This window comes from Trachypithecus francoisi, unplaced genomic scaffold, assembly GCF_009764315.1.
Source record: "Trachypithecus francoisi isolate TF-2019V2 unplaced genomic scaffold, Tfra_2.0 Lachesis_group17, whole genome shotgun sequence".
In the NCBI taxonomy this organism is placed as follows: Eukaryota; Metazoa; Chordata; class Mammalia; order Primates; family Cercopithecidae; genus Trachypithecus; species Trachypithecus francoisi.
The window spans coordinates 70278111-70350199 of NW_022681462.1; the positions used below are offsets into that span (position 1 = coordinate 70278111).

Consider the following 72089-nt stretch of genomic DNA (forward strand, 5'->3'; position numbering starts at 1 on the left):
AACCTCTGCCTCCCAGGTTCAAGCAATTCACCTGCCTCAGCTTCTTGAGTAGCTGGGACTATAAGTGCATGCCACCACGCCCAGGTCATTTTTTGTATTTTTAGTAGAGATGGGGTTTCACCATGTTGGCCAGGATGGTCTCGAACTCCAGATCTCGTGATCCACCCACTTGGCCTCCCAAAGTGCTGGGATTACAGGCATGACCACCGCGCCTGGCTGTAGTATGGCTTTTTTTCTGTAATATTTTTTATTTACACTTTTCTCCTATAATTTCTTTGAGATTATAGAGAACTCTGTCTGAACTCTTCATTTTCTTAGATGATTTCTTTTGTAGTTCTTTATCTTCATCCTACATTCCTTTCTTCTTTATTTTCTCTCTCATTTCAAAGCATGTCTGTGGGATGGTTCTTTCAGATTGTCATTCATCTTGTATACTTGCTGAAAAATCATCCACAAAGGAAGGGGAGTAGTGGGGGATGTTAGTAAGCTTGAACACAGTATATTGCCTCCTACAGCCTCTCACCAAATCTGTTATTTTCCTTATTCTGGAACTATATATCACCACTCAATTTTTGTCATTGAAAAGCTTGGTAATTTGGAAAATGCGATTTTCCTCCACTTTCTCTGCCTTGGTCATTCCCACAGCAAGAAAATGAATATTGGATAAAAATCAGGTACCACTCTGGTTCCTCTGCTTTTCTGCCTGCCATGTTCTGTGGTATCAAGTTGAGTCTAAAGGGAGAGTCCTTTTCTGCCATGGCCCTGGTGCCCCTGGATCTTACCTCCCTTGAAGAATCACTGGATGGCATTTCAGGGTAATCTCACTTTCTTTTGGGGAAATGTCCCTCTTGCCCAAGGTCTGAGGATATATTGTTAGTTTTTAGTGTTCTTCCTCATTTTGGTCCAGATTTCACAGCATTTGGCAGGTTTGCTACATAGTTTGTGGTTTAAGATTGCAGTCATATCCTTATTTCATTGGCAACTAAAATATTTTTCTGTTTTTAGTTCTTTTTGAGATTTTTGAAGAAGGGGAGGGTGAGAATTAATGCCTGTACACCATGATCCTTAACCAGAAGTCATTTTGTGCTCTTTCAACTGCTTTCTGCAAATTCGTATTCCACAGCGTAGGAGAGATTGTAAGTGCCATTCACCCACCAGGTTTAGGACTTAGGTCTGAAGTTTTATAAAGCTTATTTACATTTTTGTTGCATAGCTTTGCATCTATCACTTTTCTTCTCCGTTCTCTTTGACCTACCTCCAATCTCTAGAGTTTTCTGTTTGTTTTGTTTCATTCTGCCTTTCAGTGTACCCGCAATATTCTGCTTCCCTCTTTGTGGCAAGAACTTTCTTAGTTCTTCATCTCTTTAGCTCCTCTAAGTTAAACTCCAAAGTTGTCTGGCCTCAAACAAGTAGTGGGTTGATAACAACCACTGCCACAATGGTCACCACACTTAGCCTCATCTCTGTTAATCAAATATTTACTGTATGCCTGTAATGCCACTAAAGCTAGTCCATGTATCATCTTGTGTCATCCTTCCAATGACCTCAAAAAGCCAATATAATTGCCTGCAATTTAAATGCAGAGATGTGAAAAATTACTTTTTACTAAAACTGGCTCCAGAATCATGTTGAGAGATGCCATTGTATTTGTTCAAGAAAATACTTTGAAAGATATTTGGGGTTAGTTGAGATTTTGTGATGTCAAAAGAGATGGGGGCAGGAGAAGAGAGAAAAAAGTTGTTGTTTTGTTATTGGAAGGAAAAGGTGAGAGAAATAAAAGAAGAGGAGAGGGAGCCAGAAAGTTAGAGGCTAGCCCTGAGAAAGAGCCAGAGAATTCCTAGCACTGCTGTATGGGAGCTGTCAGCCCTATAGCTCCTATACAGGTTGGCTGTTTTCCCCTCAGGGCTCTCTTCAGCCCCAAATCTTCAGCTCATCTGCTATGCACACAGTTCCTAGGAGAGGGTTTCTGTGGTTCTTATGAAAGGGTCTGGGTTTCCCAGTGCAGTCAAAGCCTCAAGAGACAAAACTATATATATGGGATCGGGAACTGGGAAATCTTTGAGAGGCAGGGGCTTTGGAGTTTTTTTATTTTTTATTTTTTTATTTTTATTTTTTATTTTTCTTGAGACTGAGTCTCACCCTGTCGTCCAGGCTAGAGTACAGTGGTGTGATCTCGGCTCACTGCAACCTCCACCTGCCTCCTGGGTTCAAAAAATTATCCTGCCTCAGCCACCCAAGCAGCTGGGATTACAGGTACGCATCACCACGCTCGGCTAATTTTTGTATTTTTAGTAGAGACAGGGCTTCACCATGTTGTCCAGGCTGGTCTCAAACTCCTGACGTCAGGTGATCTGCCCACTTGGGCCTCTCAAAGTGCTGGGATTACAGGCATGAGTCACCTCGCCCAACCAAACTTTTATTGGCTACAGGATTGTAGTGAGGGTGATGGCTGGGGAGATGCATTAGTGCAATACTTCCTCTAATTTGAGAGCAAAAGAGGCCACAGTTGACATCTGAGTTTTATATAGGTAAGGAAAATGAGAGTCAGAGAAATTACACTACTTTCTTAAGGACACTTAACATGTAGAATGACTTCTTGCAATTTAACGAACATGCCCAGTTCCTTTCTGCTCAGGAGACTTCCTCTTTCTACGTCTGCAATCCAGAATATTTTCCCCCCAGATCTCCTCATTGTCAGCTCCTTCTTACCTTTAAAATCACCTCCCCAGAGATACTTCCATTTCGTATCAAAAACAGTCACCATGATGCATACTCCTGACACACACTCAATCTCTATCTCCTTACCACATTTTATTTTTCTGGAGAATAGTATTTACTACTCCCAAATATAATATTATGCATTTGTTTTTAGTCTAGCTCTTCTAGTAGGATGTAGCTTCACAAGGACAGGGATTTTGTCCGTCTTATTCACTACTGTATCCATCGTGCCCAGTGCAGAGTTTATAACATTTAGATGGTACTCAATAAAAATTTGATAACTACCCTCAATAAAAATTTACTGCCCTTCTATGATACAGGGTACAGTCTCTTGACTTTGTAATTTCAACATTCAAATACAACCAGTCCACTTGTTTCTAAGCTAGTCATGCAAACCACCTGTTTTCTTCAGAACTGAGATAATTATGCATTATACCTGTTCTCACCAATAGCTGTGTCTGCTTACTGGCTTACTTTGAAGACCACTTCAAGGAGCTCTTGTTAAGAACCACTGCTACTTCAGTATACTTGTTATCTCAGAAATGGTCTTTTCTCCTGTAGAGACCTCAGAGCCACTGAGCAGGCCTTCTAAAGGTTCTTTCATCAGGGCTAAGGAGGCAGTGATTCTGAGCACACAACAGTGTAAGGAAGTGCTTGGAGGGTCTCTGCATCCAGCTGTGTCATATCCCAGCCCCGTGACCTAGACAGTCACAGGATCTTCCTCGAAGGTCAGTTGTGAAGAAAAACTTGTCAAGACCATGTGCAAAGCAGCACAGCAAGGGCAGAGGACCCAAGTAGAACACCTGGTGAGCTGACCAGCTGAGGCTGACCGGAGTTTAAATGAAAAACTGAAGCATGCATTGAGGGAACAGATGGCAGTCTTGATGGACAAGGAAAGGAATTCAGATTGGGCACTGAAAGCCATGTTGGATTACAGAAAGCATTCATTCCATAGGCGGAGTAACCTAGGCTGAGCCAGGTCCCTGTCCACACTTGTTAGGTGGGTAAACTCAAGCCAGCTTCATCCTATCTGAACCCATGTTCTCATTTGTTCATGGTGATGCTGGTAATCAAAACCTATAGATCCACGGAAAGACTAAACAATGACAAGTAATGTTTGTGAAATGATTCTAAATCATAAAGAACTTTCCTAATGCATATTGCTGATGTCTGGGCCGGTAACCTGGTGGTGCAATAAAGAGCTTCAGGCAGGATTAGAAAGACCCAAGCTTGAATGCCCCGCCACCTATTAACTTTATGGCCTTGGGCTGATTATTTATTCTCTCTGAGACTTGCTCTTTCATCTGTAAAAGGGAAATGGATACTTGTGAGGATTCGCTTACATCTAAAGAGACTAGTCAAGCACCTAGCACATCATCTCCACCACCACCACCATTGTCATCATGGCCAAGGTTAGTTTAAGCACTCACTGTCTGCTGAGCATTGTTCTAAGAGATTCAGGTGCATGTAGGTAGATATTGTTATTCTGAGGCCTAGGGAGGTTAAGTGGTAGAGCTTGGATTAGGACCCAAACAGTTAAGCACAGCACATGGGGGTAGTTTTTGACAACAGTACAAATCTTCTACCAGTGTAGGCCAATTTTTAGAAAGTCCCTTTGTGAAATAACAGACTGTCAGAAGAATTCATGGTTTCTAAAGAATTTGATCATGGAAAAGAGAAATCCCTTAGAATGGTCCCTAGATCCTTATCACCTGCTATTTAAAAACAAGAATTGATTCTGCTAGAGAATATGTCATTGATTCCACTTCCAGGAAGAAAGGATGTTGAATTAACAATGGAAACTGAAATCCCTACCTCTGAGCTCTTCTCTATTTGTAAAATCCCTGAAAACAATCCTGGTCAGCTTTGGGGTTGTCTGTATCAGTGAAGGAATTCCTCTAAGCCCACAAAGGAGGCAATGGGATGGAGTGAAAACATGATTTCACAGGGGAGTAACCTGATTTGCTTCCTTGAGAGGGTAAGAAATTGCAGCCCACAGCAGAGGTTGCCGGTTCACCCAGTGGTGATCTGCTGTTGCATTTCTCCCATCCACATATGAGGTCATAAATCCACAGGGCAGGAAAAAGTTTAGCCCCATGACTTAAGCTTTAAGCAACATTCTCTGAGAAATCATATGCCTATTTATACATTTTTTATCCTTGCTCTCTGGGTCACAGGTCAGTGCCATCAGTGGGTAGAAGCTACCAGTCTGCCCTTACAAAAGACTTCTCCATTCTTTGGCCAAAGTAGAAAGGCATCTAAAGGGAAAGAGGCACTCCATTTCATGCCAGGATTTTCCCCTTAGATATTTCTAACTGTGTAAAATACCAGCAGTAATGTTAGATACACAGATCTAGCTACAGAGCCTTTATCTATGAGCTCCAGCCACATCACCTCTGAGGAGCTGCAATAGCAATGCTTGAGTCTTTGCCAACTTTGAGACCATGTGGTATTACTTAAACTCTCCTTTTATTATCTTATCAAGATCATCTCTCAGTCTGTGAAATGGGTCTTTAAATTAGCAAGATTTTGAAACACCATGTGCTCAGAGAATTCCTAGGAAGAATATGGTCATAAAAATAAAATCACGCTATTTACCAAAAAAAGGCAACAACAACAGACACAAAATCATAAATTAAGGCAATAAACTACATCTATTGGGAATGACTGGGGCAAGACAGAGGGTCCTTTCTACATGCCCAACTGAAATGTTCTATTAAGTTTTAAGCAATCCTGTTTACAGCAGATGTAAATTAAAGTAACAGTGAGGCCATAAAATAGAGCAGCTGTTCTCTATCTTCACTGATGACAGAACAAGAGCAAAAGGCTAGTCAGAGGTAAGGAAGACTTCTTGGCAGAGAGACCTGTAATGCTAATGGGGACAGTGAGAAAAGATGGAAGTGTTAAGAAGTCATCTCCTTTGATACACATTTAAAGGGCACAGATTAAGTGAATTTTACATGCACCTTGAAGTCCTTCACACTTGACCAAGGTTCTATAACAACCCTCCATTTCTCTGTACATTTAGCTATTCTACTCTAAATAAATGGAACTCCTTACCAAAAATGCCACAAGAATACAATTACACATCTAAGACAGTTGTGGAAACTAAGAAGCAACTGGTAATCCAAAGTGAAAATGAGCAATGATTTCTGTGCTGAAGCAGCTGGGTTTAAGGCCAAAAATTGAGTGATTTAAGGGATTTCTGACCCCACGGCCTACAAGCCCGCATGATTAACAGCTGAGTTAACAAGACACACATAAGGCCTGGCTCGTGTTTGCCTCTACTTGCTGGACTTACCTTCCCTAAAATGCTGCATGTTTAGGGTAATCCAGAGTATATGCCATGCTCACCAACTCTGCACTATCCCTAATAGCCCCTACCCCCCAGGGATTTGGAGGCAGCAAATGGAAGTGCAGGTAATGTGGAAAAGAATGTAATATTTGAAATTATGGCAGAAATTCAAAGATGTTCTATAAGCCATATTGAATCCTGCTTGTCTAATAGTTTGATTCATCAGAATGACCTAGTCATTTTTGTTCAATTCAGATGTACTGTATCTGACAACATTCCAAACATAATAATTTCTTAAAATTACAAAAACATCTTTAATTTACAAAGTTATCTCAGGGACTTTATTTTTGTTTCTTTTTCATTTGGTTGGTTGTTTTATTGCTAAATGCTTTTAATACAGTGGTTTTTAGGGGGTGTGTGTGTGTGTTTCTAGCAAATATAAAAAGAATTATATACCATGACCAAGTGGAATTTATCCCAGGAACTCAAGAGTGGCTCAACATATAAAAATCAACCTCTTTTATACACTAAGTCAGTAAAATGAGGACAAAAACCACATGACTATTTCAATAGATGTGGAAAGGGCATTTGACAAAATCCAACACCCTTTCATTATAAAAACACTAAAAACATTAGGAATAGGATGGAAATTCCTCAAACTGATGAAGAGAATCTACAAAAAGAAACACAACTAAATTATATGTAATGGAAAAAGATTAAAAGCTTTTTCTCTAAGATAAGGAACAAGACAGGGATGTCTACTCTTGCCACTTATATTTGACATTGTATGGGAAGTTCTGGTCAGGGCAATTAGGCAAGAAAAGAAAGAAAAGGCAAGCAAAGTAGGCAAAAGTTGATATTGCAGTTTTGAGTGTAAAAATTGTAGGGTAGGCCAGCAGGCAAAATACAGACAGAACTTCTGCGTAACTGTCTTGAGGCAAAATTCCTTCTTCTCAGGGAGACCTCCATTTTTGCTCTGAAGGCCTTCACTGATTGGATGAGGATGACTCACATTATGCAGGGTAATCTCTTTTTCTTAAAGTCAATCAACTGTAGATGTTAATCACATCTACAAAATACCTTCACAAATGACTGGGTACCATAGCCTAGCCAAGTGACACAAACAATTTAATCATCATAATAAGGGTACCAAGACAAGTCAGTGTGGAAACAATAGTCTTCTCAACAAATGGGCTGGGACAACTGGTAATCCATGTGCAAAAATGTAAAGCTGGGCTCCCATCTCACCGCATATACAAAACTTAAATCAAAGTGAATCAGACTTAAAAGTGGGAGCTAAAACTATAAAATTCTTAGGAGAAAATATAGGAGTAAGTTGTGACCTTGGATTAAGGAATAGTTGGTCAGAAACACCTGTACTTTTTAAAAATAAAAACACGCATGAGCCACCGTGCCCAGCCTCTTTTGTTTTTATGAGTTTGCCTATTGTTGTTGATATTTTATATAGATGGAATCATACAATATGTGGCCTACTGTATCTGGCTTCTTTCACAGGGCATAATGTTTTCATGTATGTTGTATAGCATGTATCAGTATTTCATTCTCTTATGGCTAAATAATTTTCCATTGTAGGGATATGTCAATTTTGTTTATTTATCAATTGATGGATATTTGAGTTGTTTCCATCTTTTGGCATTTGCAATATAGATATTAGGAATATTCATGTATAAGGTTTTGTGTGAACATGTTTTCTTTTTTTTTTTTTTTTTTTTTGAGACGAGTCTGGCTCTGTCGCCCGGGCTGGAGTGCAGTGGCCGGATCTCAGCTCACTGCAAGCTCCGCCTCCCGGGTTTACGCCATTCTCCTGCCTCAGCCTCCCGAGTAGCTGGGACTACAGGCGCCTGCCACCTCGCCCGGCTAGATTTTTTTTGTATTTTTTAGTAGAGACGGGGTTTCACCGTGTTAGTCAGGATGGTCTCGATCTCCTGACCTCGTGATCCGCCCGTCTCGGCCTCCCAAAGTGCTGGGATTACAGGCTTGAGCCACCGCACCCAGCCAATCTCAACATGTTTTCAATTCTCTTGAGTGTATATCTACAAGTGGAATTGCTGGATCATATGGCAAGTCTGTGTTTAACTTACTAAGGAATGTCCAATTTGTTTTCCACAGTGGCTACACCATTTTATATCTTCCCAGCGATGTATGAGAGTTCCAGTTTCTCCACATTCTCACCAACACTTGTTTTATTTTCTTTTACTATAGCCATCCTAATGGGTATGAAGTAGTATCTCACTGTGGCTTTGATTTGCATTTCCCTGATGGCTAGTGATGTTGAGCACATTTTCATGTGCTGAAATACTCAATGTTAGATTGTTTAAATACATACATACAAATACCTCTCCCATACACACACACATCACTAATAAGCATGTTACTGACATTTAACACAGAACCAGCAAATTTAGAATACTTGCTTTTTGTGTGTGCAAAAGAAAAATGTATACAACTCATCTTTAAATCTGATAACTTGAGAACATGTTAGAAATGCAAGATCTCTAGCCCCTCCCCAGATCTACTAAATAAGACTTTGCATTGTTCAACAAGATTCCCAGGGGACTTATATGTACAATGAAGTGTGAGAAACCCAAGCGTACAGGAATTTAAAAGCCAACTTAAAATTTGTGTATCTAATTCAACAGCCATATGAGGGCTAATGACAGTACCTACTTCATAGAGTTGTTTTGAAGATCAAATGAACCCATGCATATGAAATTCTTAGAATGGCACCTAGCAGAGTAAGGACCATCTAAGTGTTCACTATCAGTATTGATTTGTATTGACTGTTGCATTGATTTTGGTTGATTATAGTTTTCTAAGTGCTTTATTATATCTCTTCCTCCTCATAAGAATTCAGGGAGATAGAGAAATATATATTGTTTTCCCAATTTTATGGTATAGGAAACTGAGACTCAGAGAGGGTAAATGACATGCTTACCATCACATATTACTTCTAATTACCTGCTTTTGCCCCAATTTCCATTACTTTTAATGCCAAAAACCACAATTACTTTTGTACCAACCAAATAGCTAATAAATGGCAAGATTCAAGCCCAGGAATTTCAATACACTGTCTATGCTTAACTTTCAAGTATATATTACAAAGAGTTATTCTGTTGCTGGAGAGAAGTTTTAGCTTAGATTAGCATCTCTCAATGGTGGAGAGTAAAACCTCAGAGTTTGGTGTTGGGGTTTCAGTGTGCCTGTACCATTAAAGGTAGGTCTGAAGATCTGTTTCCACTTTTACTTTCTAAAAATTGGCAATATAACTTTTCAAGTACTTTCTCTCTTATTGGAATGGGTCAGAGTGTCTACACAGAGGTTGAGAAGCCCTGGAGGGTGCAGGCTGGTGAGCATTGGGGAAGGATGGCTACGGCTTCACCTTCACTCACACTCAGCTCAGCTCACCGTTCACTTCCAGGGTGGTTCTGACCATCATACCCAGTTTACAATTGTGTTTATTCTTAGTCTCACACAACTTAAGTAGACCTTAGTAAATTATTTGCTAAAACCAGGAAGTATAAGGAACACTCACTTTAAAAACAAGCCAATAACAAGCATAAAAGAGACAAGCACCCTGCAAGTTTCCCTCAAAATGCTAGTTACCAGATGTGATGATGTTCATCTCTTCAAATTCTCGTTAAAAAGTCTGCAGGACTTCAAAAACCAGTGTTAAAGAAAGAAACTCTACACATGATCTTGGGGAATGATATTAACAATGTTAAGGGCTGAATTGTGTCCCCTAAAAGTAATATGCTGAAGTCCTAACCCCTAGTACCTCAAGATGTGATTGTATTTGAAGATAGGGTTTTTAAAGAGGTAATTAAACTGAAATGAAGTTATTAGGTGGGTCCTGATCCAATAGGACTGGTGTCCTTAAAAGAAGAAATGCAAGCTGGGCACAGTGACTCACACCTACAGTCCCAGCACTTTGGGAGGCCGAGGCAGGAGGATCACTTAAGCCCAGGAGTTCAAGATCAGCCAGGGCAACATGACAAAACTCGTCTCTAAAAAACAAAACAAAACAAACAAACAAAAACAAAAACATAAACATAAACAAAATTACCCAGGCATGGGGATGGATGCCTGCAGTCACGACTACTTAAGAGGCTGAGGTGGGAGGATCACTTGAGCCTGGGAGGTAAAGGCTGCAGTGAGCCGTGATTGCGTCACTACACTCCAGCCTGGGCAACAAAGTGAGACCATGTCTCAAAAAGAAAAAAAAAAAAAAAGAAATTTAGGCACAACAAGTACAGAGGGAAGGAAGGGAGAACCATGTGAAGACACAGGGAGCAGGCAGCCATCTACAAGCCAAGGAAAGAGGCCTCAGGAGAAACCAAGCCTGTCAGCACCTAGGTCGAGTCCTCTGGTCTCCAAACTGTGAGAAAATTAAATTCTGTTGTTCGAGCCTCCAATCTGTGGTACTTTATTAAGGCAGCTCTAGGAAACTCATACAATATCTAAAATTAGGCGGTGTTCGCTATATTCTAAGTACTTTGACACATGTTTACAAGGCATTTTCTCAAAACAAGGCATTTTCTCATTGAAACATTACAGCAACGCTGTGATGGATGTTTCTGCTATGCCCTGATAGTGCTGTTGAGAAAATTAAGGCACAAATAAGGCACACAGTTTGCTCTATGTAACACAGATAGTAAATGACTGTCAAAAACTGGATATGAATCCAGGGTTTTTTTTTGTTTTTTTTTTTTTTTTGAGACGGAGTCTCCCTCTGTCACCCAGGCTGGAGTGCAGTGGCGCGATCTCGGCTTACTGCAAGTTCTGCCTCCCAGGTTCTTGCCATTCTCCTGCCTCAGTCTCCTGAGTAGCTGGGACCACAGGCGCCCACCACCATGCCTGGCTCATTTTTTTTTTTTTTAAATTTTTAGTAGAGATGGGGCTTCACCGTGTTAGCCAGGATGGTCTTGATCTCCTGACCTTGTGATCCGCCTGCCTCAGCCTCCCAAAGTGCTGGGATTACAGGCACGAGCCACTGCGCCCAGCCTGAATCCAGGTTTTCTAATTCCACAGACCATGCTGTTACCCAGGAATAAGTTTATTCACAACACCCATGTGTCATTCCAAAGAAATTTGGAATTTGCATTCCAATCTGAAAAAGTCTTTCTGATCTTTCCATTTAGAAACAGAAATATTAAGGGAATCTAGTTTTTGTAAGAACTATATAAACAATAATATTTCATGGTCAGAAAGTATTTTATAAGAATATTATGAAAAAAGAATATTTCAGGATCAGGAAAGTATTTTGATGCCATAAAATAAAGTTCAATCTATGTTTTAATATGCATTCATGACTCAAATTATGTTTTCTGACATAAGCATCAATTGAAAAGTGAGAAAGTAAAATAAATGAGCTTGAAAGTATATGTTATATATGATTTATAAACAGTAGCTTAAAATAAACATTGTAATAGAAATTTCCATATACTTCTATCAAGTGAAAAATTGCATACACTGCATCATATCATATCCAAATAAAATCAATCCACCATTCATTTCACAAATATTTGCTGAGCTCTAACTATGTCCCAGGCAGTAGACTAGGCACTAGGAATAAAAAATCACAAAAAGGATTTGGGCCCTGTCTAAGTGGAGTCAGTTGTCCGAAACCAAATAACTACAGGTAAGCAAGCCAATTCAATCATTGCAAGTTGTAAAAGTGTTAAGAAGGGAGTGGGTCAGGATTAAGAGCAACAGCAGGGTAATTTCCTGTAGACACAGTGGTCAGGAAGATTTTCATGACACTTAAGCTAAGACCTGAAGGATGAAATAGAGCTGAACTGAAGGCAAGAACATTCTGGGTGAGAATAAGTGGTTTTGAGCCACTGGAAGAGAGGCAAGAGTGGTGAGAGAAGTTGGAGAGGTGTCCAGGAGCCAGGTCACGCAGGGCCTCAGGGCTCTCATGAGGAACTCAATGCAGTGGAAAGCCAGAAGGGTGTTAAGTGGGGAGTGAGGAGTGATGCCATCAGGCCTGTTTTGGGAAAGCACTCCTGTTGCTATGTAGAGGTGAATTGCAGGAAGCCAAGCCCTTGTGGAGAGACTCAGTAAGAGACTCTTGCAACATTCCAGGTGTGAAAGAGTTCACTACAGAAGCAGCAGCAGACATGAAAAAGAGATGAATCTCAGATCTATTTTGCTGGTAGAATTGATAGAATTTGGTAATAGATGGAATATACAAGAGTAGAGGGGATGGTAAGAGAAAGGGGAAAATCAAGGATGACTCCTAAAGCTTTGGGGAAGATGGCGGTTACATTTCCTGAGGTGGAAAAGTATGTGTATATGTGGGGTGGGGGGGTGAGGGGACCGGTGGATGCAGAAGGAGGTAGTCTAGGTCTCCTGCTGGAGACACATCAAGTCTCAGGCTCCTACCATTTTTCTGTTCCCCCATCTCAGTGCATGACTGTCATCCTCATTGTCACAAAATGGCTGCTGAATTCTAGTCTCACACTCATGTTTAAAACAGGAAGACAAAAAAGGGAGCAAGATGGTTTCAACTCTCAACTGAAAAAAGAAAACTTTACTGGAAATCCCCACAGACTTCTGTTTATACCTCTTTAGCTAAAACTGTACTCCAAAGCTAGTCCTTGTTGCATGGAATGCTGAAAAGTATAGCATGGAAACTGATACAATTAAGTCAATTATACCCACCCCTAACAAAATCAGGGTTATCTTATCAGGATGATACAAGAAGGGATATTGGGTAGACAGCCCACAGTGTCTGATAGACCGCCCTGTGATTGAGTTAGCCTGTGAATATGATTAGGCTGAAGGACAAGATGGTTTTAAGTTTCTTCATGAGTGAGCAATAAGCATAATGAGCTCTGGCAAATCTGGAGCTGTCCTCTTTCTGCTTAAAAACAACCTTTAATTTGTCAAAAGAAAAGACCAGTCTTCCATCATTGACCTCCCCACTGTCTCCCAACTGTATCCCTAGAACTTTTCTCTTCTTGTAGGGATTGTGTCATGTGGAAGCATTGCCACTGGGCTTGGTGTTCTGCCACTAGTATGTTCACACCAAATGTCCTGAGAGTATGGCGTGGCCAAACTGAATGTCCACTCTTTTTTCCTGCATATTGCCTTTTGATCCTGGGAAGGTGAGTGCTACTTCAGCTCAGGGCAGCCTCCTCACCTTAGTCTCCAGATCATTCTGGATGACTCTGGTATATCAGTCAGTTCTCAGCATTTCTCTTTGGAATGCTGCAGCCTTTAGTCTCTGTGCATTATACCTGAACCTTCTCTTCTGTACCAGAAAGCAGGGGTCTGTCTAAACACTGTAGTCCATTATCCCGGTATAAAGATAGACTGTACTCTGCTGGAATTTAGTCTGGAAACGTTTAATACATTTGCAGCACAAGTGCCAGCTACTTTAAGAGGAGAGATGATCACTTTTCTTCTCTTAAAGAGAAACTTCAAAATGAATATAAATCAACTTCCTCAATATGCTCATCGTACCTGATAATGAAAACAGTCCTCATTGAGAGAAATCTGTGGTCTCCTGGGAAGAACTTTGGCCAACAACAAAGAAAAGGGGAAAGAAAGAGAGAAAAAAAAAGAGGGAGGGAGAGGCTCTAACTGTGTTGAATCAGAAACCAGTCTTTATCTGGAAGAAATTCAGCAAATGAGTGCCTTGACAAGCTACTCTAGTGGAAACAAGGACAATTAAGACAGCACAAACCATCCCCAAATGCTTGCATTTGGGACTTGCTGAACATCTCGAGCTATTTTCCAAATGCTTGGGGTTTGGCACAGTCCAGGCTCATGGTGGGAAACTTTCCTGAAGGTCTGTCTAAATGCTCCTATTTTTATTCCATCTCCTGGCAGTTAATATCCGGTTAATTTGCTCCAAATTCTGCATTTGATATATGTTAGATATCTTCAGACCCTGGCTGTGCCCATTCTCCTTCATGTGGTTGCCAGAAATTTCAGAGTATTATCTTCATGCCTGGTTTTCAGAGCAGACAGTCGTTCCTTCCTCTTTGTCCACCATTCTTGGGGATTAGAAGGACTGTGATGAGAATACAGAAGGGACCATGATGTGTGTAGTACTGCAGAAAGATTTGGGAATGCTGGCTTTGAGAAACAAAGCCTCAGGGAGAAGCAATAGCTGTCTTCACAGTTTTGAAAGAATAGCAAATGGAGAGGGATTAAACCCATTCTGTATGGCTCCAGAGGGGTGGAGCTAGGACCAGAGGCCTACATGGGCTCTATACAAGAAAGACTTTCTCATTTCAGAGCAACCAGAAAGAGAGATCTGCCTCTTCTTCACCAAAGTGATAGGTCTTTGTTGGAGGTTTTTAATGATGCACCATTAATTTTTGGACACTGAAAAATGATTTAATAAAGCTATTCAAGTACAGACTGAATAGTTGAATATAAAGACTTTGAAGTGCCTTTCTTTAAGTGCTGGGCACTGCATACCAACACTTAGCACAGTTGCCTGGCATATAAGAGGTGCTGAATAGTTATTTGTTGAATGTGCAAGTAGTTGATGGGATGAAAAGCTGACAGTGTTATTGGGAGTATCAAGCATTGATACATCCTTGAAAAATTGGGTCAGTAGGAAGGAAGCCCTGGATGTATTAAATATAGCCATCTTTTCTCTGAGCAGGGCCATTGTTTCCTGCCTCTTTAAAGCTTAAAGAAGACAACCTTCCTGACTCTAATTCCTTCTTCAGCGTTTCACCAAGGCCCAGGTTGAAACTGCTCTTCTGCTGCCACCCAATATGGTCTCTAAACTTGCAGCTGAGGATGAGTAGGAAATAGTGACCTCTAAGTTGGATTAGGCTTAAATGACACTCATATTCTTTGTTAGACTTCAATGAAATATAAATAAAATCATCATATTACAGAGCCTACTTGAGGGGGTCCTGGGTTATGAATTAACACTCAGGCCAACTCTGTTCTTTTATTCAATAACTATTTTTGAAGGTTGGCTAATCTCCAGCTTTGTACATCCCAGGAAAAGGTGCCCCTGCACTGATAGGCTGGTGAGGCCGCCTATCAGGGGAAGGAAACACTGCACATGTCCTCAGACAAGGTGGGCAGAACACAGGGACCTCATCATTTCAGCAGTGAGTAACTGTGTATTTGGCTTTTGAAGGCAGTGAGAGATATTCAAGAGCCAAGTCTGTGAAGTACAGGAAGGAGAAACTGCATCAATTAAGCAACTCTGCTTATCAGTATTATTTCCCATGAAATCTCATTTAATAGTCATAAGAATACAATAGATTAGGAAGGTACAGCCCTATTTTACAGGTGAGGAAACAGGATTGTCACAGCAAAGTGAGTTGCCTGAGTTTGTTCTGCAAATACCAGCAGAGCCGGGGGCAAGCCAGGGTGTCGGCCCCTAAGGCTTGTGTTCTTGCCCTGACATCATGAACAAGAGATATCAACATACTTTTCTTTTTCCAGGTTATTTGTCATTATTGTTTGTCTGGCAAACAACCTATCCCAGCCTTTGGCCTGAAGCTGCCTTTTTTTTTTTTTTTTTTTTTTTTGAGATGGAGTCTCTGTCATCCAGGTTGGAGTGCAGTGGTATGATCTTGGCTCACTGCAACCTCTGCCTCCCAAGTTCAAACGATTCTCCTGACTCAACCTCCTAAGTAGCTGGGATTACAGGCATGTGCCACCACACCTGGCTAATTTTTGTATTTTTAGTAGAGATAGGGTTTCACTATTTTGGCCAGGCTGGTCTTGAACTCCTGACCTCAAGTGATCTGCCCACCTTGGCCTCCCAACGTGCTGGGATTACAGGAATGAGCCACCACATCACCTGAAATATTTTTTGCTCCCTAAGATTGTCATATACAGATTTTAAAAACTAAAGGAGGAAGGCTGAGCCAGTCATTTCCCACTATAGCCCAGTAGAAGCAGGAAAGGAAACCTCTTCAGGGGAGGAAGCATTATGGGTCTGAGTTTGTAAACAGCCACCTATTCGTGGAGGTCTGAGCCCATTTCCACCCCCTTCCAAAGGTGAGTTCCCACTGCATCCTCAAATTTCTGAGACTTTATTAACTTTGTATGTTCATAAAGTACCAGATCACTGCAAATTCTACTCCATTAAGGGTAATTCTTCTTGGTTGAAAAATGAGCTCTATCCCAGACCCACCACTTAACAGCCACATGATCTCGGGCAGCATACTTTGCTTTGGATGGTCAGTTTCCTCAGGCGTCAAATAGAAATGGGAGTCCAGGTCCCAGTGACCTTAAAAGAACTGTCATGGGACCAAGTTAAAAAAAGAAAAAGCATATGAAGACATTTTGCAACTACAAAAGGCTAATTATAAGAATAAAGTTAGGCCGGGCGCGGTGGCTCAAGCCTGTAATCCCAGCACTTTGGGAGGCCGAGACGGGCGGATCACGAGGTCAGGAGATCGAGACCATCCTGGCTAACACGGTGAAACCCCGTCTCTACTAAAAATACAAAAAATTAGCCGGGCGAGGTGGCGGGCGCCTGTAGTCCCAGCTACTCGGGAGGCTGAGGCAGGAGAATGGCGTAAACCCGGGAGGCGGAGCTTGCAGTGAGCTGAGATCAGGCCACTGCACTCCAGTCCGGGCGACAGAGCGAGACTCCGCCTCAAAAAAAAAAAATAAAAATAAAAAAAAAAATAAATAAAAAAAGAATAAAGTTAGTCATCATTGTTTGTTAATACTTTTCTATGGGAATTAAAACACCTTTGTTTTGAAGTTAGAAAAAAAGAAAGCCATAAGCTGAACAGATTGACTATCCTTACATAAGTTCATTTTTAAAAACAGACAATTTTTTATAGTATGCTATGTGAAAATGGAAATTTCATACTAGGTCTCAAGATTTCTAATTGAGCTTGAAGGCAGTTTCCTAAAATAAGAACTGACTCCTTCATCAATTGGCTCCAACTAAATTATGCATCTCAAAAGAATCAGCCCCTAGTTCCAGAAACTAGAAAAAGAAAAAAGAAGTCTATAGCAGCTTCCAGTTTTCCTTGGGTCATTAGTAGCTGCGCTACAGAATTTCAATATTTTTTTCTATGAGCATAGCTTTGGAATTATACAAAGCTTAACCCAATTACAGCTGCCACAACCCAGAAGGTAGGGAGGAGAGGGAAGAGGAAAAGGAAAGCCAATGGTGAGGCCAGTCTCATATTTTCCTTTTGTTCCAGTAAATAATAAAGTATATGAGTGTTTCAATGAGAACCTGCAAAGCTTGGGGGAAATCCTGAAGGCTGGCAGGGTGGGGTATCTGAAAGGTGGGAGAGGTGGCCTGTGAACGTTATGGGGGGGCCTTGGGGGCACTCCAAAACACTGATGGGAAGGTGGTTTTCTATTTCATGATCATGCAACAGATGTGAGCTGAGAAGTTAATTTCATAGTCTTTATTCTCTCTTTTTTTTTAAATTTAATTTTGTTTTTCTTTCCTCATCCCTGTGATCACTGGGAGATAAGCCTTTTTTTTTTTCTTTCTTAATTGACACATAATAATTGTATGTATTTATAGGGCATATGTAATATTTCAGTACATGCATACAATGTGTAATGATCAAATCAGGGTAACTGGCATGTCTATCAGCTCAAACACTTATCATTTCTTTGTATTGGGAACATTCCAAATCTTCTCTTCCAGCTATTTTGAAATACACAATAAATTATTAATTAGTCACCCTGCTGTGCTATGGAATACTAGAAGTTAGTCCTCCTGTCTAACTATATTTTTGTATTTGTTAATCAACCTCTCCCTGTCCCTTTTCCCCACTACCCTTCCCAGCCTCCTATATTTTACTTTCTACTTCTATGAGATGAATTTCTTTAGCTCCCACATATTAATGAAAGATATGATATTTGTCTTTCTGTGCCTGGCTTATGTTACTTAGAAAAAATACTCACCATGGCTGGGCGTGGTGGCTCACACCTGTATTCCCAGCACTTTGGGAGGCCAAGGCGGGTAGATCACGAGGTCAGGAGTTCAAGACCAGCCTGACCAACATGGTGAAACCCTGTCTCTACTAAAAATACAAAAACAGTGGCCAGTCATGGTGGTGTGCAGCTGTAATCCCAGCTACTCAGGAGGCTGAGGCAGGAGAATCACTTAAACCCGGGAGACAGAGGTTGCAGTGAGCCAAGATTGTGCCACTGCACTCCAGCCTGGGTGAGAGAGAGACTCCATCTCAAAAAAAAAAAAAAAAAAAAGAAAAAAGAAAAGAAAAGAAAAATGAAAGAAAGAAAGAAAGAAAGAAAAAAGAAACAATACTCACCATTACTAATCAAGAAAATGCAAATTGTCAACTCTTGTTTGACAACAATTACCTGAAGGTGTTTTGAGAGTAATGTAGGCGAACTCAAGACCTTCTACCAGTTGATAAAGCAAACAGTAAATACAGTAAATATAAACTGCCTAATATGTTTATACTAAATAATTTGGTTTAAAAATATGCAAGCCAGCATGCAAACATTAAATTAATAATAATAATAAATGTTGGTCATTCATTCCTTCTTAAAACACAGCTATTTGCTCTACTGTCATAAAACTATCATTTATATTTAATTCATATTTCTTTAACATAAAGAATACATTTCAAGCACTCAGAAATGCTTAGATAGCATCTTTTACTTCAAAACTCTAGAGCATTTTTGGCCACAGTATTTTGTTTTCATAATTATAAATGAATATAGTTACATGCTTTAGGATCATTTAAGTTTGCACTTTTGGGGACTCTCATGATGTTCACCACTTCAAACTTTCTTAATGAAATATCGTTAAATATTGTTGACTGAATGAGTAACCAGGTTAGTGACCTGTCATGAATATCTTTTTGTCCACTGAGCTATGACATCACTGGGGACCCAAGGAGAAGTTCTCATTTGGGGATTCCTTTCCTGCTTCTGAGAGCTGACAGCAGAAGAGATCCCTAGAGGTAAGGTGGGGAGTGGAAGCAGAAGGGACTGAGATCAAGAATGGAAATCTCATCTCCACCTCCCACAGCAGTGTCCAGAGAGATGAATAGAAGATTAACAGCTTCACAGCCCTCTGAAGACGCAGCCAAGACCAGACCCCAGAGCCTGGACTTCCACCCTATCCCATACAGCCAGGAAGTTTGGGGGAGCCATAGCAGGAGGATTTATCTTCTGGGAGCTCAGAGAGAAGTTCTTCAGCTGCTCACCTTATGATCGGAAGACCCTTCCCTCTGGCTCCCTCACCTCACAGTCCCTCTCACTGCCCCCTGGAGTCTCCCAGCCGGATGGTCCTCCTCAGACTTCTCTTGTACCTTGAGCTTGACGCTGCTCTGCCCTGCTGATCTTGCACAAAGAACTGTAAAGAACTGTGCTTGCTAGAGTTCCTGATAATGTGACTGTCACCACAGAAGAAAGAAGGGTCCGAAAGATTCGATTGGCTCAACCATAGCCTCGTCTGAGTCCCTCATTGTACATTAAATGGCACAAGCCACATTGGAGATAAAAGGGCACTGAAGAAGAGTAAGAGACAATGTCTACTTTTCTTGTTCATTACCAATGATGATGAGAAGCACAAATTGAAACTCTTTCTGGGATATTTTTTAACTTCCTTCAGATACCCAGCCATCATCACCACCATTGCCACCACTACCGTCATCACTGTCTTCATTATTATCATCATTGTGATCATCACAGTTCACATGTACTGCCTACTTATTATACAGTGGGCAATATTTTAAGCCCTTGTATATTTAAATCTTCATAGTAACCCTCTGAGGGAGGTACTATCAACCCCATTTTACAGATGAGGATAGGAAAACACAGTGAGTTCAGGTCATTTGCCCAGCTAGCCAACAGGAAAGCCAGGATCTTAAATTCCAGCTAGTCTGATTCTAGACCTGGAATCAGGGTTCATAGATTCCACTGCTATATTTTATTGTCACAAAATACAAATAGATTTTGAACATTTGATATTATTTTTGCATTTAAAAAAACTTTTCCTTATTTACTATAATTTCCAAAAGAGCTGAGACTTTGTTTTTCATTATTATTATTGTTGCCATTGTTTTAGAAATTTTAGATATAATGTAATTCACCTTTAAAGCAGATGCTCTATATTTGGGTGGAAAGGACCAGAAAGGGCACTTTAATTTCACGAAGCTAAAACACACGCTTTTGTTTTTCTTGGAGAAAATTGAAGCTATTATAAACCCAGATATAGATGCTGCAGACCTTTTAAATTCTGTTTTGTAATATAAATGGAATGTATTTTTAAGATGACTATATCCTTGCAGAATTAGAGCCATTTTTTTGCCCCTTAATATGGATGGGAGCCGTGTGTTTGGGATAGCACATGAAGTGTGATTTAAGACTGGATAAGCCAGCATTTGGAGGGCAGAGCTCACCATCTGGGTAGCAGCAGGAGTTTCCTGGGAGGAGATGGACGTTTCTACTGTGGGTCATTCTGTGATAGGAAGAAAGCTGGAGATCAGGCCTGTGAGGTGGGGAGAGGCCTGGAGAGGTTCAGTGGGGGCTGGGCTGGGCTTCTGGGGACAAGACAGAGAGCTGGGGTAGTGGAGTAGGAGTTCAGAGGTCAGGAATTGGTCTGCAAGCCCTAAATGAAACCTCTGGTGGTATTAACTATGTTACTGTATTAGTCTGTTCTCACACTGCTGTAAAGATATACCTGAGACTGGGTAATTTCGAAAGAAAAGAGGTTTAATCTACTCACAGTTCTGCAGGCTATACCGGCTTCTGCTTCTGGGGAGGCTTCAGGAAACTTAGAATCATGGCAGAAGGCAAAGGGGAAGCAGGCACATCTACATGATGGAGGGGGAGACAGGGGAGGAAGGTGCCACACACTTAAACAACCAGATCTCATGAGAACTCTATCACAGGACAGCACTAGGGGGATGGTGCCAAACCATTAGAAACCACCCCCATGATCCAATCACCTCCCACTAGGCTCCTCTTCCAACACTGGGAATCACAGTACGACATGAGATTTGGGTAGGGATGCAGAGCCAAAACATATCAGTTACTCTTCGTTGTTCTTGGACTATCCTTGTTTTTTCAGTTAAACTCCAGGGCCTTGTCTTAACTGTGCTTTGGACATTTGAAAAACAGGCCAGTCCTCATAATGGGATCCACCAGGGCTCTGGGAACACCTGTGGCTGGGGGCAATAACTAACAAGGACATGCCAGCTCCAGGCATCCCAGAACTTACAACACACAGGTGCCCAGTAAAATAAGGCGTGCCTCATTTGAGAAAGAGGCTTGGATTTGGTAGTCTGAATATTAAAGATTTAATTGACCAGCCTGGTCAACATAACAAAAACCCATCTCTACTAAAAATACAAAAACATTGGCCAGGCATGGTGGTGCACACCTGTAATCCCAGCTACTCGGGAGGCTGAGGCGGGAGAATCACTTGAACCCAGGAGGCAGTTGCAGTGAGCTGAAATCATGCTGCTGCACTCCAGCCTGGGCGACAGAGCAATACTCTGTCACAAAATAAAAAAATAGAAGATTGAATTACAGGTTAAAGAAGTCTGGGGATAAATTTCAATTGTGTTGAAGTAATTTATGCTGTTGAACAATAGCAGAAATCTAGGTCAGTATGCAGTGGAATATGTGCTGCTTCATTTTGCTAATCAAGGATTTCTTAAAATTAAGAAGCAAATAGACCTTTTATAAAAAGGAAAAATTCTTAAAGATTCTCAATGTTATATTTTATTATAATATTACTGAAATGTATACAACTATAAATCTAGGTATAAAGTCCTTAATTTCATATACAACCATAGAACCAAAACAATGCAAAGTTAATACAGACTTACAAAAGCACACTATTTAATTCATAATAGCAAGTTAATGGGACTGATGATGTTATTTTGATAAGCAAAATGACCAAAATGAGGTTTAGGAGCAGAAGTAGGAGGCTTGGCTCCAGTTCTACATGTAATTCTGTTCTTGAATTTTGACCTCAGAAAGCTACCGTGGTGAGTATTTATTAGGACAATTATACTATTAAAAAACTGCAAAATTCAAAAGTTTTGTTTTCTAGTTCAGGATAAGCAGACTTCAAATTCAATTTTAAAAAGTTATGTCAGTAAGCAAGCCTCAAATGCCAATTTTCTTGATTTGCCATTTGTTGACCTTACAAGGCTGCCTTACATATTCAAAGATGAAGCTACATTAGAGGAATTGTGGTGTGAATCAGAAACAGAACATTTTCCATTGTGTATTTCCTCCTCACTGCAAGCTGGTCTGAACAACAAGGCGGTCTGGGTAATGTATCTGTTCACCACATACATGAATACACTACTCACAGCTCAGTGCTGGTTCAGCATGCCTCTATCATCACGGGCATTGACTAGCTCAATTCTCCCACTCCTTTTTCTACTGCAAAATCTACATTCAAGCAATATGCTATATCTTCATCCTTTATTTGATGCAAGCATAAACAGAAAACAGAACTACAAATGCAAGCACTGAATTATGTAGTGGTATTTCATGATGATGTGGTCATCCAGATGGTGAGTAGAGATCCAAACTTTTTAAAGATTTTCATCAAAATGATAACCCCCAAATAAATTCCTGAGTGGAAAATAGCAAATCTCAAGGATATATCCTGGGGCTCTAGATGGAGAACCAAGGAGGTGCTCAGGCTTCCCAGACATGGATGTGAGAACAGGGTAATGATACCAGCTGTGGGACAGGGCTGCCCTGGCTTTGCCACCATCTACTCTGGGTGAAGTCTACCTGCCCTCAGATTCTTTGAAAAGAATTCTGGGTGTCCCAGATGTCTCACCTGAACTCTGAGAACAAGTTCTCACAGTAGTGTCCTTTTTTAAATTTTTTTCCTCCCTGCACGCTCTCTCTCCTGCCGCCATGTAAGAGGTGATCTGCTTCCCCTTTGCGTTCTGCCATGATTGTAAGTTTCCTGAGGCCTTCCAAGCCATGCAGAACTGAGTCAATTAAACCTCTTTTGATTATAAATTATTCAGTCTCAGGTATTCTTTATAGCAGGGTGAAAATGGACTAATACACCTGGAAACTCTTTCAAGGCAATTGCTAGAATAATTGTAAGGCTCACCTTGTTTCTCATCCCTCAGGGATCTCTGTCCTTCATTATCTGATGTTCCCTGTCTTGAAAAATATAGTTTCATCTAATTTATCAGATTTTTCTTAGGTTGCTTCAGGCAGGTAATTTCAGTCCCTATTACTCCATCTTGGCCAGAATTGGAAGTATCACAGTAGTGTCCTTTTTTTTCTCCTTTTGCTGTGGCAATGCCTCTGGTCATTGCTGAGGAAGAAAAGCATCAGTTCTCTCCCTTGGTGCCCATTAATGCCATCACCTCAGCTGCTTCTGCTTAGCAAGGGCATCATTGCTGTTGTCTGCTATCATTGCAATGTCAGTGCAAAGCCCAGATGACGTGCTGGTGGCTGAGCTGAGGCGGTGGGACCTGCAAATTCCTCTGCAGTGGCTGCCATCGGTGATGCTGATGCTTCAGCTTCTTTGTATCTTATGGGAGTTCATGGAGAAACAGCTTTCCCAGTTGCTGTAGGGCCAGGCTGGAGACTAGGCCAGATTTAACTTTATTTCCAGCTTTTCCAATAGCTCTAGGGCCCAGGCTGGAGACTAGGCTGGATTCAATCTTTGTTTCAAATTACTGCTCCCTTCTAACAGGCCCATACTTTTCTTAAACAAGGTGGTAGACCACAGCTGTCTGTACTTTTCGACCTTTTTAATCTCAGGTGGTCCTTTCACTCTTCCATGTAAGCAGAGCTCTGAGACATTGCATCTTGTAATTCACCAAATGCACCAAACAGGCCTGAATCCACAGGTGACTTCACTGAGGCTCGTATTAGCGAAGTAACTATTTTTAACTATATTTTCTTGTTTTCCATATTTGTGATGCTCTGACATTGGGGGTTCAACTGACCAGGGAGAGACTGACCCTCCCAGGATTAACTAATTCCTAGAAATGGTAACCGTTTGCCTTGGAGCATGTCTTTGATATGCAAACTGACCAATCCTGAGTCTATACTCATACCTGCCCCTTTACCTGGCTCTCACATTCCAAGAGGGCAATATTTCCTCTGCCTTAAGCATCCCAGGGCCAGGGACGACACAACAACAACGAGCCACTCTGATAGGCCAGAGCTTGCAGAGGTTATTCAAACCCCCTAAGCCTGCTCAGCTGCGTACCTTGCTTCATTCATTCTTTCCATTCTTTAAAGTCTTGCTTTAAAGATTTGTTAGGCAGGGCCAGAAAAAAATGTAGTCTAGAGATAATTATACTCCCCACTGTGGAGTTAAGATTTCTGAATAATCTACCCAGGACCCTGCGAATTGTGAAGATTTCCAGTCTGGCTGGTTTTCTTTCCATGAAAACCACAAGCAAGGCTTTGCCTACGTTTTCTCCTGGCTCCTTCTGCCTCCTGACCAACGCTGGTGCTTCCCCGTGTGGACCACTGTGACATGGCATGCCCTTCTTGGGAGCTGTAAGTTACAAACTATCTTTTTAATGGCCATTGTCTCCTGATATTTTGGTCTCACTATATCTGAATAATATCAAAATCCCAGGTAAAGTTTAAAACAACTGGGAACCTGCGATGGTTGCAGAGAAGGATGCTGAGCTCCTAAGAATGGGGGCCTGGTTTCTGTTGTCTTTAAACCCAAAGACCTAAAATAGCATTTGGAATGGTTGTAAGCCTAAATCGTGCTACCAGGGTCAACAAGATGGGCCCTAACATACTTGTACAATTACAACTGCTGAACAAGACAATCCAAAATAAAAACCATGCTGGGTCCACAAATCTAACATGGAAATGAAGATTCCCCATTATTAGGGTAGAAGGACAGGGCTGCAAGATGTGTGGCCATCTCTGCAATCAGCCACAAGAATACAAATCACTTTGCTCCCTGAATGAAAGGAATAACAAAGTTTAGAATCCATAGGAAAGAAATAATTGGGTTTTGGTATATAATCTGATGAATCATGTGTCATATTAAGTTCTGCCTTACTAGCAATGTTGTCACTGATGGGTGTGCAGTGGTTTTAAACATGTTCTCAAATTCTTCGACACTCTTCACATCAAAAGGTGTCTGTTTCTCCTCCTCTTGTATTTTCCTGCTTCTTTGCATGACTAGTATACTTTGATTGGATGCCAGACATTGTGAGTTTATCTTGTTTGGTGCTGGATATTTTTGTATTCCCCATAAATATTCCTAGGCTTTGTTCTGGGACACAGTCGAGTTGTTTAAAAACAGTTTGATCCTTTCAAGTCTTGCTTTAAAGATTTGCTAGGCAGGGCCAGAAAAATGTAGTCTAGAGATAATTGCTCTCCACTGTGGAGGGAAGATCTTTCTGAATAATCTACTCAGTATCCTGTGAATTGTGAAGATTTCCAGTCTGACTGGTAGAAACAGGCATTACTACCAGCCTGGTGTGAGTATGAGTACGTTCCTTCTACTCGTTTCAGATAGTTTTTTCCCCAGCTGGCTTTGAGTAGCCTCTCCACACACAGGTGCTGGTCAGTACTCTGCTGAGTTGAAAGGGCCCCTCTAGAGATCTCCATGGTTCTCGCCCTGTGCAGCTCTCTCCTCTCCAAGACCCTGCCCTATCAGCTCAAGTCTCCCCAGACTACCAACTCTATCTCCTCAATTCAGGTAGTCTATTGGGCTCTTCCTGGGCTACCCCTCCCTGGGATGTTGCCTGGTGATAGGGTTTGCCTGTGTCGCCGCCCGAATCTCATCTCGAATTGTAATTTGAATTGTAATCCCCACATTTCAAGGGAGGGAACTGGTGGGAGGTGATTGGATCATGGGGGTGGTTTCCCCCATGCTCTTCTCGTGATAGTGAGTGGGTTCTCAGGAGATCTGGTTGTTTGATAAGTGTCTGGGACTTCTCCCTGCATGCTGTCTCTCCTGCCACCATGTAAGCCGTGCCCTGCTTCCCCTTTGCCTTTTGCCATGATTATAAGTTTCCTGAGGCCTTCCCAACCATGCAGAACTGAGTCAATTATACCTCTTTTGATTATAAATTATACCATTTTAGGTATTCTTTATAGTAGTGTGAAAATGGACTAATATACCTGGAAACTCTTTCAAGGCAATTGCTAGAATAATTGTAAGGCTTACCTTGTTTGTTTCTCAGCCCTCAGGGATCTCTGTCTTTCATTATGTGATGTTCCTTGTCTTGAAAAATATAATTTCATCTAATTTATCAGATTTTCCTTAGGTTGTTTCAGGCAGGTAATTTCAGTCCCTATTACTCCATCTAGGCCAGAATTGGAATTTCTCAAATTGTTTGTTTTTTTGAAAAAAGTTCTACCTCTGTCACCTAGGTCGAAGTACAGTGGCATAGCCAGAGCTCACTGCAACCTTAAACTCCTGGGCTCCAGTGATCCTTCTACCTCAGCCTCCCCAGTAGCAGGGACTACAGGTGCTCTCTATCACAGCACGCTAATTTTTCTTTTTGTTTCCTTTTTTTTTTTTTTTTTTTGTAGAGATGGGGTCTCGCTATATTTCCCAGATTGTTCTCAAACTCCTGGGCTCAAGTGATCCTCCCACCTAGGCCTCCCAAAGTACTGGGATTACAAGTGAGAGTCACTGCGCTTGGCCCCAAACTGTTTAAAAAATAGTTGTTGTTGTATAGGAGTTGCTACTGCTCTACATCCTTGGCAATTCTTGTTTTTTTTCCAGACTTTCTAATTTTTTTAAAAGGATTAACTAGTTCACACAAGAGATTTAATATGCCTTTCCTCCCAGATTAAAATTAAAATTAATCCAGATTTAGATTAAAATTAGGACAATATTTAAGCTAAAGGAATAAATCTTCAATCATGATATTTCAAGCAGTAGGGTACCAGATGGGAGGAATACACAAGGACCAGGGGAATTTAGTTCGATATTCTTTGCCATTGGAGTATTTCTATTTGTTTACTTTAAGTAAAGCAAAGTCCTTAACTCATTAAAACTAATGGGACTGTGAATAGAAGTAAAGTTTAATGCCTCATATAAATCATAGAATCCTACAAGCATTTGATTTCATGAATAGAAAGTACTCTAGAGAGTCTTGACTAAAATTTCCTACTCAAAGTCCAGCGAAAGACACAAAGATTAAGTGTCTGCATACACACAGGATATTCTGGGTCAGAGGAGCAGCATCAGCTGCCACTTGGGTCATGTTATGAAGCCCCCTTCCTCTCCAGGGACTGTGTTGCCACACTTAAAAGCATTTTAATTGTCTCTGAAAAATGGCCGTATTCTCCAGAGAAAAGTGAAACCTGCATTCAGCTCTCTGGAAGGAATCTAATTATCTTGAAATTACTGAATTCTCTAGGTGACTTATTCTGGATAAACAGGATCCTTATTTTTACTTTCTTTTAGGAAAGATGGTTTGGTATTACTCATAATATACTGTTCTGTGCTTCCCCTCCCACTTTCGTTCAATGAGAGAAGCAGTGGAATTCTTCAATGCTTCCTCTACACCTGGCCTTCATCAGACTGTACAAACACCCAACACTGTGTATAAGTATTTGGTTTTATTTTTTTTAAAAGCAAAGCTTTGGTAGTGAGCATATTCATTAAACTATAAAAATGTCTCTATAATCTTTTTATTTAGTTCTTAGTATTTCTACATCCATAGTCTTCATTCTGAAATAACGTTTGTTTTGTGGTTGCTGGTGGATGTGATGAAATGGCCTAAAATCTGCATTCCACAATGCTTTACAACAGACCAAAATAGCATTCTTGTTCACGCTAGGATACCCCAGTGCTGGCGCTCACTCCAGCTAGCTAGAAAAGAGCTAGAAGTTAGTTCCTGAGTGCCAAAACAGAGTCTTTATGGCTTCAAACTTGCTCCTTCTAAGGAAGAAACAAAGCTGCTTCATGCTCCTCTTTTTCTTGGTCTAACTCAAAGGGTGCACTTCATGAGAAGTGGGAGACAAGAGTAGCCACACCTTTGTTTCTGGAAATCAAATGGTCTTATTCCCTTGTGAATATGAATTCCAAGAGTTCACCGACAAAAATTAAGTAAATGGGCCGGGCGCGGTGGCTCAAGCCTGTAATCCCAGCACTTTGGGAGGCCGAGACGGGCGGATCACGAGGTCAGGAGATCGAGACCATCCTGGCTAACACGGTGAAACCCCGTCTCTACTAAAAATACAAAAACTAGCCGGGCGAGGTGGCGGGCGCCTGTAGTCCCAGCTACTCGGGAGGCTGAGGCAGGAGAATGGCGTAAACCCGGGAGGCGGAGCTTGCAGTGAGCTGAGATCCGGCCACGGCACTCCAGTATGGGCGACAGAGCGAGACTCCGCCTCAAAAAAAAAAAAAAAATTAAGTAAATGTTTTCCATCAGAGGTCTTTATTTTGGAGGCTGTAAGACCCAAACTGCCAACACATCTTCCATGTAATAAGCTGTATTTTGAAGTTTTTCAGATTTTTTTTAAAGGATGGTAATTTATACTTTTATGTATGCCTCAAGAAACATTTGCAGCAAAAAGAGGTAGTTCAAATTTGGGTGACAGTATTAGAGTTTTTGTCTCCCACTCATTACTGATTAAACATCAGGAATGAAACTGAGGGTCCAGGGATATAGTTAAAACAACTGTTAGGTCTCATTCAATACCAAACTTGCCTCTGAGAAAACTTCCCAAATCCAAAAACAGGAAAGATCTTAAAAACGACTTCTCTAATCATGGCATCTCCTTTCTTCATGAGAATTCAGCACATTTCAAACTTGGTTGCAGAGTCTTGCATTAGAATGAAACTACTCAGAATCTAATAGCCACATTCTTGTTGTCAAATGAATTTGGAAGCTACCATATCACTCACTGCCTTCCTCCCAGCAACTGAAAGAAAACTTGGGATCATCTCCAGTGTACGCTTCCCTTCCCCCCAGTCAATCAACCAGCTTTAGAAACACCTCCTGCCCGTGCCCACGGTGAGATGCTTTCTTCAGGCCCTAGCATCAGGCCCCAGTGGGTCTCCCTGCTTCCTGTCTGTCTCTGTTCCCAACTCCCCAGTGCTGACAGTTTGTTAACAAAGTGTTGACCTTTCAGAAACAGAAACACATAGCACTGGACCACTTCTATGCTTACAGTGCGGTCCCCATTTCCTTCTAGTTTGACTTTCAGATGGCCTTCTGTGGGGAACCGGAGGGGCTGAGAAGATTGAATCCCAAGCTCTCTCTTTCAGCTTCTAAGAATCTGCTCTGCATCCATCTCTTTTACACTTGAGGCTTGAATTTTTCATTGAAAAGGAAGTATGTTGATCAAAACTGAACAATCAAACCTACAAACCACTGGATACAAGATAAAACCCTAATTCCTTATAATGGCATAGAAGGCCCTCCTCCATGGAAAGCCACATCTGCTGTTTCTCCTGGTAACTTCTGCTCCAAGCTCTCAGAGTCTCTTGATGAGCCTCTGATACACCAGGGTTTTGACATCCCTTAATGGGACTACCTTTCTGATCCTCCCACCCTAAACAACTCCTACCCAATCTCGAGAACGCAGCTTAATTGTTACTTCCCCACTGAACCGTCCTCAACTTCCATCTTCATGCTCCCCAGTACTAAAATCTTCTCTTTTTTTTTGTTTTTTGTTTTTTGTTTTTTTTTATTACAATCTTCTACAATCTTATGTGTCTTTTTTCTGGGACCATATTCATCTTTGTATCACTGGCATTGAGCACAGCTTTCTTGGCACGTAGCAAGCATTCTCATGCTAATTAACACTCTCATGTTGCATGCCATTAAATCTTTTCTCCATCACTTTTATTAATGCTTGTGTATGAGACCTTCCAAATTTAAACTTTAAAAACAGAAACTCAAACAAATAGAAACCCACTTAAAATACACGTACTAGAAAAATAAAAGAACCTTTGGAAAGTGGGAAGAATGTAGGAATGACTGAAGGAAACTAAGAACCATAGCTGATTCACTGAATCTATACTAACAGTTCTGAATTTTGCAAAGGTCTGCTACTTGTGCACATGTGGAAACTTTTAGGGGCTTGAAAGCACCAGAGTGAACTGGTTTTGGAGGCTGAGACTAAAACTTCTTCCCTTTATTTTATGTACAAGTAAGCCTCACTCATTCAGACTAAGGGGTGGGACAACGGTTCGAATTAATGAAATTTCATATTATGGAATGCTCTAAATGTAATTGCTTTTTTTTTTTTTTGACACTTTAGACTTAGTTTACGTAAACACAGCATTTTGGCTTTCAGATGGCCTTCTGTGGGGAGCCCGAGGGGCTGAGAAGATTGAATCCCAAGCTCCCTCTTTCAACTTCTAAGAATCTGCTATGTATCCATCTCCACATTCAAAATGTGCACATTCATCATATGCAAGTTACCTTGTTGATCACTTAAGAGTTCAGTCTCCGGCCATTTGTTTGTATCATTAATTCCACTACAAACATTATTTTTCAAAGTTCAACTTCATGATATTTGTTCAGATGATCACAATTCTGATCTAGGGTCTTATGAATTAATAACATTTAAATTGTCATATTTCAGCAAATATGCATTAATGCATAGTATTCCTGAGACTGGAATGAAGAACTGGGCTAGAAAGAGGCCGCTCTGTACTCTCTTCATGTTTCCAAATTATTTTCATGGTGAATTTAGCCAGTTTTCCATGGCTCATGAAACTCCAAGCTGGCTTGAGTTTCCTGCTTCCTTCTTTGGCAGGAGTGTATCAAACCTTTTCAAGAGATGTGTTCTTACTTTAGAGGGAAAGGAAATATCAGATCCAAGCCATTTTACATGCACCAGATGCCAAGCACCAAACAAAAGCAGCTCAGCTTTTCAAAGATTTGCAATCTTAACTGTAGCCACTTGAGTCAAGACTTGGTCCCCAGAATGGCCAAGTAAAATAAGGCAGAATTAGGGCTAAATTGATCTCCACATCTACTGTTCATAAATCTGCATGAAAAAGTTCTGAATCAAAGAAAATAAATTAAAAGTGTGTAATGCTGGTTCACATCCAGCAGAGCTGTGTGTTTTGGAGAGGACACATGTGGCTCATTTTTGCAGTGAAAACTGTCTCTTCTCAGTGGAGGCTGAGTTTGGGGCTGCTTATGATGATGGAGCCAAGAAAATCCTAAAATTCTAGAAAACAGCCCCTCAGTAGATCACTCACTTGGAATCTTCCCCTCTAAATGAAGAGGAAGAGGGAAGAAGTCTCATACAGATGCCTTGAGAGCCATCAGAGTGACTTTCAGGAAGGGAAACATGGAAGATCCACTACCTCTTCTATCACTAGATGCTCATCTCAGACACAAAGATACAGAACTGTAAAGAAGGAGACAGGTCTTTTAGGTCTCACAGGTTGGCGGAATTTCAGGCCCTGAGTGGAGGAAACATGGCTGCTAAGGTTTGTTAAGTGGGAGGGAGTTGTATTGAGGAAAGGGTTGACTTTCTAGCAACTACAATTAGTTAGCTAGATATAGTAAATGCCTTTTGGCTATAGCTGACAATAGTCCCCCTTACCTGAGAACGATCTCCAGACAACAGTAGGACCTCCCATTGCACAACTCCACTGGGCATAATGCGCACACAACAAAGTATGAGTAGTGCCCCCTGGAGGTGTGCAATGAAGAGTTATTGCTCAATAACCCACTCTGGAACAGAGGACCCTACCTCCCCGGCTGCAGTTGGTTGAACCAGGGATAAACCCTTGACCATACTGAGCCAATCAGAGCCACCAGATTATCTCTTTTAGGAATTTGGAATTTGGATTGAAAACCTTCCAATTAATGCAGGCTGTTTCCTTACATGAAGATAAGGCAAACTTTAGTCATCTGGAGCAGGGTGTGTGTGTGTTGGGTGGTGGTTGGGAAAGGGGGATCTTCTACCTGCAGTCACATATTCTGCAGAGGGGAAATAATATAAGCAACAATCAGAGAGAAGTAGCAGTAAGAAGAAAGAGAGAAGGCCCCACCAAGGCTCCTGACAACTTTTCTCCTCCTAGCTGCAGACCTCTCCTGAGGTCCAGCTGCATTTCTGTTCTTAGGTTTCATAAAATGTCTCTGTCCTTAAAACCACTGTTGCTGAAACTCACTTAAGTTGGCTGTGGTTACTAGCAATCTAAGAGTCCTAAAAAGATACTGAACAAAATAGTCACTTATGGTAAAATTGGCCCCTGTTTCTAGGAGAGTCTGCCTTTCTTTTTAATTGATGCTAGGCCCAGGTAGGTCTATATTGCAAAAAATATCTATAAAGGCAGGCCATATATATTATTGATTTATTTTTAAGGACTCCTAAGAGCAGTCAGATTAACAGCATAATCCAGTCCTGCATTTAATATTTATCTTTATGGTAAAGCTATTCAAATTCAACCTGTACACTCCTTGCTGCAACTTTAGCCTCCTTCATAATGGTTCTCATCTAGGTGAATCTGGAGAATAAATGACAACCAGCCACTCTCTGGATAATAACTTAAAGTGCTAGACATAGAAAGAGGCAGAAATTCTTATTTGGTTCAACCCTCTAATTTGATGAATGAGGAGGCTGAAGACCACAGAGACTTATGTGATTTGCCTGAGGTCACATGTCTAACTGTGGCAAAGCAGGGAATAGAACCCAGATTACAAACTGCCTCAAAGCCAACTGTTATCCAAGAGAAATGCCAAAGGCAAAGCTAGACATTTTTCTGGTCATTAATTTTAATTTCCCAGTTATTTCATCTGGATAGCTTCTAACTCTGAGACACTTTTACAGGTAAAAATCTTGGCAAATAATTAAATGGTTTCTCTGTTTAATTATTGACTCAATGGTATGTAGTAAAATCATTGGGCTTTTAAGGTGATCTTGACAATGTTGTATATGTCAGAATAAAAGGAACCTTCTGAATTTTGAGTTTATAAATCTCATTAAAGGAGTATGTAGTCAAGGTGTCAGTCAAATTTTAGAAAAGTATATGTCACATGAAGTTAAAATTGTTCCAAACAAAAAAAGAAAAAAAAAGGAAAAAGCATGTATACTTAACTATGTGTTAATAGTGTGCTTGTGAGTCATGACCAAGTCAATTTTCAGTATGAGTTATAGGTGGAAATGGTTCTTATTATTACCATTTAATATGATGTAGGTTTCAGGTACAGTACAGAAACACATATGTGAGGTGATTTAATCCTGCTAAGTCTATAATGTTTCTCTAACATTGCATTAGTCAAAGAAAATGACAAATCCTGGGCAGCTAAATGCATTCTTCTTCATTTAAAGAAATTGGATGGGTCCTTAGAACCCAGTTAAAATACCCTTCCTTTCAAATCAATAGGGGTTATTGTATTTAAGGCCCCTTTTTACCAAAAGAAAATAAAAGAAGAGAAAAATATTTAATAATATTTAGAATACTGGTTCAGTGGGAAATAGAAGAGAGACAGGGCTGGTGGTGGTGGTGTGGTGGTGGTGTGTAGGTGTGTTAGGCTGGGCCCTCAGTGGACAGTGCCTTTCCATAAGAGGCAGGTGCTTGGCTCAATTATGGCTCTACTCTGGCAGGAAAAATGATGTCTTCTAGCATGAAAAGAAACAAAACCAAAAATATGCTAGATAACATCCAGCATAGTGGAAAGGAAGAGAGGGGAAGGGAAGGAGGGAAGGGAGCAGACTCAAATGAAATACTTCGCCATTCCAGCCCTGTCAAGAATTTGCTGCATGACTTCTAGCTGCTCACTTCTCCTCTCTGGTGCCATCTGTGAAGGTTGCACTAGAAGACCTAAAGCCCCTATCCATTATAAAATTCTATGATTCTGGAATATGGATCCTGGAAACAAAAAATATATGGCTTAAGAAAAAGCCATAATATGAAGGTGTTACCCCAAAATAGAGTTCAGATACTGTGAACACCATAGTATAGTCTCATGTATACCATATTTGAGGATTATATGTGTTATACACTGGGTTTTAGTCTTTGACCAGATCCTTGTCAACTTGATCCCGACTTTCAACATAGATAATAAGAAATGAATACAAGTCAAAATGGCACAAAACTTTCTTTTGAGTAACTTTTATCTGTAAGAAGCTCCTGTCAAAGAAATTCTCAGTGATGCTACACCAGTCAGGGGCCAGTGTCCAGTGAGAGCAGCCTTGAATACAATGGCAGATTCCAGGCTTTCTCTTTCTTCAGGTTGATGGCCCTATGTAAGGTTGACTTTTCTACCTGCTCCAGCCAAGCTGCACTACTTATAGCTCAGAGAACAAGCCAAGTTTTCTCTTACCTCCATTCCGTCTGCCCTTCTTTCTACACTCTCTAACCAGCCATCTCCAAACCTACACATGCACATGGAAACCACTTATCCTTTAGGTCTCAGTTTAGTCATTAGCATTTCTCAGGAGCCTCCTCAAGACCTTCAAGCCTGAGTTTGGAGCCCCTCATAGATTTGCCTACAGTAGTCTTAGTGTATCAGTCAACTCTTGCTGTACAAATAAACAATCATGAAATGTCAGTGTGATACAACTAGAAGCATTATTTATCATTCATCCATCTGCAGGTTGGGTGGGATAGCCCTTGCTCCACTGGTAGAGATGCATAAGCTCAAGGACTTGGTAGGGCACAGTGGCTCATGCCTGTAATCTCAGTACTTTGGGAGGCTGAGGAAGGTGGATCACTTGAGGTCAGGAGTTCTAGACCATCCTATCCAACGTGGTGAAACCCCATTCCTACTAAAATTACAAAAATTAGCTGCACGTGGTGGTGCACATCTGTAATCCCATCTACTCTGGAGGCCAAGGCACAAGAATTGCTTGAACCCCGGGGAGGCGGAGGTTGCAGTGAGCCAAGATTGCACCACTGCACTACAGCCTGGGTGACAGAGTGAGACTTTGTTGCAAAAAAAAAAAGGACTTAAGCCCAACCTAGCACGCCCATTTCAAGCCTCTGCTTGTATCCCACTGCTCAAGGAAGCCACATGGCCAACACCAGCACCAAGGGCAGGGAAGTACATTCCATCCACTATGAAGCCACGGAAAGGGTGGATATGTAATAGTACTACTTACTAGGCAATCATTCAGTCTTTCCCACCTATACTAATAGTGCCTATCACAATGTATTGTCATCATCTGTATAAAGCCCCCTTTAGGCTATTACCTTCTTTAAAACAGAGGCTATGTTTTTTTCATCTTTGTATTTCCAATCCGGTATACAACAGGCACTTGAAGATATTTGAGTGAGTGAGTGAATGAATGAACTGGAAGCAGGTAGTATTCTACCAGGTTCCGTTCCTGATCCTTTATAATGCCCCTCCTATGCACCTACTCAACGTTTTTACTATGGCTACCAAAATGAGAACAAAATTATTATGAATGAGCCTGGTTTCTGTAGGGGTAGAGAGTGAGGGAGAAGAGAACCAGATTGTAAGTCACTTTACCTACTTTGGCTTTTGTCCTTGATTGCCATTGGTAGCCTCCCCCAAAAGATATCTAGCCTAAGTGGATCCCAGGCTACAGTAGTGGGACTCTAGAACACATTTAAAAAAGATATTTCAGAATCCTATCTGCTGCTCAGTAATTTGATTTTAGAGCAAACACAGGAAATGGAACACATTTCTAAGCAAATACTTCCCTGATTACTAACACATGCAAATTCATGGACTAAGTTTAGATGCATAATTAAGCATCTAGTTATTTTCGGGCCCATACTCATAGGCCAAATCAGATTCCCAAAGGAGGCACGTGGTTAGTTTATTTCTGTGTATTTGCTTACATCCTCAACTGCAGGCTTTCGCCTGGAGGAAAAAAAAAAAAAAGCATTGGCTCCGAGATCTCAGTGATCTGGTTGTGGTCCTAAAAAACAAGGTGAATCAAGGACATGGCAAGTTTTGTGATTTTAAAGGATACATCTGATCTGAATGCTGCTTCTGTGGGCAGAGAAATGCATGATGATGACCTCCTCTTTGAGAGTGGGAAATAAGGGCAAGGTAGGCGCCATCCTTAGCACAGCTGTCACTCTTGTAATGAATGATTAATGGTCTGCTGGCCAAAGCCAACATCAACTTCCCATGTTGCAACTGCTTTTTATATACTTTCATCATCCATATGAAAATGTTAATGCCATGTGATTTTGTGCCAAATGACATGCTCAGATGCCAGTTTTACACATGCAAAACAGAAGAGTGGTTTGGAAAGTTTGTATTCGTTGTTACTTTACAAGCAAATGGCATCACCCCCTTACCTCCTGGTCACAGTGATCCACTGTTCGACGTGCTTTTTGATTTTCCTAAAGGCATCATTTGCTTGAGTTTCTTCACAAGACATCCACTTAACAACACTTTCACTATGAGCAGGGATTTGTGACAGAGAGCAGTTGATGAATACCACAGTGAGACAAGGCCCCTCTGGGGGCACTGGTGGCCTGCTTTGCCCCAACTTCCTACATCATCATTATGGAGAAAGACCTCCTCTGACCAGCTGTGCTGGAGCATTCAGAGAATGCCTTGTGCTGTCTACTCTTTTTCCTCTCCACCTCACCTCTCCCACACATTTCCCTTCCATAAGCCTCCCATGGAGGATGGTTTCAGAGTCTGTTCTCTGCTAATTGGGAAAAAAGGTCCTCTGTTTTTAAGGGATTGTAGAGCCCATGATGTACATATGAGCCACCTTGTTTTAATACCATTTGATGAGAATGTACCACACGGCTAGTTACTATGTTCAGGAACATTAATATGTTTGTACCTCAAGAACAACTCTAACAGCTCTACAAGCTAGATATTATTATCTCCATTTCACAGATGAACTGAAGAAATTTTTCCAAATCCCAAGTAAATGAAAAAGCTGGGATTTAAACCCAAGCCTGTCTGATCACAAATCCTAGGCTCTCAACCAATTCATACAAGCCTCCTCCACAATCCTTGTGGATACCTACAGAAGACTCACAAGGCCCAAGTCTAGTTTTTAATTAAAATAACACTTGTTAATAATGCCTTGCTTTAAAGACGTTTGAGTTCTTCATTGCAAAGTATCACTGCAAAAAGCAATGAACTCAATTTGTCTAAGGTTTTATTTTCTAAATATATACTTTTCCCTGAATATCCAAAACTAAGATTGCAAATCTCTCCTTGCTTCCACGTTCCCGCTGGGTATAAATAGTATGACCATGTTGAAATCTTACGTTCTCTTATCCACTTCATTTTTAACAGGCAGAAATGAGTAATGTGAGAGCCTGCAATTGTAATCTTCACAAAGTATATCACATACAGTTCAAAAACATCAAGTGGCATGTTAAAGAAGCTTTTGGAGAATAAATTGAGCATGACACAAGAAGAAGAAAAACAGAATCCATGATTTTTCAAAACATGATCTTGCTTCAGATGAGAAAGCTCTGTGCTTAGTTTGCTGTGGGTACTTCTTTGTGTCCATTGTGGCCTCCTATCTAACATAAGGATTCCTTTCCCCAGGTGGTGGACACAGTGGGTAGGAGAGTCTGTCCATATCCCAAAGGTGTGCCAAAAGGATTTATCAAGAAGGGGATGATGGAGGTTGCTCTTCCAAAAGTGTCCAGAGTCACTGAGACCTGACCTGTGTATTTTGTATTCCATCCCTGTCAGGTAAAGAATATATATTTAAGTTCATCTTCTTGGGAGAGGGAGATGAGAGCTGGGGGCTAACGTCCAATCAAAATGAAAAAGAAAATGTGTTTGTGGCTAAAGGAAGCATCCAGAAGACATAGCAAAGATCACTCTGTTCCCTTTTGTCAGAGCTTTGCTTTCCCTTTGTCTCCAAAATTCAGGAGCTGGAAACAAGCCTGAGTGTGTGATGTTCTTGGAACCTCTAGGAACAGCTTTAGCTCCAGACACATTTTGCAGTTCCCACATTAACAGTCCTGCTCTTCTTGCTGATGAGAAGTAGTTGAAACACTTCTTGGATAAGCAGTTGCTTGGGGTATATTTACCTTTTCCAACAAACACAAAGGCTGTACCTCTCCTACATAAAGGTGTGAGCAGCACAAACATGTGACACAGTGCTATGCAGCTGAAATCAATTTAAAGAATTAGAGAATGGACCGTAGTCCAAATTGGCTATTATGCTGCTGCTGGGGTCTTTAAAAAAATGCCATTTTCCTTTGCTTTGTTACTTTAAGCTTATCTTTTAAGCACAGATGTTCTGTGCTTCTAAATTTCATGTGTCCAGAAAATTGGCGGATATAATGTAAATGAGATTACCCCTTGCCCCTCCATGACGATGAGATTGGACAAGACCTCTGTTGCCATTGCTTAGACCCCAAATGCACAAAACCAGGAATTAGTCTTTTGGTTCTCTCCACTTCCTATTCCCATAAAAACTGTTCGCTCTAGGACACTGTCCACTTCTTATCAACAGCATTTCCTTCTTGGGTATTACCAGTGATAATAGCTCAGGCTTGCCTTTTTCTCCAGCACTCACATGAATATCTATTGACACCAGGGTGCTGGTGGAGAACATATCTCCAGAGAGCCCAACGGGACGCTTTGCAGAACCATTGTCACAGTTATTTCTTGATCATATGGCTTTCTAATTAATTTCTAACTTTTTCATGAATACACATGAGAAGAAGGGCATTGGGGAGAAACAGACTTCTGTGGAATATTATTTCTCATTTATTTGTATTCCAAAAAATAAGATCCTGCGTACCTTTCAAGGCCCAGCTTCAAGTTCACCTCCACCATGGAGTCATCATCCAAATTTAACTCAGCAGTTACCTCTTCCTCCTCTGAGCTTCCTTATCTTTTGGGGGTACCTCAGTCACAGCACTCATCACATCATGTTTGATCATTTAGTTTTTATTACCAATCTACTTCTCGACTGTAAACTGCTGGTTGGCAATGGCTAAGTTCTACTCAACTCTGTCTCTGTATTGAGCATCCTGCATGGTGCTTGTATGTAATATCTTTTCAATAAATGTTTGCAGAAATGTCTGCATCTATGAAATAGTTTTTTGAAATATCACATTCCAGAGATGTTAAGATGCACTATTTCGGTGGTTCTGAAACTTTATCATGCATCGGAATCACTCAGAGGGCTTCTTACACCAGATTGCTGGGTTCTACCTCCAGAGCTTCTGATTCAGTAGGTCTACAGTGGACAGGCTGTATAATTTGCATAGCTAAAAAGCTCCCTGGTGATACTGGTGATGCTGGTCCAGAGACCACACTTGGAGGAGTAATAAACTATCCTTTATTCATATTTTAATATCTCATATCCATCTAAATCTGAAATTTGTTGACATGTCAGTTTAGTTGACAACTTTTTGCTTTCATAGTAGTATATAAAATAATGGTTTTACAATCGACAGCATCTTAGATTAAATGAAATGTGACAGGCTTCCTGTTACATATTTGAATCTGTATTATAAAACATCAATTACCTCATAAATGAATTAATTCCCTTATAAAAGGGCTCAAGGGAACTAACTAGCTCCTCTTTTCTCTTCTGCTCTTCCATCATGGGAGGACAGAGATATCTTGGAAGCAGAAACCAGACACTCATCAGACACTGAACCTTGGTCTTGCACTTTCCAGAGTGCATAACTATGAGCAATAACTTGATGCTGTCTATAAATTACCCAGTCTGAGCTATTTTGTTATGGCAATAAAAAAGGGACTAAGACACTCACCAACAAATGCCAGCTCTTTTCTCCAAAGCTAACAACAACAAAAACCAAGCAAGAGCAATAACGCCAGGGAGCCCATTAAATTGAAAACATTCCAGCAAGTATCCCAAGGTCACAGACCCAGATACGTTTTGCTAGCCACCTTCCTGGAAGGAGTGGGCCACGTTTTCCATCCTCAGAAAATGCTGTTTGCAAGGAAAGCAGTGAGAGCAGAGATAATCAATCTAGGCATATCATAGTCAAATTGCTGAAGACCAAAGATGAAGACCAAATCTTAAAACCTCCTAGAGGAAAAAGACAGATTACATATGGGGGAAAACAATACAGATGAAGGCTGACTTAGAGAAAAAATGGAACCTAGAACAATATGGAATAGCATTTTTTAAAGTATTGAAAGGAGAAAATTGTCAGCCTAGAATTCTACAAAAACATCCTTTAGAAATTCAAGTAAAATAAAAGGTATTTGCAGAAAGACAAAAGTTGAGGGATTTATCTCTAGAAGACTTATTGTACAAGAAATAAATTTTTAAAAGAATAAAGAACAATAGGGAGGGTAAATACCTGGGTAAATGTAAAATAACCTTTTCTTTTTGAGTGATATATATTCATATCAATAAATAGATATAGGTATAAATAGACATGTATGAAGATACATATGTAATTCTTTAAAAGGTTATTGAATGAAGCAAAAATAACATTGTGGAATTTATAGCATATGTAGAAGTAAAATATTTTTTTAAAATAGCGTAAATGGTGGAGGGACTCTAAATGAAATTACTCAATTGGAAATGTCTTCCATTGATATGAAGAAGTATATGATTGAAGGTAGATTAAGATGATTTAAATATGCATAGCATAATGTCTAAAATAACTCCAAAAAATCTCACAGAGGTATTACAAAAAGGTAGAGCTTAAAGGTTGATACAGGAGATTAAATGGTATATTGAAAAATACATGATTCACCTGAAAGAGAGCAGAAAAAGCAAGACAAATGAATGGAAAAAGATGAGATAAAAAATAGATTCAAAATATATGAAGCAAAACCAAGTAGAATTAATGAGAGAGAAAGACAAATCTACAGTCATGGTTAAACATATTAACATCACTTTCTGAGCAACTGATTTAAAAAGTAGGGTATAAGAGTATAATTTAAAAATATTTGATCAACACCATGAACCAATTTGACCTAAACAATATTTACAAAACACCACTCCCAACAACAGCAAAATATACATTCTTTTTAACTTTGCATGAACTATTAACCAAGATAGATAAAAAATGTTGAGCCATAAAATAAGACTCATTAAAATTAAAAAGATTGAAACCACACAGAGTACATTTATGACCATAATGACATTAATATGGAAATCAATAACCATAAGATATCTGAAAAAAATCAAATATTTAAAAATTAAACATTATATATCTAACATATGGTCAAAGGAGAAATTACAAAGGAAATTTGAAATCATCTGAACTGAATGATAATGAACACACAACTTATCAAGATTTGTGAGATGTAGCTAAAGAAGTACTTAGAGGGAAATGTATAGCATTCAATTTTTTTAAAAAGGGAGGTATAGAATCAATTATCTAAGCCTTCACATGAAGAAGCTAGAAAAATAACAACTAAAACCCAAAGTATAAGAAAAAAACATGATGGTAAGAATGTCAATTAATAAAACAGAAAATTGACAAAAAGAGAGCATCAACAATGTTAAAAGTGTGTTTTAAAAAAGATTAATGAGGCCGGGCACGGTGGCTCAAGCCTGTAATCCCAGCACTTTGGGAGGCCGAGACAGGCGGATCACAAGATCAGGAGATCGAGACCATCCTGGCTAACCCCATCTCTACTAAAAAATACAAAAAAACTAGCCAGGCGAGGTGGCGGGCACCTGTAGTCCCAGCTACTCAGGAGACTGAGGCAGGAGAATGGCATAAACCAGGGAGGCAGAGCTTGCAGTAAGCCGAGATCCGGCCACTGCACTCCAGCCTGGGCGACAGAGCGAGACTCCGTCTCAAAAAAAAAAAAAAAAAAAAAAAAAAAAAGATTAATGAAACCCAGGGCAAGACTGATAAGTGAAACAGAAAATCCCCATTACAAGTATTAGAAATGAAAAAAAAAGGGGGGGGGCATTTCTACAGACCCTACAGTTATGAAAAAGATAGCAAGGAAATATTCTGAACAACTTTAAGTCAAAAATTAAACAATTTAGATGAAATAGAAAAATAATTTTAAAAACACAACTTACCAAAATACATAACAGAACTATAACAACATAAATATTCTTATGTCAATTCAAGTAATTGAATTTATTATCAAAATTTTTTAATAAAGAAAACTTGAGATCTAGGTGACTTCACCAATGAAGTCTATTATTTAAGGATGAAATAATACCAACTCAACACAAGTTCTCTCAAAAATAGAGACAGAGAGAATAATTCTCATGAAGCCAGCACACTGCCAATGCCAAATACTGACAATGACATTATAATAAAATAAAATTACAGACCAATATTCCTTATGAGTACAGCTGAAAAATCCTTAACAAAATATTAGCAAAATGAATCTACTAATATATTGCCAAAATACACATCATGACCAAGTGAGGGTTTTTAAAGAAATGTAAGATTGGTTTCACATCTGAAAATTAGTCAATGAAATTAAAGAATAGAGGAAAACGATACGATGATCTCAGTAGATGCATTAAAAGTCTTTGACCAAAGTCAACCTCCATTCATGATAAAAACTCTTGAGCAAATTAGAAATAGAAACGAACTTCAAACTGCTAAAAAGGATCTCTTAAAACCTACAACTAATATAATACTTACTGATTTTTCCTTTTAATATCAAGAACAAGGCAAGGACTTTCACTTTCATCCTTTCTACTTTACATTTAACTGGCAGTTCTAGCCAATGCAATAAGAAGAGAAAAAGAAATAGCAGGCATACAGATAAAGGAAAGAAAGAAGTAAATTCGTGTACAGAGAAAAGTAAAACTGTCATTCTTTGCAGATGACAGAATTGTTTATATATAAAACTATGGATACAAAATAACTACAAGAAACTAAATAATGAATTTACCTAGGTCAATATATAAAAATCAATTCTATTTCTATATACCAGCAGTACACAATTGGAAAACAGCATGTAAAAAATACCATATGCAATAGTATCAAAAAATATGAAATACTTAGGAAAAAGCTAAGAGAAATGTACAATATCTCTATGTAAAAAAATGTAAAACATTGCTGTGAGAAATTAAAGAAACCCAGACAAAAGGGAGAGACATTCAATGTTTATGAAGTAGAAGATGCAATGCTGTTAAGATATTTATTTTCCTCAGATTTATTTATGAATTTAATACGATCATCAAAATTTCAGTAGGACTTTTTAGAGAAATTTATAAGCTGAGCCTAAAACTGATATGAAAATGCCAAAGCAATCTTGAAAAAATTAACGTTGAAAGATTTATAATACCTGGTTCTAAAACTGAATGTTAGACTAATCAATGCATTGTAGTATTGACATGAAGACAGGCAAATACATCAAGAGAACAGAATCCAGAAATAGACTCACATGTATAGAGTTAATTTTTTTAAATGCTTTATTAGAGTAGTTTTAGGTTCACATCAAATTAGAATCAAATGATTTTTAGCTAAATGTGACAAGGTGATTTCATGAAGAAAAGAAGACTTTTTTTTTTTTATTATGCTTTAAGTTCCAGGGTACATGTGCATAACGTGCAGGTTTGTTACATATGTATACTTGTGCCATGTTGGTGTGCTGCACCCATCAACTCGTCAGCACCCATCAATTCATCATTTATATCATGTATAACTCCCAATGCAATCACTCCCCCCTCCCCCCTCCCCATGATAGGCCCCAGTGTGTGATGTTCCCCTTCCCAAGTCCAAGTGATCTCATTGTTCAGTTCCCACCTATGAGTGAGAACATGCGGTGTTTGGTTTTCTCTTCTTGTGATAGTTTGCTAAGAATGATGGTTTCCAGCTGCATCCATGTCCCTACAAAGGATGCAAACTCATCCTTTTTTATGGCTGCATAGTATTCCATGGTGTATATGTGCCACATTTTCTTCATCCAGTCTGTCACAGATAGACATTTGGTTGATTCCAAGTCTTTGCTATTGTGAATAGTGCCGCAATAAACATACGTGTGCATGTGTCTTTGTAGTAGAATAATTTATAATCCTTTGGGTATATACCCAGTAGTGGGATGGCTGGGTCATATGGTACATCTAGTTCTAGATCCTTGAGGAATTGCCATACTGTTTTCCATTATGGTTGAACTAGTTTACAATCCCACCAACAGTGTAAAAGTGTTCCTATTTCTCCACATCCTCTCCAACACCTGTTGTTTCCTGACTTTTTAATGATTGCCATTCTAACTGGTGTGAGATGGTATCTCATTGTGGTTTTGATTTGCATTTCTCTGATGGCGAGTGATGATGAGCATTTTTTCATGTGTCTGTTGGCTGTATGAATGTCTTCTTTTGAGAACTATCTGTTCATATCCTTTGCCCACTTTTTGATGGGGTTGTTTGTTTTTTTCTTGTATATTTGTTTGAGTTCTTTGTAGGTTCTGGATATTAGCCCTTTGTCAGATGAGTAGATTGCAAAAATTTTCTCCCATTCTGTAGGTTGCCTGTTCACTCTGGTGGTAGTTTCTTTTGCTGTGCAGAAGCTCTTTAGTTTAATTAGATCCCATTTGTCAATTTTGGCTTTTGCTGCTGTTGCTTTTGGTGTTTTAGACATGAAGTCCTTGCCCATGCCTATGTCCTGAATGGTACTACCTAGATTTTCTTCTGGGTTTTTATGGTATTAGGTCTAACATTTCAGTCTCTAACCCACCTTGAATTAATCTTCGTATAAGGAGTAAGGAAAGGATCCAGTTTCAGCTTTCTACTTATGGCTAGCCAATTTTCCCAGCACCATTTATTAAATAGGGAATCCTTTCCCCATTTCTTGTTTCGCTCAGATTTGTCAAAGATCAGATGGCTGTAGATGTGTGGTATTATTTCTGAGGACTCTGTTCTGTTCCATTGGTCTATATCTCTGTTGTGGTACCAGTACCATGCTGTTTTGGTTACTGTAGCCTTGTAGTATAGTTTGAAGTCAGGTAGCGTGACGCCTCCAGCTTTGTCCTTTTGACTTAGGATTGTCTTGGCAATGCGGGCTCTTTTTTGGTTCCATATGAACTTTAAAGCAGTTTTTTCCAATTCTGTGAAGAAACTCATTGGTAGCTTGATGGGGATGGCATTGAATCTATAAATAACCTTGGGCAGTATGGCCATTTTCACGATATTGATTCTTCCTATCCATGAGCATGGTATGTTCTTCCATTTGTTTGTGTCCTCTTTGATTTCACTGAGCAGTGGTTTGTAGTTCTCCTTGAAGAGGTCCTTTGTGTCCCTTGTAAGTTGGATTCCTAGGTATTTCATTCTCTTTGAAGCAATTGTGAATGGAAGTTCATTCATGATTTGGCTCTCTGTGTGTCTGTTACTGGTGTATAAGAATGCTTGTGATTTTTGCACATTAATTTTGTATCCTGAGACTTTGCTGAAGTTGCTTATCAGCTTAAGGAGATTTTGGGCTGAGAAATGGGGTTTTCTAAATGTACAATCATGTCATCTGCAAACAAGGACAATTTGACTTCTTCTTTTCCTAACTGGATACTCTTTATTTCTTTCTCTTGCCTGATTGCCCTAGCCAGAACTTCCAACACTATGTTGAATAGGAGTGGTGAGAGAGGGCATCCCTGTCTTGTGCCAGTTTTCAAAGGGAATTTTTCCAGTTTTTGCCCATTCAGTATGATATTAGTTGTGGGTTTGTCATAAATAGCTCTTATTATTTTGAGGTACGTTCCATCAATACCGAATTTATTGAGCGTTTTTAGCATGAAGGGCTGTTGAATTTTGTCAAAAGCCTTTTCTGCATCTATTGAGATAATCATGTGGTTCTTGTCTTTGGTTCTGTTTATATGCTGGATTATGTTTATTGATTTGTGAATGTTGAACCAGCCTTGCATCCCAGGGATGAAGCGCACTTGATCATGGTGGATAAGCTTTTTGATGTGCTGCTGAATCCGGTTTGCCAGTATTGTATTGAGGATTTTTGCATCGATGTTCATCTGGGATATTGGTCTAAAATTCTCTTTTTTTGTTGTGTCTCTGCCAGGCTTTGGTATCAGGATGATGTTGGCCTCATAAAATGAGTTAGGGAGGATTCCCTCTTTTTCTATTGATTGGAATAGTTCCAGAAGGAATGGTACCAGCTCCTCCTTGTACCTCTGGTAGAATTCAGCTGTGAATCCATCTGGTCCTGGACTTTTTTTGGTGGGTAGGCTATTAATTATTGCCTCAATTTCAGAGCCTGCTATTGGTCTATTCAGGATTCAACTTCTTCCTGGTTTAGTCTTGGAGAGTGTAAGTGTCCAGGAAATTATCCATTTCTTCTAGATTTTCTAGTTGATTTGCGTAGAGGTCTTTATAGTATTCTCTGATGGTAGTTTGTATTTCTGTGGGGTCCGTGGTGATATCCCCTTTATCATTTTTTATTGCGTCTATTTGATTCCTCTCTCTTTTCTTCTTTATTAGTCTTGCTAGCGGTCTGTCAACTTTGTTGATCTTTTGAAAAAACCAACTCCTGGATTCATTGATTTTTTGGAGGGTTTTTTGTGTCTCTATCTCCTTCAGTTCTGCTCTGATCTTAGTTATTTCTTACCTTCTGCTAGCTTTTGAATGTGTTTGCTCTTGCCTCTCTAGTTCTTTTAATTGTGATGTTAGGGTGTCAATTTTAGATCTTTCCTGCTTTCTCTTGTGGGCATTTAGTGCTATAAATTTCCCTCTACACACTGCTTTAAATGTGTCCCAGAGATTCTGGTATGTTGTATCTTTGTTCTCATTGGTTTCAAAGAACATTTTTATTTCTGCCTTCATTTCGTTATGTACCCAGTAGTCATTGAGGAGCAGGTTGTTCAGTTTCCACGTAGTTGAGCGGTTTTGATTGAGTTTGTTAGTCCTGAGTTCTAGTTTGATTGCACTGTGGTCTCAGAGACAGTTTGTTATAATTTCTGTTCTTTTACATTTGCTGAGGAGTGCTTTACTTCCAATGATGTGCTCAATTTTGGAATAAGTGCGATGTGGTGCTGAGAAGAATGTATATTCTGTTGATTTGGGGTGGAGAGTTCTATAGATGTCTATTAGGTCCGCTTGGTGCAGAGATGAGTTCAATTCCTGGATATCCTTGTTAACTTTCTGTCTCGATCTGTCTAATGTTGACAGTGGAGTGTTGAAGTCTCCCATTATTATTGTGTGGGAGTCTAAGTCTCTTTGTAAGTCTCTAAGGACTTGCTTTGTGAATCTGGGTGCTCCTGTATTGGGTGCATATATATCTAGGATAGTTAGCTCTTCCTGTTGAATTGATCCCTTTACCATTATGTAATGGCCTTCTTTGTCTCTTTTGATCTTTGATGGTTTAAAGTGTGTTTTATCAGAGACTAGGATTGCAACCTCTGCCTTTTTTGTTTTCCATTTGCTTGGTAGATCTTCCTCCATCCCTTTATTTTGAGCCTATGTATGTCTCTGCATGTGAGATGGGTCTCCTGAATACAGCAGACTGATGTGTCTTGACTCTTGATCCAGTTTGCCAGTCTGTGTCTTTTAATTGGAGCATTTAGTCCATTTACATTTAAGGTTAATATTGTTATGTGTGAACTTGATCCTGCCATTATGATATAACTGGTTATTTTGCTCATTAGTTGATGCAGTTTCTTCCTAGCCTCGATGGTCTTTACATTTTGGCATGTTTTTGCAATGGCTGGTACCGGTTGTTCCATTCCATGTTTAGGGCTTCCTTCAGGATCTCTTGTAAGGCAGGCCTGGTGGTGACAAAATCTCTAAGCATTTGCTTATCTGTAAAGGATTTTATTTCTCCTTCACTGATGAAACTTAGTTTGGCTGCATATGAAATTCTGGGTTGAAAATTCTTTTCTTTAAGAACGTTGAATATTGGCCCCCACTCTCTTCTGGCTTGTAGAGTTTCTGCCGAGAGATCTGCTGTTAGTCTGATGGGCTTCCCTTTGTGGGTAACCCGACCTTTCTCTCTGGCTGCCCTTAAGATTTTTTCCTTCATTTCAACTTTGGTGAATCTGGCAATTATGTGTCTTGGAGTTGCTCTTCTGGAGGAGTATCTTTGTGGCGTTCTCTGTATTTCCTGAATTTGAATGTTGGCCTGCCCTACTAGGTTGGGGAAGTTCTCCTGGATGATATCCTGAAGAGTGTTTTCCAACTTGGTTGCATTTTCCCCCTCACTTTCAGGCACCCCAATCAGACGTAGATTTGGTCTTTTTATATAATCCCATACTTCTTGCAGGCTTTGTTCATTTCTTTTTCTTCTTTTTTCTTTTGGTTTCTCTTCTCGCTTCATTTCATTCATTTGATCCTCAATCGCTGATACTCTTTCTTCCAGTTGATCGAGTCGGTTACTGAAGCTTGTGGATTTGTCACGTATTTCTCGTGTCATGGTTTTCATCTCTGTCATTTCATTTATGACCTTCTCTGCATTAGTTATCTAGCTGTCAATTCTTCCACTCTTTTTTCAAGATTTTTAGTTTCTTTGCACTGGGTACGTAATTCCTCCTTTAGCTCTGAGAAGTTTGATGGACTGAAGCCTTCTTCTCTCATCTCGTCAAAGTCATTCTCTGACCAGCTTTGATCCGTTGCTGGTGATGGGCTGCGCTCCTTTGCAGGGGGAGATGTGCTGTTATTTTTTGAATTTCCAGCTTTTCTGCCCTGCTTCTTCCCCATCTTTGTGGTTTTATCTGCCTCTGGTCTTTGATGATGGTGACGTACTGATGGGGTTTTGGTATAGGTGTTCTTCCTGTTTGGTAGTTTTCCTTCTAATAGTCAAGACCCTCAGCTGTAGGTCTGTTGGAGATTGCTTGAGGTCCACTCCAGACCCTGTTTGCCTGAGTATCAGCAGCAGAGGTTGCAGAAGATAGAATATTGCTGAACAGCGAGTGTACCTGTCTGATTCTTACTTTGGAAGCTTCCTCTCAGGGGTGTACTCCACCCTGTGAGGTGTGGGGTGTCAGACTGCCCCTAGTGGGGGATGTCTCCCAGTTAGGCTACTCAGGGGTCAGGGACCCACTGGAGCAGACAGTCTGTCCGTTCTCAGATCTCAACCTCCGTGTTGGGAGATCCACTGCTCTCTTCAAAGCTGTCAGACAGAGTCGTTTGCATCTGCAGAGGTTCTGCTGCCTTTTTGTTGTTGTTTTTTTTTTTTAGCTGTGCCCTGTCCCCAGAGGTGGAGTCTACAGAGACAGGCAGGTTTCCTTGAGCTGCTGTGAGCTCCACCCAGTTTGAGCTTCCCAGTGGCTTTGTTTACCTACTTAAGCCTCAGCAATGGCAGGCGCCCCTCCCCCAGCCTCACTGCTGCCTTGCGGTTAGATCGCAGACTGCTGTGTTAGCAATGAGGGAGGCTCCGTGGCCGTGGGACCCTCCCGGCCAGGTGTGGGATATATTCTCCTGGTGTGCCCGTTTGCTTAAAGCGCAATATTGGGGTGGGAGTTACCCGATTTTCCAGGTGTTGTGTGTCTCAGTTCCCCTGGCTAGGAAAAGGGATTCCCTTCCCCCTTGCGCTTCCCAGGTGAGGCAATGCCTCACCCTGCTTCAGCTCTTGCTGGTCGGGCTGCAGCAGCTGACCAGCACCGATTGTCCGGCACTCCCTAGTGAGATGACCCAGTACCTTAGTTGAAAATGCAGAAATCACCGGTCTTCTGTGTCGCTCGCGCTGGGAGTTGGAGACTGGAGCTGTTCCTATTCGGCCATCTTGCTCCGCCCCCTCAGAAGACTTGTTAACAAGTGGTGCTGGAACAACTGGATGGCCATATAAAAAACAAACAAAAATCTTGACTCCTGTCACACTCCATATAATAAGATAGTTTGAGATAAACTTAGAACAAAATATAACCTAGAACAATAAAGTTTCTAGCAGAAAGCATAAAAGTGTAACTTTACAACCTTGGAGTAGGCAAATTTTTTTTAGACAGAACACAGAAAGCACTAACTATGAAAAATGATAGCTGGTTTTCATTAAAATAAAAATCTCTGCATACCAAAAGATACCATTAAGAAAATGAATACGCAAATCAGTACATATATCTGACAAGGGCGTGTATCTATTGTATATAAATAATTCCTTCAAATCAATAATAAGACAATTTAATTTTTTTAATGGGCAAAAGATTGAAGCTGTCATTTCACAAAAGAAGAGACATACAGTAGTCCCTCCCTTTATCCTTGATTTCACTTTCCAGTTTCAGTTACCTACAGTAAACCACAGTCAGAAAATACTAAATAGAAAATGTCAGAAATAAACAATTCATGGTTTAAAATCATCCACTGTTCTGAGTAGCATGATGAAATCTTGAGCAATCCTGCTCTATTCTACCAGGACCTGAATCATCCCTTTGTCCAGCATATCCACAGTCTATGCTACCCACCCATTAGTCAGTAGCTGCCTTAGTTATCAGATTTTTAAAAAATAGTACATATAGAGTTCAGTAATATCCCTGGCTTCATGCAGCCACTGGGGTTCTTAGAATGAATCCCCCAGGGACAAGTGGGTACTACTACGTAAGAACAACCAATAAGCACATGAAAGTGTTTTCAACATCCTTAATCATCACTGATATGCAAATTAAAACCACCATGAGATGTCCTTTTGCACCTATTAAAATGGCTCAGATATAGAGGTAAGACAATACCAAAAGTTGATGTGGATGTGGAGAAATGGAACTCTCAAACACTGGTAGGAATGCAAATGGTACAACCACTTAGGAAAATAGTTTGTCAGATTTTTATAAAGTTAACTTCTTCGTCTATCCTACAACCACAATTCCACCCTCAATATTTCTCAAAACAAATGAAAGCATATGTCCACAAAAAGAGCTACACAAGAATACTCAAAGAAGCTTTTCCATAATAGCCCAAACTGGAAACAACCCAAATCAATATGAAGGTGGATGAACATACTCTGGCATATTCATAAATTGAATATTAGTCAAAAAGAAATAGATATGTATTAGTCAATAGATATATATTAGTCAAAAAGACAAAGAAAAAACTACTGGCCGGGCATGGTGGCTCACACCTGTAATCCCAGCACTTTGGGAGGCTGAGGCGGGCGGATCACCTGAGGTCAGAAGTTCAAGACCAGTCTGACCAACATAGTGAAACCCCATCTCTACTAAAACTACAAAAGTAGCCAGGCATGGTGGCACATGCCTGTAATCCCAGCTACTCAGGAGGCTGAGGCAGGAGAATCACTTGAACCCGGGAGGCAGAGGTTGTGGTGAGCCGAGATTGTACCATTGCACTCCAGCCTGGGCAACAAGAACAAAACTCTGTCTCAAAAAAAGAAAAAAGAAAAAATTACTGATGATGTAACAGTGTGAATAAAACTTGAGACTTCCAATTATGCTAAGTGAAAGAAACTGCACAAAAAGTGTGTAATATATGAACCAATTCTATAAAGTGCAAAACTAGGCACAATTAATCTCTGGTTAAAAAAATACATGAACAGTGGTTGCCTCTTGTTTGGTGTAGTCAATTGTCATGATGTATTCAACTGTCAAAATAATTGAACTGAATACTTAATACTTTCTGGTAGATTGTATGTAAATTATACCTCAGTTTTTAGAAAAGCAACTACATCTGGTGGATAGCAGCTACACAAATTACTATGAAGGTAAAGTTTGCTCATCTAAGAAACATTTATTAATAACTTACATGACAAGTACCATGCTAATCTCTGGGAATACCAAACTCTACAAGATGTGATCCCAGCACTGAAGAATGCATGGATTCTAAGGGATGGGGAAAGCACAATTTCACAATGTCAAAACAAGTGTTTAATGCAGCTATAGACTATGACTGTATATGGGAGCACAGAGGAGTGAGCAAGATGTTACAGACCAGGATAATGACCACTTGTCTGACTATAGTGGCTGAATCATTGCTTGGGGTAGAACGTTGCCTTTTATTTTTGGCCTTTGGGACTCGGGGAAATATCTTAGCAGGTGTAATGACTCTAAATAACAGTTCCCCAAAACTTTAGGACAAAGTCTTTTTCCAAGTGGGAAACTGGAGATACGTTTTCACCAGAATAAGCAGAAAAAGGTCAAACACTTCCTGAGTAATAGATTTAGAGAGCAGCAGGTCTCTCAAGCCAGGGTCCCTATGCCACGCTGCAGAGCAGCCCACAAAACACCCTAGAGGATGTGGCTTGCTGGCCACACCCCTTAAGTCATGATAGCCCTGCCAAAGAATGTAGGGCCCCAGCAAAGAATGTCCTGAAAGCCATTTAAGAGCCTTCCAGGAAAACCACAGCCAGCAATCCACCACTTGCAATGTGTGTGGCTGGGCTCCTGCTTCTCTTTGCCTTCCTTGGCTCCCTGAGCTCCCATCAAATCCCAAGTCATCTCAAAAGGAGGTGCAGGGCCAGTTGCAGTTTACTTGCTGGTGATAGAGAGGACAAGGCACCTGCCTGCAGGTCTCCAAAGACAGCACTAGGGAGCCTCCCTCTGAGTGCCTTCAGGGTCTCCCTGCAAAGCTCCAGCTCCTGTAAGATTGCGATTGTGACTCTCAACAGATGAATCCCCAGAGAGAAGTCATTGTAGGGGAAGCTCCAACAAGTTCATGGCCCCCTCCTCCATCTTCAGAGCCCCCATCCTCAAATCTCTTTCTCTCTGTCCCTCTTTTCTGTTATCACACCTCCTCCTGTCTGATCTGACTCCTGCATCCTGCTTATGAGGACCCTTGGGTTTGCATTGAATCTACTCAGATTATTCAGTATAATCTCTCCATCTCAAGATCTGCTATTTGATCACATCTGCAGAGCCTCTTGTCATATATGGCAAGATTCACAGGTTCCAAGCTTTAGGATGCAAACATCTTTGGGGGATCGTTACTCAGCCTACCACTACAACTCTAAGCCAATCTTACCTCGAGAGAATAATAATAACCAATGCATCTAGCCATTGAGTGCTTACTATATGATATGGATATGAAGATAAATATTGCTATCTGTATATAGAGAGATTTTTATAGAGATATTTATACACTTACATTGATAGACTGTCTTCCCACACATACGTATTTTCTCACCATAGCCCTGCAAAGTCATTTCATTTTACAAATGAGGAGAGGAAGCCTGAGGAATTTTGAAGGACGAAACACTGTATAACGGGTAGTCAGCATGGGTTTTGATGACTCCAGAGCCAATGCTCTCTACCTTGTTGCCTTCTATTTCTGTTCCATGTTTTGGTGAGAAACCCAGAGTATGAATTTTGCGCATATGTCTTCAACCTAATTTTTTTTCTCCAAGTTAGGACTGGAAAAGCCCACATCTGTGGCTTGGAAGATAAGGAAGGTGTTATTCCCAGTTGGCCACATCTCTAGAAAACAGAAAATTCTGCATTTCCCCCAGTAACAAAATTGTTCATTGCTTATCCGTAGTATATTGTTTTTTTTCTTGCTTTACCTCCCTCAATGTTTTTACTTTTCCTCATCAGTCTCCAACCTCAGTAGAAGATGTATTTCCAAGCAGAACCATTCACCAATCTAAAATGTTTTCCTTTTTTTTTGAAAACTATTTCTTCATAGAATCCATCACAAATTATTCAAGCATTCTGGAAAGAAAAGTCGAGAAATACTACAGTAAAGGAAACAAAATTGGAGGCTGAAAAATATACATACATTAAACCATGGTTAAAAAACTAAATAAAATAATTTTTGTTTCACTATCTTGTGAAACAAAAATTAGTGAAGATTTGTTTTAACTCTATTACCTGGACAACACCATTCTTAGTTTTCTTCAGCAGAATTTATCTTAAAATATTTTAATGTGTTGATTCGATCAGAATTATTTCTCAAAAACAACACTTAAATGGCAATTGCTGATTCTTGCTTGCAAGAGCTCATTCATCTCTATTATAGTTAATATTGCTCTGTTAAGCCTTTGGTTGAGGACAAGAATGAAATACACTCCTGATTTCCATATGCCTCTTTCACTGCAAAATCGTGTGCTCTGGGAATTCTTGGTCATATTGCATAGGTTTTTTTTGTTGTTGTTGCCTCCTCAAAAAAATGGCTCAAGCATATTTATTGATAAGTAAGACAATGTTAAAATCTGTATTATGAATAAGTTATTTCAAATAAAATTGGGGAAATCTAGGGCAGCTGGGGCAGGAAGGTAATGAATCAAGTATTGGGGCTCCTGCCCTAAGCTGTGATAAGCACACCAAGGTAAGGCCACCCCGAGGACCTCCAGGAGCTCAGAGAGGGACCTCCTGCCCCTAGCACCCTGCCTTGCCTCACTGGAACCCTCCTCATCCCCCTTCCCTGGCAAAGACATACCATGGCAAGACCCCCACCCAGAGGTTTATACTGAAAATAGTAGGCAATGCTCTGGTTGTAATATGAATGATCATAAATTGAGCAATGGGTTATTCACATTTTTATCTTAAAATACTTAAGTGCTTGAAGAGGATTTAATTATCACAGCATGAGTCGATAAGTAGGCAGTTTTGAAGATTTTAAAGGACGTATCTGGGTAGTTTTAAGATCACCAGAGGCCGTTAACCCTCATAATTTACTGTCTATGTTTACTCGAATCTTTTCAAATGGATCTCCCTACATCCACATTTGCATTCCTCCAACTTGATTTCCACACTATCAGAATTTTTGTTTTAAAATGCAAATCTGATCAGCTCTCTCTCACACACATATATACACATATGCACAGATGCACGCACACTGACATGCAGGTACACACACTCCTGTTTAAAATCTTTTGATACCTTTTCATTCTCACATTTGAAGGCTAAAACCCTTAACATGGCTGACCTATGTTCCACAGTCTGTGATACATGACCCTGCCTGTCTCCTCAACCTGATTTCTCACCATCATCCCCGCTGCTCCCTATGGTCAGATCACAATGTCCTTTTGGTTCCCTACAAGTCCTAGGTTTCTCCCCACTGCAGAACCACTGGGTATCCTCAGCCCCTGTCTGGAATGTTCCCTCATCTCTATTCCCGACACACACACACACACACACACACACACACACAAATGCACACACAAGCATTATTCAACTAATTACCTCCTCCTCCTCCTCTTCCTCCCTAGATCTCAGTTCAAACCCACACTTCCTCAGAGAATGTTTCCATGACCCGCTAAACTGGGCCAGGCCCCTTGACACATTCTCACATAACCCAGTGGTCCTTGGTACCTGGCACACAGTAGGCATTCCAGAAGTATTGATAGCATAAGTAAATTAGCAAACAGACGTTTTATTCATACAGCTTTATCACTAGCACAAGACAAAGGGGGCCATGTTTTTTAGCCAAGTGAGTAAGCTGGGGAGGGGCTGAAAAGCAGAGATTTCCCTGAGGTAACTAAACGAGAATATTGGAGGAATTCAAAGGTGGATTTGGGTGTGTGTATGAGAAAGGGGTCATCTGAGGTAAAAGTCACTCTGCGAACTGCGAGTGACCCAGAAAAATATTAAAGGCAGAGGAAGGGAGAAGTTGCTTGTTTCTGTCAGCTTGGAAGTTTTCCTCAGAGAACGCAAAGTAATCAAGGGAAGAAAAGGGGAGGCAGAAGTCACTGACACATGGTAAGTTTATGTGTGTGCTTCAATTCTTGTTCTGAAAGGTTTTAAAGAACCTTCACAAAGATGCATTCCATATCACAAAATAAAACATATTCCACATAAGTAATAAACAAGAGGAAAACAATGTATAAGCATGAGATTAGCAAGGAGTATCTGCAGTTAAGGTATAAAGCCTTTAGCCATTACTTTAATTTGGCAAATTCTTTGCAAAATATTTTATTGACTTCTGAAAAAAACTATCTACAACTTTTATGAAAATCCATATTAATATATACCATTTATGTAAAGATTGTATGTTTCTGTGTTTGTACGTATTCTAAAAGTATGGAACTGGGTTGGGCACATTGGCTTATGCCTGTTGGCACTTTGGGGAACTGACACAGGAGTATCACCTGAGCCCCAGAGTTCGAGACCAGCCTAGGTAACATAATAAGATCCCCTCTGAAAAAAATAATTTAAAAAATTAATTGGCTGTGGCAGTGAAGCCTGTAATCCTAGCTACTCAGGAGGCTGAGGTAGGAGGATTGCTTGAGCCCAGGAGGTCAAAACTGCAGTGAGCTGTGATTATGCCACTGCACTCCAGCCTGAGCAACAGAGCAAGACCCTATCTCTTCAACAACAACATAAAAAATATAGAACTGATCTGGAAGAATATGCAAATATACATCAAGTGCAACTGTGGTTACCTCTGAGAAGGGAGAGGGATGGGGACAGTTGAGATGTAGAAAAGGTTTTATTTCTTGCCTTATATATATGTGAACTTTATATAATTAGCTTAATTCATGTGTAACTTTGTAATTTAAAAGTTAACAGTAAAAACAAAGCCTCTACAAAGATACCAACAATATTCACAGCTATCGACAGATCTTAGATATTGAGAGATATTTTATTAGCATATGTATCTAGTCATTTACTGAGATAACATAGTAACAACAACGACATCCACCTGAAGTGTTCAAAATGTTTACACCTACTATAGTATAGCAGACCCTCGGTAACCCTCCCAAGCAGGCAGGGCCAGGTGAGGCAGATCCCACTTTTCCATCCCTACTTAAAAAAGGAAGGAATGGAGGCAGGAGCAGCTGGGTGACCAGCCCTGGCCTGGAGCTAATGAACAGCAGAGTCTGCAAAGGAGCTCAGGCCTTCTGATTCTTTCCCCTGCATACTCCGCTCATTTTTGTCCTTTGTTCGCAACGTGGCTGGGAAGTCTTAGCATTTTGAAACTGAAAGAAGGAAAAATCTTTTGACTGCTGTATTTGATTGCTCATAAAAATGCTTCATTGTAAACTGTCCTGTAACTTCTGAATTATGCTACATAAGTGGTCTGAGGGTTTCTCATTATTACAGACAAGGAAAATTTACTGCTTTCATTTAAAGCCCTAGCTCTCTCTAAAGAAAAGTTGCAGTAGTCGAGTATCTTTATTATACTCTTACCCTCAGAGCCAATATCTCGAAAAGCTCTGTTGGGGGCACAAATTCGTGTTCAGGGTAACGCATTTCTTAATTCAGAAACATAAGGTGATAAAGCATATTTGCTTCCTTAATAGTCTTGGACAGTTGCATTTCTCCTAAAGACAGATATTCTCTTAGGTGGCTGCATTACACGTATCCACTAGGGCCTTAGTCAAGGCACTACGTACAACTTTTTCCTCCCTTGTAGCAGTTTGTCAGAAAACATGGCTGCAACAACTCCTCCATTTCTGTGCATGCACACCACTCCTTCCACCAGGAAGTAGAGTCTATCTTTCCACCCCTTGGCTGGGCTGGCTTTGTGACTTGTTTGGGTCAATAGAATGTTACAGAAGTGATGCCTTGCCGGTTCTGGACCTATGCCTTTTTTTTTTCTTTCTTTCTTTCTTTTTTTTTTTTTTTGAGACAGTGTATCTCTCTGTCACCCAGGCTGGTGTGCAGTGGTGTGATCTCGGCTCACTGCAAGCTCCGCTTCCCAGGTTCATGACATTCTCCTGCCTCAGTCTCCCAAGTAGCTGGGACTACAGGCGCCCGCCACAGCGCCAAACTATTTTTTTGTATTTTTTTTAGTAGAGACAGGCTTTCACCATGTTGGCCAGGATGGTCTCGGTCTTGATCTCCTGACCTTGTGATCCGCCTGCCTCGGCCTCCCAAAGTGCTGGGATTATAGGCGTGAGCCACCCCGCCTGGCATCTGGGTCTGTGCCTTAAGAGAGCTGACAGTTCTACCGTTGCCCTCTAGGTTCCAGGCCTCATTTAAGAAACTCAGCCTTGAGCATGGAATGGTATGAGGCTATGCTGAGAGAGGCCCTGGAGAAGGAGGCCATCTTAGATGGAGCTGCCAGCTGTGCAGCCTTGTGAGTGACGACAGCCAACATAGTATGTAGCAAAAGGACCACTCAGCCGAGCCCAGCAGATCCACAGGATAGTGAAACTACTACTGCCCTGAGCTACTAAGTTTGGTGGTATTACATTGGTGTAAAAGTGATGTGGTTTCCCGTTAAAAGTAATGTTTGTATACCGCAATAGATAACTAAAATGTGAAACATCCCCTTTCTTTACTCTCCAACCTCCCCCTCACCAACTCAGTATGTCCCTGGTCATCTCTTATGCTTCTTTTCTGTGCTATCATCTCTGTCTGAGGAAAAGGGAATGTTCTTTTCACAATTCCTCTCCGCTCAACACACACTTCTCAAGTCCTTTCTCTGAGCTGGTACTGTGTGAGGCTTTGGGAATATGAGAATATGCTTTATGTGGACAATGACCAGGGGAAGAGACACACCTGAAAAGTAAGCCTCACCCATAAGTGCCCCCCAGCCTGTAGCCCTGCAATTGTTAGCACAGATTGACCCTAAAGTCCATTCTCAGAGTCATACAGGTAGACAGTGGAGAGAGTAGCTAATATAGGCTATATTTGTTTAATCTCATTCAAAAATGATACATTTTACCTCTATCAGATATGGGGGTATCTGGTCATTAGGCACCTAATATATGAAAATTAAATCTTAATAGACAGATAAGTGAAGGGACAATTATCCAGCATGCAAACCTAGATCTTTTATTTACCTATAAGTTCCTTTTAAGTTACCTAATTATAAGATACTGGGTGGTCTCAGGGAAGCATTTTGAACCAGAAATTAAGAAAACAAATCATAAATACTAACTCTATTGCTAAGTAACTATCATGTAAGTAAGTCACTTGAATTTTCTCTCTCTTTACTTAAAATACCAGGAAATCTGACTCAATGATTACTAAGGTTCTTTTCAGTTCTGAATCCCATGATCAGATGTAGATTTAAAGAAATGGATGTGAGAGAGACAGAAATTATCAAATATTACCATGAAGTGTTAGACTCATGGTCAAATTGAAGCTAAATTGCAATGGAAAACATCCCTGGGATAAAACTGTGAATCCAGGGGAAAGCCGGACTATATCTTTTTGGGCCATTGTCCCTGTGAATCATACCCTGTAAAAAGACAGAGACAGACAACGAAGATTTAAAGAATGGGCCTAAGATTGGGAGAGGATAGTCTTGGCTCCAAGGGGCAGAGAAACTGGGGACATCCTGGATTGCCTGCCAATAACGTATCATCATAATTGGTCATTAAAGAAAATGTGACCATCTTAGCCCCCAAGTTAGCATGACTTGAACACAATGGACACACCAAGTTAAGGAGTTTGGAGTTTCTTCATAGACAGTAGAAGTCATGGAAGGTATGTTGAGTAGGAAACAGACCTAAGAAATGAGATAGACAGTAACATAATAATAGTGGGGGGCTTCAATACTCCACTGACAGCACTAGACAGGTCATCAAGACAGAAAGTCAACAAATAAATAATAGATTTAAACTATACCCTGGAACAAATGGACTTAACAGATGTATACAGAACATTCCATCCAACAACTGCAGCATACATATTCTATTCAACAGGTCATGGAACTTTCTCCAAGATTGACCATATGATAGGCCACAAAATCAGCCTCAATAAATTTAAGAAAATTGAAATTATATCAAGCACTCTCTCAGACCACAGTGGAATAAAACTGGAAATCAATGCAAAAGGAACCTTCAAAACCATGCAAATATAATGGAAATTGAATAACCTGCTCCTAAATGAGCATTGGGTCAAAAATGAAATCAAGAAGGAAATTAAAAAATTATTCGAACCGAACAACAATAGTAACACAATCTATCAAATCCTCTGGAATACAGCAAAGACAGTGCTAAGTGGAAAGTTCATAGCCCTAAATGCCTACATTAAAAAGTCTGAAAGAGCACAAACAGACAATCTAAGGTCACACATCAAGGAACTAGAGAAATGAGAACAAACCAAACCCAAACCCAGCAGAAGAAAGGAAATAATCAAGATCACAGCAGAACTAAATGAAATTGAAACAACAACAACAAAAATACAAAAGATAAATGAAACAAAAAGCTGGTTCTTTGAAAAGAAAGAAAATTGATAGATCATTTGTAAGATTAACCAAGTAAAGAAGAGAGAAAATCTAATTAAGCTCAATTAGAAATGAAACAGGAGATATTACAACTAACACCACAGAAATACAAAAGATCATTCAAGGCTGCCATGAACACCTTTATGTCCATAAACTAGAAAACCTAAAAGAGATAGATAAATTCCTGGAAAAATACAACCCCCTTAGCTTAAATCAGGAAGGATTAGATACCCTGAACAAACCAATAACACGTAGAGAGATTGAAATGGTAATTTAAAAATTACCAACAAAAAAAACTTCCAGGACCAGACAGATTCACAGCAGAATTCTACCACACATTCAAAGAAGAATTGTTATCAATCCATTTGACACTATTCCACAACATAGAGAAAGAAGGAACCCTAATTCATTCTATGAAGCCAACATCACCCTAATACCAAAACCAGGAAATGACATAACCAAAAAAGAAACTACAAGCTAATATCCTGGATGAGCATAGATGCTAAAATCCTTGACAAAATATTTGCTAACCGAATCCAACAACATATCAAAAAGATAATCCACCATCATCAAGTGTGTTTTATGCCAGGGATGCAGGGATGGATTAACATACACAATACATCAATACATTACATCAATAAATGTAATACACCACATAAACAGAATTAAAAATGAAAATCACATGATCATTTCAATAGATACAGAAAAAGCATTTGACAAAATCGAGCATCCCTTTATGATAAAAACTTTCAGTAAAATCGGCATACAAGGGACATACCTTATTGTCCATCTATGACAAACCCACAGCCAACATAATACTGAATGGGGAAAAGTTGAAAGCATTCCCTTTGATAACTGGAACAAGACAAGGATGCCCACTCTCACCACTCCTCTTCAGCATAGTACTGGAAGTCCTAGCCAGAACAGTCAGACAAGAGAAAGAAATACAGGGAAATCAAATCGGTAAAGAGGGAGTCAAACTGTCACTGTTTTCTGACACTATGATTGTTTACCTTGAAAACCCTAAGGACTCCTCCAGAAAGCTCCTAGAACTGGTAAAAGAATTCAGCAAAGTTTCCAGATACAAGATTAATGTACACAAATCAGTCGTTACACATCAACAGTGACCAAGTGGAGAATCAAATCAAGAACTCAGCCCATTTACAATAGCTGCAAACAAACAAAGAAAAACCTTAGGAATATACCTAACCAAGGAGGCGAAAGACCTCTACAAGGAAAACTACAAAATGCTGCTGAAATAAATCATAGATGACACGAACAAATGGAAACACATCTCATGCCCATGGATGGGTAGAATCAATATTGTGAAAATGACCATACTGCCAAAAGCAATCTACAAATTCAATGCAATGCCCATCAAAATACCACCATCATTCTTCACAGAATTAGAAAAAACAATTCTAAAATTCATATGGAACCAAAAAATAGCCCACATGGCCAAAGCAAGACTAAGCAAAAGAACAAATCTGGAGGCATCACAATACCTGATTTCTAACTATACTATGAGGCCATAGTCACCAAAACAGCATGGTACTGGTACAAAAATGGGCACGTAGACCAATGGAACAGAATAGAGAGCCCAGAAATAAACCCAAATACTTACAGCCAACTGATCTTCAACAAAGCAAACAAAAATATAAAGTGGGGAAATGGAACCCTTTTTAACAAATGGTGCTGGGATAATTGGCTAGCCACATGTAGGAGAATGAAACTGGATCCTCCTCTCTCACCTCATACAAAAATCAACTCAATATGGATCAAGGACTTCATCATAAGACCTTCTAGAAAAAATTCTAGAAGATAACATTGGAAAAACCCTTCTAGATATTGACTTAGGCAAGGATTTCATGACCAAGAACCCAAAAGCAAATGCAATAAAAACAAAGATAAATAGCTAGGACCTAATTAAACTAAAGAGCTTTTGCATGGCAAAAGGAATAGTCAGCAGAGTAATCAGACAACCCACAGAGTGGGAGAAAATCTTCACCATCTATACATCTGACAAAGGACTAATATCCAGAGTCTATAACAAACTCCAATCAGTAAGAAAAAAACACAAACAATCCCATCAAAAAGTGGGCTAAGGACATGAATAGACAATTCTCAAAAGAAGATGTACAAATGGCCAACAAATATATGAAAAAACGCTCAACATCACCAATGATCAGGGAAATGCAAATCAAATCCATAGTGTGATACCACCTCACTCCTGCAAGAAAGGCCATAATCAAAAAATCAAAAAACAGTAGATGCTGGCATGGATAAGGTCAACAGGGGACACTTCTACACTGCTGGTGGGAATGTAAACTAGTACAGCTGCTATGGAAAACAGCGTGGAGATTCCTTAAAGAACTAAAAGTACAACTACCATTTGATCCAGCAATTCCACTACTGGGCATCTACCCAGAGGAAAAGAAGTCATTATTCAAAAAAGATACTTGCACATACATGTTAATAGCAGCACAATTCACAATTGCAAAATCATTGAACCAACTCAAATGCCCATCAATCAACAATGGATAAAGAAACTGTAGTATATATACATATGATGGAATACTACGCAGCCATAAAAAGGAATGGATTAACAGCATTTGCAGTGACCTGGATGAAATCGGAGACTATTATTCTAAGTGAAGTAACTCAGGAATGGAAAACCAAACATCCTATATTCTCACTCATATGTGGGAGTTAAGCTATGATGCCACAAGACATAAGAATGATGCAATGGACTTTGGGGACTTGAGGGGAAGAGTGGGAGGGGGGCAAGGGATAAAAGACTACAAATATGGTGTAGTGTATAATGCTCAGGCAATAGGTGCACCAAAATCTCACAAATCACTACTAAAGAACTTACTTATATAACCAAATACCACCTGTACCCCAATAACTTAAGGAAAAAATTATTAGTTCATTAAATGGCACAGTATTTGCATATAACCTATGCACATCCTCCTGTATAATTTAAATCATCTCTAGATTACTTATAATACTCAATACAGTTTAAATGCTCTGTAAATATTTGTTATACTGTATTGTTTAGGGAGTAATGATGAATAAAAAGCACATACTTGTTCAGTAAAATAAAAGGGCTTTCTATTTTAGGGCATTTATCTGTTGTTGAACTTCTTAATTAGTCAAATGCTCAGCTACAATATCCGTATTGGTAGCATTCAGTAGAAATAATCAGATTTCAGAGGGTTTTAGAAGTTGGATTGTATAAGGAAAAGGTGTCTATTCTAGAAACTCATTTTACTCCTGCAAATGACTTCAAAATCATTTCTGAGTAACAAAGCAGGAGTTAATTTATGTGGTTCTCAGCATTTATTTGTTTTCTTGACCTCTCTATTTTTCCTTACTTTGTCTCCATTACCAGTGTAGAAGAAAATTTGAAATATTCTGATTAATTAAATGTGAACCTTCTGGTTAACTTTCTGATTGATGTATATTTTTAGATAAAATCACATAGATGGCTGTCTTGGAGCCAGTCTGGTTTCCACTCACCACACAGCCTATAGAGTTCATGGGGACTGCTGCCTGGAGACCCTATCACAGACTCCAAAGTCACTACCAATATTAACCGCCCTTGGCTGGAGCCACCCAAAGACGAATTCAGACTCTGTCCTACCTAAAATCCTAAATTCCATGGAAGATCCTTAAGGCCAGCTGACCCTACCAAGACAAAAACCATGTCTTCTTCAGTCACCAGACAAAGATGACTGCTTGATGATGATGTTTCTGATGCTCCCTGACTGTCTCATACACTGATTTCATGGGACTCTAAGCCTCCTATCTGTGTCCAATCATTCTTTCCCCACCCCTGCCTCCTAGCTATCAACTGTGTCCTCTGGAACTTTCTTTCCATGACAGCCCAACCATCCTACATCTTCAATCTCTTTGCAGACACTCCCTTCACTTCCTGACCTTAACTGAAACCTGGTTCGCCCTTAAGGACATGGCATTCCCAAATAGCCTTTCCCAGTTGAAGATATTCCTCCATTGACTTGAATATCCTCACAGGTACCTCCAACTCAACAAGTACAAAACTGTACTTGATGCCTTCACAACATCATCCATTCTCTTTCTCCACCTCCATCACACAATGATGCAAAAGTTACCCTGTCTCCCAAAGCAGGAATCTGGCGGTCAACCTAGACTCATCTTTCCTTTTCATCTTCCATATTCTATCACCACCAAGTCCACCAATTTTTCCTGCTAAATAGTCCTCTTATCCATTCCTTCTCTGTGTTTCTATTATCACAGCCCAGTTCAAGGCCTCAATTATCTCCTGCCTAGATTATCACACTCTTTTCCTGCTTTTAATTTACTCAGGAAATCCATCCTCCACCTGGCTGCCAAAGGAATTGCTCTAACACAGAGTTGACCTTTTCTCCTTCTCTCCTCTGCCTGTGGTAATCCAATGACTCTTCCAAGCCTCGCTGAGCCCCTCCTTGAGCCCCTTCTTGGGAAAAACAGGCCCTCTGTGATCTGTTTCTACCTACCCTCCAGTCCTAACTCTCCCAAATTGCTACTTCCCACTTTATACTTTCATAATACTAAACAACTTGTCCTTCACTGCAGTAGTCATGCTAAAAATGCTCCTGTGCCTTCCTTTGGCCCGAAATGCCCTTCTCCACTCTAGCCCATTCTTGGACTGGCTGATTCTTACACACTAAGCTTTGATTGGTGTCATCCTATCCAGGAATCATTTCCTGAGCTATCCTGCCAAGCTCTGCAATCTCCGTGAGTGCTCCCAGCATCCTACTTTTGGCTTGTATTATCCATGTGAGTATGTGTATATTTCCCCCGTGTCTGTTTTCCTGGGGGCCAGAGACTGACATTTTTTAAATTTTTTACATTTGCATCTGTGGGTCTAGCAAAGTGACAGGAGGAACACATTAGGTACTTAATAAATATTTGATGCACCAAAATAATTTCCACTGAAAATGGATTTGCCAAGCCCCAGTGGTCTTCATGTATGCAGGCATTCATTTACTCTTAACTCATTCAGCAATAGAATACCTACTAAATATTTATATCTTATTCATCTAGCATTCTTGACCTCTCTGCTGTTTAGATATGCTGTAACTTTTTGAAATGCCCCAAATTCAGTTTCACTCAGAAGCACTCTCACATGTAAACTACAGTGTCTGGCTTGTGGAAAATAACTGATATAGGTGATCTGGGAAGAGGCAAAACTAGGACTGCCTGTGTCCCAGTGGAATTTACAATCTGAACTGACTATGCACACGTGCAGTGTTTGGTAATACATAGTTTTTGAAAACCTTTCAGCAAATATAAATTACTAAAACACAAACCGCATACCTAAATTTCTAGAGAACCTGGAGAAAAAAAGAATGGTCAGAACTGGGTCAATTTAATCAGAAACAGCTAGATAAGGTGAGGTTTGTTTTTAATGTAAAGACTTTGTGAACATGAATCACTTAACAGAAAGGAGAATAGCATTTCAGTTTCAAGAAATGAAAGGGGGAAAAAAATGAAGATAAAAGCTCTATTAAAAAAAAAAACCAGCAGGCCCATTTACTTGGCTGAATGACGAATCTGAAACAGAGCAGAGCAGGTTGTTGGTATGCAGGACCTGCACAAAATACATCTATGAAGCTGAAATTAGTGTTTAGGGCCAAGTGTGATAGGGAGTCTCCAAATCGATGCTTTCCTCCTTCTTCCCCTGGATGGGCATATTTGTTTGAATACTTCTGAGACATTGTAGTAATTGTATTTTATTGGTAAAAATAACAAAGTTCAGGCCGGGTGCGGTGACTCACGCATGTAATCCCAGCACTTTGGGAGGCCGACGCGTGCGGATCACGAGGTCAGGAGATCGAGACCATCCTGGCTAACACGGTGAAACCCAGTCTCTACTAAAAAAAACAAAAACAAAAAAAATTAGCCGGGCGTGGTGGGGGGGCGCCTGCAGTCCCAGCTACTCGGGAAGCTGAGGCGGGAGAATGGCGTGAACCCGGGAGGCGGAGCTTGCAGTGAGCCGAGATCGCACCACTGCACTCCAGCCTGGGTAACAGAGAAAGACTCCATCTAAAAAATAAGATGAAAAAGAAAAAAGTTCACTAGAACGCAATACAAATAGTGAAGCTTTAAGGACAATGACAGCAACCAAGAAGCTTGCCTCTGTTTCAGCTAATATACCATGTAATATTAGGTTAGATGTGGGAGGAATGTAAAGTCTTCCAAACCGTAAGTTCTTGAAGGGCAGGTTTCAGTTTTACTATATGGATATTTCTGCCATAATGCAACATAGACACGGCTGAAAACCCTGAAGTTTGCAAAAATTATGCACAAAAATGAAACGGGAATTATGGAGCTAGCTAAGGACACTGAGACCCAAGGAATAACAAGTGATAAGCTCCCCAGGTTTTCTTTTTACTTCGTATATGTCAAACTGAAGAAGCCAGCAATCCTAGAAACGTTCACGGGTACAGACAAAAAAGGCCCCCCAAAACACCTTTTAGCCAAAGAACCAAGAAAGGAAAAGTCTAGAAACACAGAAATTGAAAATACAGTATCATTTACAATTGCTCAAAAACTGGAATACTTTGGTGTAAATATGACAAAATGTGTAAAGCACATGTATGCTGGAAACTACAAAATGCTAATAAAAGAAATCAAAGAAAATCTAAATAAATGGAGAGACATACTGTGTTCATAGATTGGAAGACGCAATGTAGTAAAGAGGTCAATTCTCCTCAAGTTAATAAATAGGTTTAACACAATTTCTATCAAAATCTCAGCAAGTTTTTATTTTAGACGAAGGCAAGATTACTCTAAAATTATATGGAAAAGCAAAGTAAGTAAAAGAGCTAAAACAATTTTGAAAAAGAAGAAGAAAATGGGATGAATTAGTCTCCCCAATTTCAAGGTATGTAATCAGGACTGTGTGGTATTCACAGAGGAACAGACACATAGATCAATGGAACAGATTAGAGAGCCCAGAAGTAGACTCACATAAATACACCCAACTGGTTTTTGACAAAGGTGCAAAAACACGTCAATGAAGGAAGGCTAGCCTTTTCAACAAATGGTGCTGGAGCAGCTGGACATCTAAGGACAAAAAATTAATGCTTCACATAAACTCATACCCTATACAAAAATTAACTCAAAATGGATCACAGACTTAAATGTCAAATATAAAACTATAAAACTTTTGTTTAAAAAATAGAAAATCTGTGGGATCTAGGGCTAGGAAAAGAGTTCTCAGATTTGGCTCCAAATGCACAATTCATTGAAAAAATGATTAATTAGACTTCATTAAAATTAAAAATGTTTGCTTTGCAAAAGACTGTTGAGAGGATGAAAAGACAAAGTATAGAAAGGGATAAAATATTTGCAAACCACATATATGACAAAAGTGCTAGAATCTAGAATATATAAGGACTCTCAAAACCCAATGGTTAAAAAAAATTCAATGAGAAAATGGGCAAAAGACGTGAAAAGCCATTGTAAAATGTTCAATCCTATTAGTGGCACAAAATGTGAACATATGGGAAACACAGAAACCAACATTACTTTTGCATTATTCTGATATCATTCTTCTATTTACCACTCATATGTAAGCTAACTTCCATTACAGAAATGTGCTGATACAAGATGTTGTGTTTCTTTATTTCCAACTAATTATACTGGCATAAAGCAGTAAGCAATTAATGTCGAAACCAAAAGCTCAATGAATGAATTAACTGAAGTCAGAGATGGGATATGTGGATGAAACTGGAAAATGATATTTGAAGAAGATTCAGTTAACTGCTGACAATAGGATGTAACACATAAAGTTAAGACAAAACAGAAATTATCTAGTTTTTACTTCTGCTTCATGGTTAAGACAGAATCAGAGGCCTTGGATGCTGACAGTTGATGTGTCTGGTTTTTCTGTCTTTTTCCATTACTGTAACTACTACCTCAGCTTGATTTATAAGCAAAACCTGGAAAACATACAAAAATAAGTGTTTTGTAGTTTATCTAGAAATAATGTGGAAAATATTGCTGTCATTTGCGGTGAAGAAAATCAATTTTGCATAGTTTTATTTCAATCTAAATAAAATGTAAATTTTGTTCAAAAAATAATATTGTAATTGGGGTAATGAAGACCTGAATTAGGTCAATCTGTAGAATGCTATGTAGTAGAAGAATCAGCAAAATTGCAATACAATTAAGGCCAAATTCCCAATCTTTCCCCTCACCAAATCTCCAGCCTAATTCTACGATATGGTTGGAAGCACTGGCAAAGATTTGTTTTAATTTTGCAGCAACAACACTATCTCAGGCTCTGTTTCCTTTTGCACACCCTAAACTGCTAACTCCTACTTCTGCAGCCATATCATCTCAAAAATAAATCCTCTGAGACCTCCACAGCTACTAAAAAATTCCACATCTAAGTGTAACACTGCTATAGCAAACCCTTCCACAAGTTCCCTAGATAATTAGTTTCATAAAATATTGCTTTTGCTAGAATGTTCTGCCAACAGCCCCAACTTGCCTACTAATATCTGAAATAAAGATCAGGTATTTCTCTTGCCAACACTCTCACTACAAGATTATTTTAATAGAAGTTTAATTAACAGGAAGCAACACATAATAAATAGTATCAGTAAATGGGGAATGGAAAAAGCAATTCCTAATCCTGCCAAAATCCTACATCTTTATATGTGCATTTTTCCACCACACTATAGTGACTGATGAGGTAGAATGACTTTCTGGCTTGGCTTCCCCACTGGCTTCTGATGGGTCCTTCCTGGCTCTCACCTTTTCCATGCATTTCCAACCTTTCTAGAATCCACGCATAGAGTTCCTGTGACAGCCTCAAACAAACATGTACTCAGCTATGTGGGATCCTGAGAAGTCTGCCTTTCCAAAGTATTAATGAAAGAGTAGGCAGAAAAGTCTCCATTGTTTCATTTGTGTATTCCAATTCATGTGCTTTTGAAGTAATCCAGCACTCTAGTTTGCTTCTCCCAGCTCTGCCTTGAGCCTCTGGCTCCTCATTGCTAGTTCGCCCCCTGGACCTCCAGGATACTGTCCCCTCCATAGAACTCTGCTGCTGTCACACTGACCTCAGCAAAAGGTGACACTTCCCTCTATTGTCACATTCCTTCATTCACCCCAGTCCATCGAAAACACAAGGCTGTTGAACTTAACTAAGGGTTTGGAGATACATGTAATTATAATTTTTAATATTAAAATTTTAATATTCTGTTAACCTTAATCATCACTAATGACCCTAAAAATGACTGTGTTCCCAGGATCTATGAAAAAAATCAAGTAGCAAGTTAAATCCTTTGCATAGATGCTCTTAAGAGTTCCACCCTCTCCTAGCCTTACTCTCCTGTCCTTCAGAAATATAAAAATAACTTTTTTTTTTTAAGTGTCTCACTCTGTCACCGAGGCTGAAGTGCAGTGGCACGATCTCAACTTATTGCAGCCTCAACCTCCCAGGTTAAGCAATCCTCCCACCTCAACCTCCCAAGTAGCTGGGACTACAGGTTTGCACCACCACACCCAGATACTTTTTGTATTGTCTGTAGAGATTGGTTTTCTCCATGTTGCCCAGGCTGAGAAAGAATATTCTTTTCTTTTCTTTTCTTTCTTTCTTTCTTTTTTTTTTTTTTTGAGACAGAGTCTCGCTCTGTTGCCCAGGCTGAAGTGCAGTGGTAAGGTCTTGGCTCACTGTGATCTCTGCCTTCCAGGTTCAAGCAATTCTCCTGCCTCAGCCTCTCAAGTAGCTGGGATTACGGGAATCTGCCACCATGCCCACCTAATTTTTTGTATTTTTAAGTAGAGACAGGGTTTCACCATGTTGGCCAGGCTAGTCTCAAACTCTTGACCTCATAATCCACCCGCCTAGGCCTCCCAAAGTGCTGGGATTACAGGCATGAGCCACCGTGCCTGACCAACAAAGAATATTCTTAAATCCATCATGTTATGAGCTTCTACCTTCCTCTAGAAAACTTTATTCCCCTACTTAAGGGGGTTGGTCTTCTCCTAAAACACAATTGCCCAGTCCCTGCTAGGACAGCCATGAGACATAGCTCATTACAGCGTCTCCCCAAAGACTGAGTTGTTCAATCTGGGACACCACTACGGACTTTCAGCCAAACAATACATACTCACGTCTCGAGAACAAGTGTAGTAAAAAATCCCTCTACAAATACAAAAGAGAGAAACATTGACCTGAAGGAGTATTATCTGCAGAATTTGTCTGAGGTCACAATGAAGATACCATTTTAAAATTATTGGCACAGAGACTTCAATTCCTTTTTCATATTCTTCTGTTTCCAGACCTTGTCCAGGCTTTTCCTTATGTAAACCAACCAACAAAGAAGCCCTTTACGGTATCTTTGAAAACATCAGTGCCATTCGCTTGATTGCCATTGTTAGCTTCTCTTTTCTTTAAACCAAATCTTATTCTAGTCAAGACTTCTTCCCCATCCTAGTCCTGTAAGAGAGCAAAGACAGACATAGGGTATGTATATCACCAAAGCTATCTGTTCCTTCTCTGCAGGATTGCCGTTTTTCTATTTTGCTGGGCATGGAGGAATACTTAGCTTCCCTACAAGTCTCTCTCTCCCATGGGTCCTCAGGTCTCATGCTCTTCCTGGGTTGCACCCTGTCCCCCATCAGTGAGAATCCCTGGCTAATCTGGCAGCTCAATATTTATGCCTAAAGTTCCATAAACTTTACTAGTATAGCATTTTATTTAAAACATCTCTCTAAAACTGATCTTTCTCTATCCAAAGTCATTCAAGATCTGCCAAAATCATCTTTTATCTCTTGCATTTTAAATTCCTAATCTGCTAACTCCACATTGTCTAAGTCCCTTTATTAGTTCCCAGTTCCTTGTCAGAGTTTACTTCTCATTCTCAGCTGGCTGTGACTCTACCAATTTTTCTTTCTCTTTTCCTCCAACTCCTCTGTTTATACCATTTTTCTCCAGTATTCCTCTTCTCTTGCCCTTTTTCTACTCTTCATCTACACTTTTTTTTTTCCCCCAAAAACTCCTGACTTCTCTTTAGAGTAACTTCTGACTTCCCACCTAACAGACTAGCTCTCTGGCTATGAAACTTCAGGAAAATTTCCCAGCAACCCCTAAGCACTCTGGAGCCAATAGTGGTGAAATCACTACTGCTGTCAGGAGACAGTTCTACAGAGACCAGGACTCCAAATACACATTCCTTAATTAATCAGAGCCTTGATTATTATGTTGCAAGAGCATAACATATACATTACTTCAGCTATCTTATGAATTAGAAATGTACTCCAGCTGCATTATTAGTTAAACTGCTTTTGTGAGCTAGCCCAAGAATCTAACCACCTTTTATAGCGTTATCTGTTTAGAAATGAGGCTTCCATTCTAAATAACCACAAATGAAGTTTTAGACTTGTTCACACTGGCACCTGTAGACATTGTCGTAATTTCCCACCCACATGCAAGCTTCATCTGAGAATGAAGCAAAAGTTTTTATGTTTCAAAGACCTGGTTAGCAACAGAAGAAATACATTGCTACATACTGGAGAAAGCCCGTGTGCTGCTCATAATAACAATAAAACCTTTATATCCTGTGTATTTTTTACCTTTGTCAAGCATCTAATTGTCAAAGCTACTCATAAGACTTTTCAGAGCAAACAGCATGGATTTGGGCAAAGAGCAAACTATTAGAGATGGGTCTGCTCTTTATTACACAAGTAATTGGCCAAGTCACTTAATCCTCTGAGCCTCAGTTTTCCAAACGGTAAGGCAATAGTAGTAATAACAATGCCACCACTATCTTCCGTATCACATTTCAAGATTTTTCAGTAAGGCATTGACATTAAGACAAATGGGGGTGGGAGTGGGTGTGGAGCTGCAGGGACAGGCAGGGACTGGAGTAACAACAGAAATTCAGACAAGCAGGTGGGGCACAGCAACCAAGGCAATTGAGCAATGTCCAGATACAATGCAGGCAAACACCAGGTTAGAAGGCAGAAGTTACAGAATGGTTCACTCATGGTCAGAGCTGGGTGAACAAAATTGAGTGGGTGCCATCTGGAATCCTAGTACTTCACGGAAATCTATACCAAAGCCAGGCTCCATTCCCTGAGGAGAGAACCCAGCAATAAGAATTGCAGGGAAATAGACTAGATACCCAGAATGAGAACTCAAGGGAAGCCCAGTTCTATAAAATGAGGTGGACATAGGACACTTGGAAACAAGTGGCAAACTGTAGACCATCTAGTGATGGTTTAGAGCATCTAGTGAAGGATTCTGATGATCATCCTGAGACCACATGTCCCAGCAGCAAAACCTTGGACCATGACATTGAAGTTCACACATTACCAGGGCAAGATACAGGTTATAGGAATG

At 40.0% G+C, this 72089-nt stretch overlaps 1 long non-coding RNA gene across 2 annotated transcripts; it reads left to right on the top strand.

Annotated features, from left to right (window-relative positions):
• Positions 1–1024: 1024 nt before the first annotated feature.
• LOC117062457 lies at positions 1025–53369 on the top strand. 2 transcript variants are annotated; one of them, XR_004428386.1, is made up of 3 exons: positions 1025–1136; positions 37384–37533; positions 53264–53369. It is a non-coding gene; the product is annotated as an uncharacterized LOC117062457 (long non-coding RNA). The 2 variants fall into 2 exon arrangements; XR_004428388.1 differs by lacking the exon at positions 53264–53369 and adding an exon at positions 52990–53138.
• The last annotated feature ends 18720 nt before the right edge of the window (positions 53370–72089 follow it).